The 71,914-nt window shown below is 45.2% G+C and overlaps 2 protein-coding genes, 1 long non-coding RNA gene and 1 pseudogene across 5 annotated transcripts in view; 2 read left to right on the forward strand and 2 right to left on the reverse strand.

Moving 5' to 3' along the window:
• Nucleotides 1-7,431: 7,431 nt before the first annotated feature.
• Nucleotides 7,432-36,879, reverse strand: SCCPDH (saccharopine dehydrogenase (putative)). Of its 2 annotated transcripts, XM_008985685.4 has the most exons (13): nt 36,679-36,879; nt 34,412-34,524; nt 25,538-25,618; nt 21,821-21,907; nt 21,514-21,643; nt 17,738-17,787; nt 12,716-12,846; nt 11,975-12,092; nt 11,036-11,155; nt 10,890-10,946; nt 10,482-10,593; nt 8,740-8,821; nt 7,432-7,691 (listed from the first exon to the last, which is right to left on the reverse strand). In XM_008985685.4, exons 1-13 carry the CDS (start codon nt 36,866-36,868, stop codon nt 7,586-7,588), a joined length of 1,377 nt encoding a protein of 458 aa, XP_008983933.1. In that variant the 5' UTR covers nt 36,869-36,879; the 3' UTR covers nt 7,432-7,585. The 2 variants fall into 2 exon arrangements, with proteins under 2 accessions (XP_008983933.1, XP_002760887.1); XM_002760841.6 differs by lacking the exon at nt 21,821-21,907.
• LOC144580428 (large ribosomal subunit protein uL18 pseudogene) lies at nt 30,893-31,836 on the forward strand (annotated as a pseudogene).
• Nucleotides 36,880-37,058: 179 nt separating the features above from the next.
• Nucleotides 37,059-43,243, forward strand: LOC144580429 (uncharacterized). The gene is made up of 2 exons (XR_013529933.1): nt 37,059-37,366; nt 42,713-43,243. It is a non-coding gene; the product is annotated as an uncharacterized LOC144580429 (long non-coding RNA).
• A 24,925-nt stretch (nt 43,244-68,168) lies between these two features.
• CNST (consortin, connexin sorting protein) overlaps nt 68,169-71,914 on the reverse strand; it is a 103,365-nt gene continuing 99,619 nt past the window's right edge. Inside the window, exon 12 of one of the 2 annotated variants that reach the window (XM_078357173.1) lies at nt 68,169-68,416. In XM_078357173.1, the coding sequence (XP_078213299.1) occupies nt 68,259-68,416 (158 nt within the window). In that variant the 3' untranslated portion in view covers nt 68,169-68,258. The remainder of the gene's footprint in view (nt 68,417-71,914) is intronic. The other variant, XM_054248219.2, reaches the window with a different exon arrangement.

Below are 71,914 nucleotides of genomic sequence, written 5' to 3' on the forward strand. Positions count from 1 at the left end.
AGCATTATTCCAACCAAATCTAACAGAACCTAAACAAGATAATTTTACAATTTGTATGGAACTGCGAAAGCAAAAACTAGCCAAGATGAGGCCAAGATCCAAGAACAAGGCAGAAAGACTTGCCCTGCCTGATACCAGCACTTCATTTGAATGACTCTAACAGAGAGTGGGCCCAAAGGTAGATAAGATAACCCAAGAAAAAGAACAGAAGGCTCAGAAACAGATTTATTCAGGACTACAGACTTGATACACAACCAAGTGGAACTGCAAATCAATGTGGCAGGAATGGACTTTTCAATACACAGTGCTAGGAGAATTAGAAATATGTAAGGGGAAAAATGAAACTGGATTCCCATCTAAAGCTATCCCAGAAATCAATTTCAGGTGAGAATTAAGGAGCTAAATGTAGAAGGCACAGTCCTAATGCTTTTATTTATCTAAATATTTTAAAAATAGAGATGGTATCTTATGTTGCCCAGGTTGGTCTTGAACTCCTCGCTTCAAGTGATCCTCTGGCCTCAGCCTCCCAGAGTGCTGGAATTACAGGCATAAAACACCATGCCCTGCCTCTAATGCCATCAGAAGAGACTTTAGGAGACTGTCTTTACAACCTCACAGTAGAAAAGGATTTCTTATGCATCACACACACACACACACACACACACACACCCTAGCTTTAAAGAGGGAGGCTGATAAATTCATCTAAATTAAAATGGTGAACTTTGGTCCAAAATGAAACAGCCAAAAAAAATGGGGAAAGTTCTTTGCAACACATTAAACATGTAATGAACTATATACAAAATGAAGAACTACTACTAACCAAAATGAAAAACAGACAACCCAATAGGAAAAAAAAAGCGGTCAAAAGATTTGAACAGGAAGTTTACAAAAGAGGAAATTAAAAATACCAGTAAATATACTGAAAAGTGCTTAACTGCATAAATACTAACTGATACCACAATGAGTTAAATGAGATACCATTATTAACCTTCCATACTGGCAAAAAAATTAAAAAGCCTGACAATATCAAGTTTTGGTGAAGATATGAAATAATAAACTCTCATGTATGGCTGAAAGGAGTATAAATTGGTACAACCATTTAAAATTACTTGGCATTTACCTATTAAAAGTTGAAGATACTATAACCTAGAAGCATGCAATTCAACTCTTCCTTCCTTCACGAGGTGAACTGGTTCTGCCGAGAATTAAGCCCTAATGCCCTCCCTCAGGAGAGAGGTTCTCAAAGTAGCTTCAGCAGCGTCTAGGAGCTGGTTAGAAATGCAAATTCCAGGGCCCTCCCCAGACCTACTGAGTCAGAGTCTCTGCATGTGAGGCCTAGTAACACGCATTTCAACAAACTGCCTCCATGATTCTGCCTTAAACTTCGAGAACCTACTGCACTAAGGCATCTGACATATGAAATAAGCTAAACTCTGTCACACATATCTAGGATAATACTGGTGACACACCATTCCTGAAAGAATTGAGAGTTACTCAAATCACTTCTGTGGTTCAGATGAGGGGTCAGTTGAAAAAGACTACAGAAATCTCAGTTTATGTGCACTGCTGTTCATAAGACCCTCTCCATAGTAGCCCCAGACCGGAATCAGAATCTTCTACGTTCCCAGAAGATGGGTCAGTTTTGGCCCCTTTATACTGCATACCGCTACATCGCCATGAAAATGAACAACAGCCACAGGCAAGAAGAACAGTGCCCCCACAGTGATGGAAACTGCGTTACAAAAGATGACGTCCAATATGAGCCTATAAACATTCACAGACGGGTAGAATCCACTGTTCAGGGACATAGTCCAGCTGACAAACTGGACTATTCAGAAAGGCAAGAAAATCATGACCACACAGGTCAGGCTATTGGCTGCTTCTGAGATACGGGGAGAAGGTGTGACAGGAGGAGCTTGAGGCAGTGGGCTCTCCAGAGCAGGTGTGTTCACTGTTAACTAGGCCTCTGTATCTCCCAATAAAAAAGAATAACCGGTTAAAGACACCATAAACAAAGTCTCAAACCACAGCCTAGAAAATACATTAGGATTGTTTAGCAACCATTGGTGTTCAAATTAAATAATAATTATCATTTTTTTCTTCGAGACAGAGTCTCGCTCTGTTGCCCAGGCTGGAGTGTGGTGGCACGATCTCGGCTCACTGCAACCCCCGCCTCCCAGGTTCAAGCAATTCTTCTGCCTCAGTCTCCCAAATAGCTGGGACTACAGGCATGCGCCATCACACCTGGCTAATTTTTGTATTTTTAGTAGAGACGGGGTTTCACCATATTGGCCAGGCTGGTCTCAAACTCCTGACCTTGTGATCCACCTGTCCTGGCCTCCAAAAGTGCTGGGATCACAGGCGCGAGCCACTACATCTGGCCAACAATTACTTTTACAATTAAAAAGAGAGAGAGAGAGAGAGAGAAAATATGTTGGAAAACACATTAGAAAAAATCAGCAAAGGGTCTGAACAGGATTTCACTAATACTCAGGGAAATACAAACTAAAACACACTGCCATTTCGCACTGCCTGCTCTCGGCCATTCTCATTTTCAGTGAGTGCATTACCACCTCCTCCACCATTTGTCTCCAGCACTCTGCCCCAGAGCACCCCAGTTCTCAGGGGGCCTTGCCTCCATAGGTTAGGGGAAGCATCGGCCAAACCCTGCCCATGGGAAAAGCTGACACCCACTGGCTCCTTAATCCTCCTCTACTCCCTCTACAGCAGTAAAAGACATATGTAACACTCCCATTGAGAAGATCTGAATGATCTCACCAGTTTCCCTACTGGCAGTAGCTAAGGGTCATTCGGGAAGCCTTTCTGAAACAAAGCTGCTCCCAGGTGACTCAGTGCCTCTGCTCGCAACTTTCCAACGCAGGTTTCTATCCCAGAGGGAAAGCTTGCTGGGTACCCACTCACACACCCAAGACTTCTACTCTCATGACACAAAGTCTATCACTATCATTTTTTCACTTTTTCTTTTAGGAAGACGATCAACTACTCCGACCATCTGTATGTTTAAGGACTTGGGGATCTACTTGAATCCAGCTTGTGGAAACTGAAAAATGATGTTGCTCTGATGGTGAAAAGGAGGAGAGAATATTTACTGCATATGAAATAGTGAAGACACACCAACTGAACAGTGAAAATATTCGAGCTTTGAGTTGTGAAGATTTGTGTAGCTAATGAGCCTACCTCATTTCCCACTTACTTAACCCATTTCTTCTACCACTTTTAAGCAAAACTCTCCTTCAGTGTGATGTCCATCATCTCTATAACCTAACGGCTGCTTGACTGGCCTATGTTCCTGGCACAGAGAGAGGACAACACGCACTGGGGTCTATTTGCGGTTGGGAGGTGGGAGGAGGGACAGAGTGAGTGATGAGCGCCTGGAGCTCTGGGATCAGACTCCCTCGGGTTAGATCCTGCTGAAGTCCATCACTTACCGACTGCATGACGGGAGCGGGGGGGGGGGGGGGGGGCAACTGACTTCCCCTCTCTAAGACTCTCTTTCCTTATTTGTTTTATGGGAAGGATAACACTATTTACTGCAAATGGTTAATGAACATAAAGCCCGTGGAACAGTGCCTGACACAAAGACGTGAGTGATAACCATTCGCCATTAGTATTTTTACGGTAAACAGTTCAAGACTGCAAATGAAACTCTTCTATATTCTTGCTGTCAGACCTACAGACAATGGTTATTTCATGTCCCTCATTTTGTATCTTGCTCTGAACAAGTTTGAATTCTACCTCCACTTATTTTTCTCTTCTCATAAGTTTATTTGAAATACTGTTATGTTCAATTTTTTAAGCAGCAGGAGTGCCCATATGATGGGACCTTTTCAGTGCAGGGCCCGTGGTTCAGGGATTACAACGGTTAGTAAGAAAATCTACCAGGAGTTTGTCTATCTTGAAGCAAACCTTGATTCCACAAACTGACTGATGGGTCTTAGTCAAGGATTGACAGACGCTGAGGACTCTCGGAGAGGCCGTAAATAAATGTTTTGTGAGTAGGCGAAGGGCATGGCAGGCACTTTTCAGAGGACAACATACATGCAGCCAACAATCATATGATGAAAAAAAAAGCTCAACATCCCTGACCTTTAGAGAAATGCAAACCCAAACCACGAGATACTGTCTCATACCAGTCAGAATGGCTATTATTAAAAAGTCAAAAGATAACAGATGCTAGCCTGGGCACAGTGGCTCACGCCTGTAATCCCAGAACTTTGGGAGGCTAAGGCAGGCAGATCATCTGAAATCGGGAGTTCAAGGCCAGCCTTAGAAACATGGAGCACCTCATCTTTACTAAAAATACAAAGTCAGCCAGGCATGGTGGCTCATGCCTGTAATCCCAGCTACTCGGAGGCTGAGGCAGGAGAATCACTTGAACCCAGGAGGCGGACGTTGCAGTGAGTCAAGATCGTGCCATTACATTCCAGCCTGGGTGACAGGAGTGAAACTCCATCTCAAAACAAACAAAAAAAACCATGCTGGTGAGGTTGCAGAGAAAAAGGAATGCTTATACACTGTTGGTGAAAGTGTAAATTAGTTCAACCATTGTGGAAAACAGTGTGGTTATTCCTCAAACACCTAAAAACAAATACTTTGTGACCCAGCAATCCCAATACTGGGTATATACCCAAAGGCATATAAATCGTTCTATTATAAAGACACACACATGTGTATGTTCACTGCAGCACTATTCACAATAGCAAAACATGGAATCAACCTAAAAGTCCATCAGTAGTAGACAGAATAATGAAAATGTGGTACATATACACCATGGAATACTATGCAGCCATAAAAAATGAGATCATGTCCTTTGCAGGAACATAGATGGAGCTGGAGGCCATTATCCTCAGCAAACTAACACAGGGACAGAAAACAAAATACCACATGTCCTCACTTATAAGTGGGAGCAAAGTGATGGGAACACATGGATACACAGAGGGGAACAACACACACTGGGTCCTCTCAGAGGATGGAGAGTGGGAGGAGGGAGAGGGTCAGGAAAACTAACTAATGAGTACTAGGCTTAATACCTGGGAGACAAAATAATCTATACAACAAGCCCCCATGACACTTTACTAGATAACAAACCTACACATGTACCCCTGAACTTAAAAAGTTAAAAAGAGAAAAAAGAAACTTTTTGTGGCCAAAGACAGACTTTTTTTTTTTCTTTTGAGATGGAGTCTGGCTCTGTCACCCAGGCTGGAGTGCAATGGCACGATCTCAGCTCACTGTAACCTCTGCCCCCCAGATTCAAGCAATTCTTCTGCCTCAGCCTCGCAGACACCATGCCCAGCTAGTTTTTGTATTTTTAGTAGAGATGGCATTTCACCATGTTGGCCAAGCTGGTCTCAAACTCCTAACCTCAGATGATCCAGCTGACTTAGCCTTTCAAAGTGCTGGGATTACAGGCATGAGCCACCACACCAGCCCCAAAGACAGAGTTCTAATAACAACAGTAGTGATGATGCTGAAACTTGGTAAGTGCATACACCATGTGCCAGGCACTAATCTAAGTGCTAAACATGTTAGCTCATTTCATTCTCACGATAATTCTATAAGGTTGAGTAACTTGCCCAGGCCATGTAAGCACAGAGGCCGATGTTAGAGCCTGCATTCCTAACCATGATGGCCTGCTGCCTGATGGTGCAGGACTGTCCCTGGGAGTCCTGGCTGATTTGTGTAAAAAATCAGGAAGGAGAAAATAAGATGTGACAACCTCAATCCTTACTCCCTAGAATATGAAGTTAAGGAAGGTCAAATGTGACGACAAGGAAGCTGTACTGGCAGGAGAGGCTGTCACAGGCTCCAAAAAGGAACCTCCCTAGAAAGACAAGGAAATCTGGGCTAGTGACTTCAGCTTCATACTAGGGTTCAAGGATTCATAAGGGAGGTACAGGTTTTGCTTACAGCTCAGGTCCTGACAACCCACACAAGTGAACCGAGAAAACTCTGGAGCCTGAGAGTGGAGCACCTCATGGTGACGGCCAGGACAGTGTCAGCAAAGGCATCACCAAATCCTGGGAAGACTGACAGCGAGACAACAGTAACAGCAGAGGCTGGGCAGACTCCAGTTCTCTCTGCCTGGCCACTGGGAGCAGGAATGGCTTCTACCTGTTGAATCGAGCCTCAGAGTTTTGGACAATTTGCAGTCTACTGGCCTGAGGTGAGTCTTATACTTTCAGCAAATGAGAGCAGGCAGAACCTTGGGGGATTAAAAGGAAAATCAGGATGAGACACACTTGTACCTCAAGCCAGAGCATGGGGCACACTGCTACCTTCAGAATCAGAGTCAATGCTCGAGCATACGTTGCAAAGCTAGAAACAGGGACAGAATATGTAGCTTCACCTAGTGGTTCCCAAATGCATTTCAAAAACACAGAGGCTCCGACCTCCAGACCTCCTGAATGCAAACTCCTGGAGGCACTGAGGAACCTATTATCATTTTGTGATTCAGATGTGCAGCTAGTCATGGGCTCTATTGCTCCCACAAATTAAGCAAGAGCTGAGACCCAAATCTGTATCTTGTGATGACCAGGCCAGGACAGAGGAAGCAGGGTTAGAGTGGGTAGTACTGACACCAAGATCCCCTCTTCAAGTCAGATACCCTCCCCTTCTTCTGTACAGGCAGAACAGAAGGGTCTCCCAACACGAATCATACTCCTACATAGTTTATGTTCCTCACTTTTTAGTAGAAATTCCATAAACGAGTGGCTGTCTTGTTTAGGCAATGAGCAACCCGATCACTATGTATGTATGTTTATTACATGCTTATCACAGACGAAAAAGTCCTTTGCCTTATTTTAGGGCTTCAACATAAAACTAGTTAAAATATAAAAGTCAATTAGAGAAAAATTCTGCTTGGGCAGTGAAAGTAGATAGCAACTTATAAGCTGTATCCTTAAACCTAATCACAGATATAGAATTAGGTAAAGATAAAATGCTAAGTCTACTCATTGGCAAGAAACAGGTTAGGCCACTTAAGCAGCATGTTTCTACCACTACACAAATACACAGGCAGGTCCAAAAACACCATTCAATTGACAACCCTGTATTTTCCAACTTAAGTAACCGTCCAAAATCACTGTAGCTAAGTGAAAAACTAGGCAAAAATAGGAAAAAAGGTAGTTTCATTTAGCAAAGGCTCAAGACAGCACGCAGAGAAACACAGAAGGTAAGATTCCTTCACCCTGCGGCGAGGCGAGCAGCAGTTACTGCCCTGCACTCACGCCGGTCTGCGCACCCACAACCAGCAATGCTGCTGGAAACCACAGCCTGGGACACCTCCTCCCTCATTAGACCTGCCAGCTCATTCATGGAAATCTACCAGGAACACAATGAAAAAAATATGTCAAATGTGAGTTCTCCCTCATAAGCGATAAAATCACAGAATCAGTTGAGATTTGAAACTTAGCGTAAGCTAGGACAATTTCCTGCTTTTAATATTTTAGATTTGACAAACGTTTCCACATAGAGTTAGAGAGGCTTATAGAATAATTTCAGATATCAAATAGAGAAGCTGTTAATTCATGGACCTTGTGACTTCAGTTAATTCTTCAAATGTTTAGACTTCAGAGCTACTAATGACACTAAACTCAATACCATGTTTGTTGAGTCTGTCAATCAACTTTGTTTTGGAGAAGGCTGCTCCAGGTGTGAAGACTCCGCCCCTGTAAAACAATAACAAGAGAAAACAGTGCACACAACTCCTCTCAGTCTTCTCCTATTTGATCAGCCTCGCTATCAAATTGCTACAGAATTCATGAAAACCCGAGTCTTCATGCTAATCATGGCTACCTTTGAATCCATTCCTAAAATCAGCCCAATCAATATTAGTCAGGAGAAACTAGCACCACAGCCAACCCTGCCTAGATGGGTTCCGTTCCTGGCAATGCTGTTTCCATTCTATGCATGTGTTCAAGGGGCACACTAGGTGTCATCACCCTGAAGGACTGCTGCTGTTTCTAAGGACAGTCCTCAGACTCAGGGGGATTAAAGACCTGAATGGAATAAACTTAGATAATCGATTATTATTAAAGTCTAAACAGAACTTAAATTGGATGAAAAATAAGTTCTTAAAAATATAACCGCTAACATTTGTAAATGCTAAATATTTTCAAAGGGGACAAAAGTATTTTAAAAATTTAATTAGGTTTCACTATATACAACTTCTTTTATTATTAATCCCATTTTAGGTCATGCCTGATTTACTTCTCAGCAGCAGGCCTATGCTCATATGAAAAGCTGGCCTAGTTTTAGGGTGACAGCTAAATGCCCCAGTAAGACAGTAGGTCTGATAATCATCTAGCCCGGATCCCATGATTCCATTTACGCCGGCGTCAGTCAGGGATGCCACTGCCAGCGGTGTCTAGTTCAGCACTGACTGGAGGCTCCTCGTAATACGATCTAACAACAGGGGCCCTTTTTGACTGGCTGACTCTGGACTTGAGCCATTTTTATAAAGAGCTAAAGTTAACTTACGGCTCTCACACTTTTCTGTGTCCTCTCATTTACCTCCTCAGTTGTTCCTCTGGGACCAGCTCTGGGCTGGTAAGAAGCTCTCCTTCTCACAGTTTTAATTTAACTCTATTTTGGATCAAAAGAACTGAACTATAAATGCTTATGTGCAGACCCAAAGCCTGAAAATCAAATCAAAATAAGCTAAAATATAACACAGATAAAAAAGGTATCTTCTAATGAAAAGAAAGCCAAACTCACGCCTTAGGCAGATCAGAAGCATCGTTTAGAAGAGTCATGGCGGCCTGAACCATGGCTATGGGGGTAGCCACATAGCCAGCCTCTGCAGAAACAGGTGATCAAGGAAAAAGAAAGCATTCATGAAGTATCCGTTCCACAATATCAAACGTCAAATGGCAGACTTTCTATCTAACTCTAGGTGTACAGACTTTTTTCAATAGACACTCTGGTCACTTAACAAAATAACATTTCTACAGTATTTATTAAGTGTTAGGAACTGTACTAAGTGCTTTACATCTATTAAACTCACTTAATTTTCATAACAATTACCTAAGGTCAATACTCTCTTTATCCACAGAGAGAGAGGTTAAGTGACTTGTGCAAACTAGCATGCAGTAACTGAGTCACAGTCACACCCAGCAGCTGGTTCCAGAGCTCACTCTCACCCACTGCACTGCACTGCTTCTTGGTAATAACTGAAGCCAGTGATGCTCCGCTTCTTGCTTCTCTGCCGCTACGCTGAGCCATCCCTATCTGTATTCATACACTTCACTTAAAAACAACAAAAAAACCCTCTCAATTTTTTCTTAAAGGAAACAACTGACTAAAGTTTAAAAAAAGTTTATAAACACATGAACATAGGCATTTATAATCCTGTCAAATAATGAAAATACAGTCAACTTACCTTCAAAAGACAGGTGGGAATTTGAAAAAAGGGCAAGATAGAAATAAACTGTCATCTGGCTTGATTAAAATCCCCCGTGGGCCAGGCATGGTAGTTCATGCCTGTAATCCCAACACTTTAGAAGGGAGTCAGGAGGACTGCTTGAGCGCAGCCTAAGCAACATAATGAGACCCCCGTCTCAATAAAAAATAAAAAATAAGAAGCTGTGACTTATCAGGGACGACAGTAATTATACTATAACTCACAAGTGGACCTGTCTGTCTCTGTATAGTTCTCTAAAACTTATAGCACAAGTTCTTGAATGTTTTTGGGCAACATTCTTTTAACAACCTATCAGAAGCCATTCCTGTCCCTTGAAAAGTGCACGGGTGCAGACATTTTCCAAACAATGTCAGGGTATTCAGAGACGCTAAAGAAATCCTAGGCTTGGCACGGTGGCTCACACCTGTAATCCCTGCACTTTGGGAGGCTGAGGCAGGTGGATCACAAGGTCAGGAGTTCAAGACCAGACTGGCCAACATGGCAAAACTCCATCACTACTAAAAAATACAAAAATTAGCTGAGCATGGTGGCTGGTGCCTGAAATCCCAGCTACTTGGGAGGCTGAGGTAGGAGAATTGCTTGAACCAGGACCAGGGAGGCGGAGGTTGCAGTGAGCCGAGATCACGCCACTGCACTCCAGCCTGGGCTACAGAGTGAGACTCCATCTAAAAAAAGAGGAAATCCTAGACCACAGATTTGACTGACGTTATAATTACACTACTTGCATATGAGACTCAAACACATTAATATCAACCAATCCCTTTTCTTATTAATACTAATTAAAATGTGCCATTCTGAATTATTGAAGCATACTGAAAAAAAGCCAGAGGGAAGGATGCACTAATAAAATTGGATTATATCAAAGTTTCAGTCTTCGACAGAATCATTTTAAATTTGTACCAATGTATTTCTAAAACAATTAAGCTTTAAAAAGAATACACTGTAATGGCATTCTACTTTACAGCTTAAGAGTATAAAACTCCCAAAGCATCCTTTTTTCTGTTTTCTCAGCATTCATAAGTGATATGTGAAATACCTGGTCCTTTCACCTGAGTACAGATTTTGAGATTTGGCTTGTTCTTATCAGCACCAATGTCTTGACCGTAACCTTGACCAAAGAATGTCAACGTAAACGATGCGGCATCCAGCTGTGAAGAAAGCAAAGGCGCACCGAGTAAATACGTCACGTCCTCCTGGGGCACAGCAACCCCGACCGCTCTATTCCAAATGGACATTTTCCATAGACGGGAATATTACTTCATCTGCCAGAATATCCTGTCCTAATTTCATCACGGAGCAATAACCTAATCTACAGAAAGAACTTAAAAGAGCGTCTGAAACACGGTGCCTTGTCGTCTTCAATGGTACTGTCACTGCACTGAGGAAAAGTAAAAACAAAAGAAAAATCATGTTTTAGTGATCTGGACACAAAGGGGAGGATTACCTGTTTCTGTGTTGGGCCTTGTTTTGAAAAATAGCCAAAGGAGAAGAACCATGGGAACTAAAGGAAAAACAAAAACACCTTCAGTGACTTTTTAAAAACGCATGGAAAATACTTCTAAGGATCTAATTTCATAAAATCTTGCTTACTTTTATGAGAAGTTGCCTTCCAATCCCAAACCTCACAAAGAATAAAAAGAAAAGTCCTGCGAACATCAGCTTAATAACAGAGGTGATGCCTCCCACAGCTACATAAGCAGCATACTGCACCTAGATTCAGAATACAAAGTGAGAACATTACCCCACATTTCAGACCAAGTAATACAAGAATGTTAGCTACCGGTACCTCTCTCTTCCCTTTACAAGTGCATCATGTTCTGAAACCTTGTTCAGAAACCAGACACTGGGAGCTGACTTTTATTTGTTTTATTTGTCAGACCCGGTGAACAGGAAGCACGGTAGCCTACTTTTTTTTATTTGGTACCCTACTTTTTAAAGAAATTGTTTACAAATCGTAATTACCTTCCCCTACTTGGACACAAAAATCTATGTCACCCATAATATATCTGAGTTTAGCAATCATACACTACAGAATGCAGACTCCACCGACAACCCCTTCTATGAGAAAATGCGCTCCACCTTTTAACTTGAAATACAGTTTCCTCTTGAAGTCTCAACAATGAAAGCAATTACTTTCCTCACCAAAAGAAGCAGGAGGGCACTCCAGACGTGGCAAGTAGAGTGGACAGAGAAGGTTCCGGACATCTCCACAAGCAAGAGTTTCTAGCAACTGAAACGCTAAACAAGGATTTTGGAGTGCTGCTGACACCAGGGTTTCCTGTACTGAATTTGCTGCTATTGTGTTACATTAAAAAGTTATTCAGCAGCCAGGTCTGAATCAGAGGGCAAGGACATAAAATACACAACGTTCTACCCTAATGACTCTGTGTATTTCCAGAGCATGAAAGATGTATTATTTAGCTCTTCCTTTTTCTGCCTTACAAACAAAAATATCCTACATTGAACAGATAGGGGAACTGTAACAAACCCAGAATATTCTTTATTGATAAATAAACCATATATACTTACTGGTGATTCCTCAAAATTTTCATACAAGTAACGTTGAGTCCTCCTTACAACAGACACATCCGATCCCATAAAAGGAATGGAGTAACTTTTGAGTTCCCGACAATAAGAAATTGGCCACCTGCAAGACAGATCTATGAATATTTTGCATTTCCTGCAATTATAGTGACCACAACTTTAGCTGGCAAATGTCTGAATAAGCAAATCAGTGGCAAGATTTGCCAAATCCTGTGCCAATTCAGCCACAAATGGTGGCTCATGCCTGTAATCCCAGCACTTTGGGAGGCCAAGGCAGGAGGATCACTTAAGGCTAGGTGTTTAAGACCAGCCTGGGCAACAAAGAGAGACTCTATCTCAAATGAAAAAAATAGAATGCTAACTTTAACAGCCCACCCCTAAATTCAAATCTTTAAAGTTCTCACATATGTCCTGCAGTATAAAACTAAACTAAAATAAATTTTTAAAAGAGAAAAAAGTTACCACATAAAATTTAGCTGACAGTTAATTTCTATATTGATAGTGAAAAGTCATCATAAAATCACTTATTTCCTAGGATTCAAATTATATATGAAGCACTTAAGCTTATGATAATGTATTAATTATATCTTATTTATCTTTGAAAACAATTCTGAACTTACTACAAAATAGCCTCCAAGCTTTTCTTAGTAATGTACTTTATTAATAGCCAATCAAACAATATACTTAGATTAGACATATTAAAAAATGGATTTTAAGTTAATATACCTTCTCTTCAATTTTGGACCAACGAGTGGGACAGGTTTCAGATTTGATGCATTTCGTAGTTTTTTCAAACTACTCTGATCTCCAAAACCATAAACTGCTGACTTCCAGGTACCGTCATGAATGCTCAACCCCTAATAAAATATTTTAAGAGTTAAAGAAACATGTCTTAAGGGGTAGTTACTGAAATGTGAAGCCAAGTATCTTATAATTGTCACAAACAACATTTCACTTATATTTGGACAAGACATAATCCCTTATTTAATCATCTTGAGGTGAATTTTCATGACCAGCTAGGCAGTAGTAACATTCATTAGCTTGTACATATTCAATATTTATACCAAGAAAAGCCCTTTCTTCTCCCCCCTAAAATTCTTTATACTCTGTAATAAGTTATGTAGTTTTACTTCATCAATTTTACCACCTAACTGACCATATTCCTTCAAGATCAGCCACTCTAATCTTTTTTTTTCTGCCCCATGTGATCTGCAGGAATAGCCACCCTAATCCTCTGTCCTACACAAATTCCTCATCATTTCAGGATATGTTCACGTGCACATTTATGCACACATACACTGTGCACTGCCCATCTCTCCATCCTGTTACACCTGGTTCCCCATCTACCTCCAACACCTCCTCTTCTTCTAGCCCCAAGTTATAGATCTGTCTTCCCACAGAAGTCTTGGTAAAATAATTTTTAAAAAAATTTCAAGTTCACTAATATGATTTATATTTTCTTTCCTCAATCCCTCGATTTCTTTTTGGTATCACAGCCAGTACACAGTCCTTAGTATTTGCTTGATCATACCCAGGCTCTCATTTACTCACTTATTTTTTTATCCTTTCATGAGACTTTGAGCTCTCAGGCTTTCTATTCTCCCAATAATCTTTTTACAGCTTCCCCAACCCTTACCTCTAACACCACTGAGAAACGACTGGCTGAGGAGAGCCCAGGAGAGGACGTGACCTCTGAACCTACTGCCACAGCGCTGACCGTTTTTTTTGAGACCAAGTCTCACTCTTGTCCCCCAGGCTGGAGTGCAATGGCACCGTCTTGGCTTACTGCAACCTCTGCCTCCCGGGTTCAAGTGATTCTCCTGCCTCAGCCTCCAAAGTAGCTGAGATTACAGGCAGCTGCCACCAAGCTCAGCTAATTTTTGTATTTTTAGTAGAAATGGGGTTTCACCATGTTGATCAGGCTGGTCTTGAACTCCTGACCTCCAGTGATCCGCCCGCCTTAGTCTCTTGAAGTACTGGGATTACGGGTGTGAGACACTGCGCCTGGCCTAGCACTGACCTTTCTTTATCTAACTTCTAGGTGGGCCTTTTAATTTTCTTTCATGAATATTTAAACTTCATTTATTATTCTGATTGTACATAATTGTATTATATCCTTCCCTCTATGTTGTTTACATTATTTAGGTGAAGAGAGTAATTTAGAAAGATTCAAAACTAATTCTGTCACAAGATTTTCAAGGAGGGATATCCGTGAGGCAGATATGAAGGAATCTTTCATTGTTAATAAATAAGAGAAAAAATAAAACTATCCAAAGATTCAGGTTTTCCTATCTTAGCTTTGATGATACCGAAAAGCAGAGATACCAAATCTAACTTTCATTTTGGTACAGATTTATTTCTTCAATTTTATTAAAACTGTAACAGAACTAAAAGTTGTAAAGGTTCAATTTGTTAATCTACTCAACCTGAGTAGCATTTAACCACCTATACATTCATCCCTAAACAATACAATTCGTTTTGCCTGTTTCTAAACTTCACAGAAATGCAATCAAACATGATTTATTATTTAGCATTTGGCTTCTTATGCTCAAAATTATGACGTTAGGATTTATCATGTGTTGTAAATAACTCCTGAGCTGCAGCTAGCCTTTTGACTTTCTTAAGCAGGTCTTTTGAGAAACATTCTCAATTTTAAATGTACACATATATAACAATTTTTCATTCGATTTAATGACTCTTTGTCTTTTTGTAGAAGTCATTATCAACAGTGAGGGCATCCAGAATCCATCTAAACTTGATTTTTGTACAGGATGCAAAAGTATGAATCCAGTTTCATTTTTTCTGCATGTACTCAATTGTCCCAGCATCGTCTACTGAAAAGCCCCCTTGCTATTTCTGCCATCTTGAAGCCTTTGGAGGCCTGCTGGGAGGAGGAGTTCTAAAAGACAAATATGTCTGGAAAACTGTGGTCCAAGGCTATCAGTGGGGTCTCCAGAACCAAAGAGAGGACATGGCTCTTTTTAAAACTGAAGGTATGTATGGCTGAGATAAAATAAGATTTGATTTGGGCAGGAGATGTGCTTATGTGTACCAAGAATCATACTGACTCTTAGCAGCAAACCAAACCAGAGTAATGTGGGAAAAGGTAACGTGTGCCCACAGAAAGAGTGGCACGTTTGTGCCTAATTCCAAAGCAACCTTCCCGCTGAGGCCACTAGACATAGAAGCCCTGTGATGCTGTATTCCACAAGGCTTGTAATTAATGAAAAGTAAATAAAGTGGGTTTGTAAAAAGAAAAAATAATGATAGGAAAAGCCCTTAACCATAAATCAAGGGTTTACATCGACTTAGTAACAGGTCTTCATACCCAGGTGTGTCTTTCTGCCTTATTCCCTTCAGGAATGTCTTGCCTATTCTCAGTCCCTTGAGTTTCCATATACATTTTAGAAAGAGCTTGTCAAGATGTATACCAAAGCAAAACAAAACAAAAGAAACCTGTCCGTGATATTTTGATGGGAACTGTACGAGATTACCAACAACTTTGAAGAAAATTTACAACCACAAAATGGATTCATATTTTAATCCATGAATCACCGTATTCTTCCACTTCTGTCTTCTTTCTGGTCCCTCAATAAAGGTTCACAGTTTTCTTCACAGAAATCTTGCACACTTTCTATTACTCATTCTTAGGTACTTGATTTACTTAATGCTATCTTAAATGGTCTTTTTTACAAAAATAATCACCTTCTAACTGTAGCGGGCATACACAAATACAGCTTATTTTTATATTAATTTTATATCCAGGAAAAATAAAAACTATTGTGGAAATAAATGAAACAGGATAGAAGAATCAACAAAACCAAAAGTTGGTTCTTTGAAGAGGTCAACAAAACTGACAAATTTTAGCTAGACCAAAAAAAAGAGACAAAGAAAATCCAAACTACTAAAATCAGGAATAGGGAACATTATTACCAACTTTACAGAAATAAAAAGGGGTATAAAGAAATACTATCAACAAGTGTATGCCAACAAATTAGATAACCTTGGTGAAATGGACACATTCCTAGAAAGACACTTCTCTTAAGCCTTTTTATTTATACTTTAAAAATTGTACCCAGGAGTGGTGGTGTGCACCTGTAATCTCAGCTACTCAGGACGCTGAGGCAGGAGAATCGCTTGAACTCGGAATGCAGAGGTTGCAGTGAGCCAAGATCATGCCCCTGCACTCCCACCTGGGCAACAGAGCTGGGCAACAGAGCGAGACCCCATCTCAAAAAAAAAAAAATTAATTCATAGACTGATTCTGATTACTCTTGTGAAAGGAAAATATCTTGGGCCCCCGAAATCACTAGGAAAACTCTAGCTAGAAACTGCTTAGGGCAAACCTGCCACCCATTCTATTCAAAGTCACCCTGCTGCTCACTGAGATAGATGCATATCTAATTGCCTCCTTTGGAAAGGCTAATCTGAAACTCAAAAGAATGTAATATTGTGCATCACCTGTCGGTGACCTGGAAGCTCCCTCCTCACTTGGAGTCTTCCTGCCTTTGCTTCAAGTTGTCCCGCTTTTCCAGATTGGACCAATGTACTTCTTACACATACTGATTAATGTCTCATGTTTCCCTAAAACATATAAAACCAAGCTGTGCCCCTTACCACCTCAGGCACATGTCATCAGGACTTCCTGAGGCTGTGTCACAGTAAGGGTGCATCCTCAACCTTGGCAAAATAAACTTTTTTTTTTTTTTTAAGATGGAGTCTCGCTCTGCCACCCAGGCTAGAGTGCAGTGATGAAATCTCAGCTCACTGCAGCCTCCACCTCTCGGGTTCAAGCGATTCTCCTGCTTCAGCCTCCAGAGTAGCTGAGATTATAGGCGCCTGCCACCACGCCTGGCTATTTTTTTTGTATTTTTAGTAGAGATGGGGTTTCACCATGTTGGCCAGGCTGGTCTCAAACTCCTGACCTCAGGTGATCCACCTGCCTTGGCCTTTGAAAGTGCTAGAATTAAAGGTGTAAGCCACTGAGCCCACCCTAACTTTCTCAATTAACTGAAACTTGTCTCAGATTTTCCGGGTTCATACTCTATTACCCCAGGTCACATCAGCTGGCTTAAGAATGAGCAAAATGACTAATCTTCTCTATCGTTTGACATGTAACTCTGACAGCTCTTCCCAAGAAATCATGAACCTTTATGACAAAGAATATTTGGAGCTGCCAGTACCTTTCCTGCTCTGTCCAGAGCCTACATAAAAGTAGAAGAAACAAAAGGGATAAAAAGAGAGAAATGAAGGGAAAAGAAAGAGTCCAGACAATATCATTTGAACATCTAGATCCAGCCATATTATTTACTTGCAGACATTTGGTTACATGAATCAACAGATTCTTTTTGTTTTGCTGGTTTAAACTGGGTTGAGCTGGGTTTCTAACACATGCTACCAAGGGTCCCAAGTGTGCTTTTCTCATTCTTGTTTCTGAATGTAACAGGTGTGTATCACCTGTCTGTGACCTGGAAGCTCCCTCCCCACTTGGAGTCTTCCTGCCTTTGCTTCAAGTTGCCCCGCTTTTCCAGATTGAACCAATGTACTTCTTACAAAATAAAATAAATTATATTTTAAGTAATTTTGTTAATTTAGTATCTTTTTAAAAATTAAATGTGGTGACTTTCACACATTAAAAATTATAAATAGATTAAAAAAATTAGTCTAAATGTTTTAAGACCCATGTATCATTTCCAAAATATTTTTAATATTAACTTGAAACAATACAAGACAAACAGAAAAACCAACCTCAGGCCCTGAATGTATAGTGATGAAACTTTCCACAGCAGTCAAAGTACCTAGAGAGTAGGAGAATGGTAAAAAGTCAAATAAAATGTAAAGTATTTAGGACAAGTAATAACAAACAATGCCTATTCAACTCAGGGACCACCTTTTCTAAGCCTACAGCTCACACAGAAAATCTGTATAGATAACAGTTTTATTATGTTTTTGTGCACAGATTTAAGAAGTAGCTCTGACCAGGTAAACAATCAGAAAGAGTAGTCTAGCACAAACTCTATCTGCTAGCACTGACGAAACCTTCTCTAGTATTTAAAATCTAATGACATTAAGAATCCCCCCCAATAAGAAAACAACTGCACTCACTCGATTTCTGGAAGGTGCTTTAGGACACAGTTACCAAAGAGATCTACAGGGCTGGGCATGGTGGCTCGTGCCTGTAATCCCAACATTATGGGAAGCCAAGGCAGGAGGGTCACCTGAGGCCAGGAGTTCCAGACCAGCCTGGGCAACACAGCAAGACTCCACCTCTACAGTTTTTTGTTTTTTTTTTTAATTAGACAGCTGCAGTGGCATGCATCTGTAGTCCTAGCTACTAGGGAGGCTGGGGTAAGAGAATGGCTTGCGCTCAGGAGTTCAAGGCTGCAGTGAGCCATGATCACACCTCTGCACTACAGCCTGGGTGACAGAACAAGATCTTGTCTCAGTAAATCAATAAATAAATAAATAAGAAAGATTCATGGAAATTATTTTAAAATAATTTTAAAATACGATAGCTTTCAAGAGGCTTATTAACAGTGCCTTAAATTGAATGTTCACAAATAACTATCAAAACACCTTTTAAAAGCTTGTGATAGCTTTTAAAACAAGACTATTAAATGAAATAAGTATAAAATAAAAATTGAAAACCAAGCCAAAAAAAAGGAGAAATCAAATACATTAACCATGAAGACTAATATAAAGGCATAGCTGTTAAGTATTTAACCACTGAGTTTCTCAAGAACAATAGGGCAAAAGAAAAAAATGATGGGCTGGCTAATTCTCAAAATCTGATAAATTGTCACTCAGCCTGGAGTGCAATGGTGCAATCTTGGCTCACTGCAACCTCCACCTCTAGGTTCAAGCGATACTCCTGCCTCAGTCTCTGGTGTAGCTGAGATTACAGGCATGTGCCATCATACCAGGCTAATTTTTTTTTTTTGGTATTTTTAGTAGAGATGGGGTTTCACCATGTTGGCTAGGCTGGTCTTAAACTCCTGACTTTGTGAACCACCTGTCTCGGCCTCCCAAAGTGCTAGGACTATAGGTGTGAGCCACTGCGCCCAGCTGACAATGTTTTAATTCTAAGAGAAAATTAAAACATGGGGCCTTACAAAGTTGACACCGAGCAAAATAACAACCACATCATCAAAAAAGCTGTTTCAGCAGAAGGGGACTACAGCCACATAAATGTCATTAGTCTGACCAAAGACAAAAATAAAAAACACATCATTAAAGTATAACTCACTGGAGATGATTCTGCTGGTTACTAAAAGAGTGTGGCCAGGGTATGTGGCTCTGTGATCTAACTCTATCCACAGAAAGAACACAAAACACCGAAAGCAGAAACTTAATAAATGTGGACCACCTACACGAAAAGTCAGCTGCACTACTTGTTAAGATGTTGACTTCTAGGTTTCAGCATCTGAAAAAAAACTTTTAAACAAACCCTAAACTAACAATTCTCCCTTACGAAGGAAAACAGTCTTATTCAAAATAAAAACAGAGCAACCTCAGGAAACAGGATTATCATGAAAAAAACCTGTGAACTTCACAGACTTTAAAGAATTATTTTACTAAATGGGGGCACATTAGGTCTAAAGACTGGAACACTGAATATTTTGAATTTCACATTTCAACTGAATTTCGTATTTCAATTCACATTTCACTTTTTAATTGGAGTGGTTCTAGTGTTTCACCACTAAGTACAATACTGGCTACTGCCTTCTCATGTTTATTATGTAAGAAACTATTCTATTCCTAAATTCCAAAAAATGTAAAATTAGTAAATGGTGTTTTGAATTTTCAAACCATTTTTTGAGATGGGCATATAGATAGCTGTTCACCTCTGATCCTACATGATTATATAACTTCCTAATGCTAAACCTTGGTCTCAATATATTGTTCTTTTAAAATGCCACTGGATGAGCTGGGCATAGTAGCTCACGTCTGTAATCCCAATACTCTACGAGGCCAGGGTGGGAGGATCACCTAAGGCCAGGAGTTCAAGACCAGCTTGGGCAACACAGTGAGACCCCATATCTACAAAAATGTTACAAAATTAGCTGGGTATGGTGGCATGAGCCTGCAGTCCTAGCTACTTAGGAGGTTGTGGAGGGAGCACTGCCTGAGCCCAGGAGTTCGTTACAGTGACCTATGACAGAGCACGATCCTGTCTTTAAAAAAAACTTTTTTAAATGGCGCTGGATTTATTAAAATTTTATATAGTATTTTCTTTTTACTTCTAATTTCATGAGCAAAATTTGTAGTTTGTGTGTGTGTGCTTATCTTTGTTGGACTTCGGTTTCAGTTTTGCCAACTTTTTAATATATACTGAAACATTTTCCAATTTTTTAAAGTTCTAGAACACTTTATATGGCACTGGAGTTATCTGTTTCAGGTAGGCTTTTTTGGTCTTGTTTTGTTTTTCAAGAGATACGGTCTCACTCTGTAACCCAGGCTAGAGCGCAGTGGTGCAATCATAGCTTAGTATAGCCTCAAACTCCAGGGCTCAAGTGATCCTCCTACTTCAGCCTCCCGAGCTGGGACCTATTACAGGTGCACACCACCAAACCTGGCTAATTTTTTTTTTTCTAGAGACAAGTCTTGCTATGTTACCCAGGCTGGTCTTGAACTCTTGGCCTCCAGAGACCCTGCTGCTTCAACCTCCCAAGTAGCTAAGATAATGGGTGCAAACCACCATGCCCTGCTCAGGTAATTTTCTAAACAGACACTCTTAAATATCTAAAACATTAGCAACTTCAAATGTTTTATTGTAACATTATTTTCTCCATTCTTAAATAACTCCACTTATCTCCCCTTCTGTGTTCAATACTTTCTAGCTGGTTAGAAAGTATTGATGGTTAAAAATTTTAAACCTGTTGGCTGGGCATGGTGGCTCATGCCTGTAATCCCAGCACTTTCAGACACCGAGGCAGGCAGATCACAACGTCAGGAGTTCAAGATCAGCGTGGCCAATATGGTGAAACCCCATCTCTAATAAAAAATACAAAAATTAGCCGGGCGTGCCGGTACATGCCTGTAGTCCCAGCTATTCAGGAGGCTGAGGCAGAAGAATCGCTTGAACCCAGGAGGTAGAGGTTGCAGTGATTGAGATCACACCACTGCACTCCAGCCTGAGCAACAGAGTGAGACTCCTTCTCAAAAAAAAAAAAAAAAACCCTTTTAATTATAATATACAAATTATACTTTAAAATGTGCTGATTCCTAAACAAAGCGAGTTTGAATTTATTAAACAGTTGCCAACATTTTCAGTTCTTTTCCAGAAATTTTACAGCTCAAACCAAACTATAAAGACAACAATTTCTCATCATAAAATGCAGTACTATCATGTCTCAACAATAGTCTCAAGAGCATTTTATTAAAAGTGTAGCTGTACTAAAAACACAGGTTTTAATATTACCCAATTAAGGCTTTCTTTTTCCAACTACATTTTAGTTCACCAGTTACAAACACGAAGCCCTTATACTGTTAAATTCCATTACTGCTTATTGATGAGTAATTACCATTCATTTTATTTCTGGTATATATTACTCCCAGATCTGCCGGAATGGAGTCAAAGCCGCTGCTTCCAATGATATAAACCCCTTTTTCTGCAGCTTTCTCATGATATTTCCACTGCATTAGCTCCAGAAACTACAAAATCCAGGACAAGAATTTTAATTAGAGCTATGTAGAAAGACGCAGCCCAATATTATAAATAATTTATCTTTAAAAACAATTAAACTTTGAAAATGTTAACCGGTGTGGCTTTGCAGCAAAATATTAACTGTCAGAATATTTTTCACTTATTCGGCAAATAACAATGCCTACCATGCACCAGGTGACGTGGAAGATACGCTGATCTGACTTAATGACATTCCATTTTTGTAGCATGGCTTTTAAATGTAAAAGTATTACCTATTATAAAAAATTAAATAAAACATAAAAAAAGATAAAATAAGCAAAAAAAAAAAAACCTACCCCAAATAGCATTACCCAGGTGAACATCATCACAGACACAGAGCTCTGCCTATGTACAGACAGATAATAGGAAGGAGAGGATAACAGGGCACAGGGGAATAATGTCTGTTCTGCTCTTCTGCCTGTTTTCACAATTCATTTTTTTTAAATAAAGATTTACAGAAAAACTGAATAGTAGAAAGTTCCCAAGTACCCTGAAACCCAGTTTTCTCTATTTTTAACATCTCATATTAACAGCTGTTACAGTTAATGAACTAATGCTGACATACTGTTAATTAACTGAAGTTCACAGTTCCTTCTGACTCCCTTGGTTTTTACCAAACACCTTTTTTCTGTTCCAGGATCCCAGCCAGGACACCACGTTACATTCAGTCATCAGGGCTTCTTTTGGCTGGGACAGTTTCTCACACTTTCCTTGTTTCCGATAATCCTGACAGTTTTGAGGAGTACTGGTCAGGCATTTTGTAAAGTGCCCCTCTACTGGAATTTATCTCATGTTTTTCTCATTATTAAAGTGAGGTTATGAGTTTTGGAAAGAAGCCCACAGGGGTGCAGTGCGATTCTCATCACATCACATCGAGGCTATGCAGTCACATGACTTACCAGCGTTGATACTGACTCGAACACCTGGCTGAGGCAGTGTTTGCCAGGTTTCTCCACTGTCAATTTATGCTCCCTCTCCTTGAGGGTGACACACATATGCAATCACACCTATTCAAGCACATACACAGACACAAACACACACACCACACACATACATGCAGACACACACTCTCATGCACATACACAGTCACACATATACACACACTTGCTCATGCACACAGAGACACAAACACACACACCACACACATACATGCAGACACACACTCTCATGCTCATAGTCACACATATACACACACTTGCTCATGCACACAGAGACACACATTGTCACACTAACAGTCACACTCATGCATACACAAGCACACTAGCACACTTAGTCATGCACACAGCTGCTTTCACATAAAAGTGGAAAAGCTACATAAATTATTTGGAATTCTTCCACACAGATTTGTCTCTTCTCATCCTCTGCCCATTTTTAAAATAAGTTATCTTTATTTCTATTATTGACTTATAAATAATAGAAATATTTTTATTTATATATTTATTTATTTATATATTCTGGTTCCTTTTTCTTTCTTGAGACAGACTCTGACTCTGTCGTCAGGCTGGAGTGCAGTGGTGCGATCTCAGCTCACTGCAACCTCCGCCTCCTGGGTTCAAGCGATTCTCCTGCCTCAGCTTCCTGAGTAGCTAGGAATATAGGCACGTGCCACCATGCCCAACTAATCTTTTTATTTTTTAGTAGAGATGGGGCTTCACCGTGTTGGCCAGGATGGTCTCAATCTCTTGACCTTGTGATCTGCTTGCCTCGGCCTCCCAAAGTGCTGGGATTACAGGTGCGAGCCACCACACCCAGGCCTCTGGTTCTTTATTAGGTTTGCTGTTGTAGTTTTCAGACAGGATCTCACTCTGTTGCCCAGGATGGAGTGCAGCGGTGCAATCTCGGCTCACTGCAACCTCCATCTCCCGGGTTCAAGTGATTCTTGTGCCTCAGCCTCCCGAGTAGCTGGAATTGCAGACATGTACCATCACATCTGGCTGATTTTTATATTTTTAGTAGAGACAGGTTTTGCCTTGTTGGCCAGGCTGGCCTCGAACTCCTGGCCTCAAGTAATCTGCCCAGCTTGGCCTCCCAGAGTGCTGCGTTTACAGGCATGAGTCACTGTGCCCAGCCCGTTATTAGGTTTTGATATTAAGGCCGGGCACAGTGGCTCATGACTATAATCCCAACATTCTGGGAGGCTGAGGTGGGTGGATCGCTTGAGACCAGGAGTTCAAGACCAGCCTGGCCAACATGGTGAAACCCTTGTCTCTACTAAAAATACAAAAATTAGCCAACAGTGGTAGTATGTACCTGTACTCCCAGCTACTCGGAAAGCTGAGGTGGAAGAATCACTTGAACCCAGGTGGCAGAGGTTACAGTGAGCCAAGATTGCACCACTGCACTCTAAGCTGGGTAACAGAGTAAGACCCTGAATTGAAAAAAAAAAAGTTTTTGCTATTACTTTTATGATAGTTTATAAGATGACTTAACAGCTTTTCACCATTTTCTATGCTCTGGGTTATTTTAAATAACATGAGAATCGTTTTACATTTTTGTTTTGTTTTTCTGGAGACAGGGTCTCACTAGTGCCCAGGCTAGAGTGCAGTAACATGATCACAGCTCACTGCAGCCTTGACCTCCCAGGCTCAAGCGATCTTCCTATCTCAGCCTCTTGGGTAGGTGGGACCACAGCTGTGCACCAACACCTGGCTGATTTTTTTTTTAACCTCCTGGGTTCAAGTCATCCTCCCACCTCAGCCTCCCAAAGTGCTGGGATAACAGGTGTGTGTCACCTCACCTGGCCTTTTTGTTTTGTTTTGTTTTGTTTTTTAATTTGAGACGGAGTTTCACTCTTGTTACCTAGGCTGGAGTGCAATGGTGCGATCTCAGCTCACCGCAACTTCCACCTCCCGGGTTCAGGCAACTCTACTGCCTCAGCCTCCTGAGTAGCTGGGATTACAGGCACGCACCACCAGGCCCAGCTCATTTTTTGTATCTTTAGTAGAGATGGGGTTTCACCAAGTTGACCAGGATGGTCTCAATCTCTTGACCTCATGATCCACCTGCTTCGGCCTCCCAAAGTGCTAGGATTACAGGCGTGAGCCACCGCACCCGGCCTCACTTGGCCTTTTTTAAAATTTATGTTTCTTTCTTCTTCTTCAATCAGTTTTGGTAATTTACACTTTCTCAGTGTTTTCCAGTATTTTACCAATTGATAAACTGCAAATACATATTAATATTATATTGGCAAGCTGATGACAATCAGTACTAACTACAGAGACATTTGAGGTTACCATTTTAAAGGCTGAATTATAGCTTAACACCTGTTAAAACACAATTTCCTGTGGTCAAGCAAACCTCAATTGAAGACCTGGTTCTTCTATGTTACTGAGCAAGTTACTTAAGCTTCCTAAACTTTAATTACCTCATCTATAAAAAATAAAGCAAGATGATAACTACTCCATAGGTAGTTTTTTAAAAGTTACATAAAACATTTAGCACAATGTTGGGCACATGGCAAGCATTCAATAAATGTGAATATTTAAAATGTTTAGGTTGATTTTATACTAGTGAATTTTACCTTTATTTTTCTGTAATGTTATAAAGGTACCTGATTTTTAAAAGGGAATTCAAAATGAAAACATTACAAAAGGGAGATTCTAAGAATTATGTATAGTCCCTCATTTTAATTAATTCAGTTTAAAGCACGAAGTAGCTATAATAAGCATGGACCGAAAATAAATGATGTTGTAAAGAATAAATCCAAGAAAGCCGAAGCTAAGACCTTACCATCAGTGCTCTCCTTTGAGCTATCAATGGAATGCCATACAAATACCACCTCTAAACACTAGAAAGGAGTTGCTGGCTTCTAAATATGTCTGCAAAATCGCACTAAATATTTTTTTTCTTTTCGTCTTATATACCTGAGGTTCTCCACTGATGTCGATACAACTGGCTCCATTTTCTATACACGCTTTTATTACAGGTTCTCCATAAAATCGATACTAGGGAAATAAAAAGAACAAACAGGTTATTCTTGATAAGTTTAAATGGATAAAATGCCACCTAATCCTGGAAGTGAACAGTCCTAGCTATCAAGAAATCAAATGTTAATAAAATAGCCTAAAGATAAATTGAGAAAATGACCAGGCACGGTGGCTCATGTCTGTAATCCCAACACTTTGGGAGGCCAAGGCGGGCAGTACTGAGAAACATTAAGTCTACCCTGCCCCCGTGGCTCCCTTGTGAATACCTTTTAGTTTGTAATTAGTGGTAGGCAGGTAACAGCTGCCTATTTGGAATATTTATGAGTTATTAGTGAATGCAGGATACCTGTTTATTAATAACGGTCACCCGTTGAGAGAGAATAAGTATGTGGATGAGAATCTCCTGGATTCTGACAGCCACTGAATGCTGGAATGCTGTCAGCCCCTGAGGCTCTCAGCTGGGCAGGCTGCTCCCCCTAGATAGATCCACTTTGCTATTCTGTGTGTTTGCCTCTCATTGCCTTCAGCGCTGCCTGGGTGGGGTCTCCCTGGCCAAGCTGGTACTCAGTAAATGGTACCCAAGTGTGGGGACTCGAACCTGGAAGAAGAGTTGCCTGAGCAAAGGAGAGATGAGAGGCTAAGGTGAAGTTATCCCAAGTACTCTTGGAAAAAATCCCCGGGGAGCTTGGAAGGGACCCAGGAAATTTTGAAAGACTCTCCCAGGTGAGCTAGGGAGAACCCAGAAGTAGACCGAGAACTCTTGAAAAAAATCTCCCAGGGTTAGTTGGCGGAGACCGAAAACTCTTGAAAAAATTTCTCAGCATGAACTGGGGGAGCTCAGCATTATTAGGGCAACATGGGACAAGGATCAAGCACGTGAGAGGCTTGTTCTGGTTTCCTTCAACACTGCTTAAAAGAGGGGGAACTGAAGCTGGTGCTGAGTTTAACACAGTTTTTTGATGTGGCTGAAGGATTTTTGATGTGGTTTCCTGAGCAGGGAGCACTGACCATGGGAGAATGGGAAACAGTGGGTACTACTTTAAGGAAGGTACAACGAGGAGGAGTAAAGGATATTTCTATTCTGGTGTGGTCTGTTTGGGCTTTGGTGCCTTCTGCCCTGGATTCAGAAGATTCTGGAGAGGAGAAGGGGTGTGATGAAGTATGCAGAGAAATTATAGAGCAAAAGGATGAGGAAGTCAAATGAGGAAAGGGTGTGCCCCTTGGGGTTATTTTACCCAAAAATTTCTGAAATGGCCATTAGTCCACCTGCTTTGGAATCTCCTGGGTCACATGCTGGTTACTCAGTCCCACTACAGACCCCCAGAATCGGGCTTTCTGAGGTAGACTCCAGTAAGTTGCATTTTTTTTTTTTTTTTTTTTTTGTGAGACAGAGTTTCACTCTTGTTACCCAGGCTGGAGTACAATGGTGGGACCTCGGCTCACCGCAATCTCCGCCCCCTGGTTTCAGGCAATTCTCCTGCCTCAGCCTCCTGAGTAGCTGGGATTACAGGCACGCACCACCGTGCCCAGCTAATTTTTTGTATTTTTAGTAGAGACGGGGTTTCACCATGTTGACCAGGATGGTCTCGATCCCTTGACCTCGTGATCCACCCGCCTCGGCCTCCCAAAGTGCTGGGATTACAGGCTTGAGCCACCGAGCCCGGCGTAAGTTGCATTTTAAATAGTCGTCACAGGTGATTCCTGTGTACTTCAAAGATGGAGAATCACTGCCCTGGACATTCTCTCAGGAAATCTCACCTACTCTCTCAACTTCAATAAAATCTGAGCTGGCGACTTCCAATCTCTATGTCTAGAGTTGCTCACTAATAAGTTTTCCCTATCTGTGGTTTTTGTTAGAAAGGTCAGGAGCAGGGACAGCACAGGACAGGTGCCATGAGTCACACATAAAACTAATTTCACTTTGCCTACATTTTCCTTTTATTTTCTCTTCACCCTGATTTTCTCACTTATAAAACATCATATACAAACAATGTATTATTTGTATTTTTGTCTTGATGAAAAGTATCTAGCAGATACCTCAATCTCACCAAGTCTAAAACTGAATTCATCATCTCTCTCCAAACCTATTTCTCCTCCTCCTCTACTTCCTAGCACATGCTTCAACACGTAGCCTGCAGGTCTGTGTGGTGGCTCAAACTGTAATCCCATCACTTTGGGAGGCTGAGCCAGAAGGATCACTTTGAGACCCTGTCTCCCTAAGAAAAATACATATATATACACACACACACACAAACACAAACATGGCCAGGGACAGTGGCTCATGTCTGTAATTGTAACACTTCGGGAGACTAAGCAGAGTGAATCACTAGAGACCACCCTGAGCAAGAGGGTAAAACCCTGTCTCTACAAAAAATACAAAAATTAGCTAGATGTGGTGGCTTGTGCCTGTAGTCCCAGCTACTTGCAGGGCTGAAGATGGAAGATCACTTGAGCCCAGGAGGTTGAGGCTGCAGTCAGCTGTGTTCGTGCCACTATACACTAGCCTGGGAAACAAAGTGAGACCCCCATCTCAAAAAAAAAAAAGTATAGCCCCTAGTTCAGCGTGCCCAGGTCCCAGTTCTAACATCTTCCTGATATGCTCAAGTAAGTGAAGACTCTGAGACAAAACTGTGCAAAGGGCTGAAGAGCAGAGTGGTCTAGAGTATGGGCTTTCACGTCAGGCCAGACTTACATCCAGTTCTGTAGCCACTAGCTGTGTGACCTTGGGCAAGTCACTTTCTAAGCATCAACCTCTTCAATCAAAGAATGGTGATTGATAACACCGACTTCCCTGGGTAGTTGTGAGGATGAAATAAGAGAATGCAAAGAACTTAGCACTGTACCGGGCACATGGCGTTCAGATTTATTTTTTTGTTATTATTAATGGCATTACTCCCCACATAATTCTCAGGTTAAAACCAGGAAGAAGATTGGGTGTAGTGGCTCATGCCTGTAATCCCAGCACTTTGGAGGCCAAGACAGGTAGATCACCTGAGGTCAAGAGTTCAAGACCAGCCTGACCAATATGGTGAAACCTCATCTCTGCTAAAAACACAAAAATTAGCTGGGGGTAGTGATATGTGCCTGTAGTTCCAGCTACTCAGGAGACTGAGACAGGAGAATTGCTTGAACCCAGGAGGCGGAGGTTGCAGTGAGACGAGACCGTGCCACTGCCCTCTAGCCTGGGTGATGGAGAAAGATCCCGCCTCAAAAAAAAAAAATATGGACGCAATCTTTCTCACGACCTATATTGGAAGTCACAAAGTTTGATCCAGTCTCCTCTACCCTACACAACTGTATCTTAGTTCAGACCCTGTCGACACTCATCTAATTTACTACAAATAGGCCCTAACTGGTTACACGGCAGCCAGCTAGCCCTATCTCCAAATAAATAACAAACTGTTATTCTAAAAATCTGATGTCACCTTTCCTCCTGGCCCACTCCTATAAAATATCCACTCTTAAAACCCTTCAGGATACAGTACAAAATCCAAACTTCGTAGCATGTCACAAAAGTCCTTAGCATCATATCACACCACAGCCCCTTAACTGTCACGTTCCAGCAGTTCTGAATTCCATGTGATGCCCCAAGCATGCTGCTTCACACCCAGTGTGCTTGCTTCCAGTACCTGGAACACCTTCCCTCCATTCCGCCTGGCCACCTGCCAGCTCCTCCAGGCTCACTTCTCTTGTTGGGCTAGTGAGCCTATCAGCTAGGCAGTTCATCTACAAGTACCGGCAAGCTGCAGTGAAGTATTAATGAGCTTATAAAAATAACAGTAGTTCCTTATGGAAAGAAAACACATTTTCCTGTTTGCCACAGTCTGCACATTCCTCACTTTTACTGCATTTTGTCACATCTGGCCCACTTCTTTGAGTAATCTGGAGTTGAGACTTCTCACTCACTTATTCCCATTTTATGAAGTTGTTCGATTTTTCTCCATTAGTACCCTGTGCTGGTCTGAGACAGGTGAACACGGAGTAGCAATCCTTCATCTCAAGGAAGACACCTCTCTCCTGTGAGGCCAGTTAGCTTAGAGGTTAAAACTACAATCATGCTCTCAATGCTCCACTTTCTTTTTATTTTTTTGGTAGACAGAGTTTCACTCTTGTTGCCCAGGCTGGAGTGCAGTGGCGCAACCTCAGTTCACTGCAACCTCTGCCTCCTCGGTTCCAGCGATTCTCCTGCCTCAGCCTCCCGAGTAGCTGGGATTATAGGCACTTGCCATCATGCCCGGCTAATTTTTTCTATTTTTAGTAGAGATGGGGTTTCTCCATGTTGGCCAGGCTGGTCTCAAACTCCTGACCTCAAGTGATCCATCCACCTCAGCCTCCCAAAGTGCTGGGATTACAGGTGTGAGTCACCACGCCTGGCCCTCAGTGCTCCATCTTCTAACCCAGTGGTCTCCCAAGCAGGTGTACTTCCCCCAAGGGAAGCACAGAATGATCCACTGGGGATGGAAGTAAGTATCAGAACTTTCATTCATGCTAATTTTTATAAAACACACAAAGAAAAACATAAAATTAACAGTTAACATATGGACTGACTATAAGACATTCCCTGGGCAACGTTAAGTGATCATGTGTTGAAAACACAGAAAAAAACATAAAATTGACAGTTAATGTATGGACTGACTCTAAGATATTCCCTGGGCCATGTTAAGTGGTCACGTGTTGAAGACAGGGCACAACAGGTATCCTGAGGGCTGTGGGAGAGTTTCATAACACAGAGGGGCCACTACCCCTCTTCAGTCAGTCATCTTCATTATACCGCAGCCTAATGCCTCAATAAGGTTATTGAGTTTCTAAAGCTTGAACACTGAGGCCTCAGGCATTTAAAGCCGGGAGGATAAAAAGATGCCAAAGACTAGGACTTCCAGGGTGAAGCTGGTGGACAGCAGGAAACCTGCAAGAGGATGACAGTGTGGAAGCCAAGTGAAGACAGAATAAAGGGTCAACTGGATGAAATGCTGAAAGCTTGCGGATGAGGACTGGATTTCACAGGAAGGCACTTCGGCAGAGTGCTTTCACTGCAGTAGGGAGGAAACACAAGTTCCATAAGAGTGGTTTAAGATAGAGTAGCAGGTGAGGAAGTAGAGACAGTGAGTCATGAGAATCCTTTCAAGGAGGTTGCTAAAAGGGGACACAAAAAACGGAGCAGTTGGAAGGGATGTGGAATCAAGCAACTTTTAAAGATGGGAGATAGCACATATTTAAATGTGATAGAAATAATCTACCTTTTCCACCCCTAAGCGCTGCTGGGCCTGCAGGTCTCTGTTGAGCCGCCACAGGATGGGGTTTGCTAAAGTTGTTAAGAATAAGGCCTACTTTAAGGGATACCAAGTGAGATTCAGAAGACAACGAGAGGGTAAAACTGATCACTATGCTCGAAAACACTTGACGATACAGGATAAAAATAAATACAACATGCCCAAATACAAGATGATAGTTCATGTAACAGAGATGTCACCTGTCAGATTGCTGACGCCTGTAAAGGGGATATGACAGTCTGCGCAGCATATGCACATGAACTGCCAAAATACGGTGTGAAGGTTGGCCTGACAAATCATGCTATGGCATACTGTACTGGCCTGCTTCTCAATCGGTTTGGCCTGGACAAGATCTATGAAGGCCAAGTGGAGGTGACTGGTGAAGAATACCACATGGAAAGCACTGCTGGTCGGCCAGGCGCCTTTACCTGCTATTTAGATGCAGGCCTCGCCAGAACTACCACTGACAAGAAAGTTTTTGGTGCCCTGAAGGGAGCTGTGGATGGAGGCTTGTCTATCCCTCACAGTACCAAACAATTCCCTGGTTATGATTCTGAAAGCAAGGAATTCAATGCAGCACACCAGAAGCACACCATGGGCCAGAACGTCACAGATTACAGGCAACATTCTTAATGAAGAAGATGAAGATGCTTCCAACAAACAGTTCTCTCAATACATGAAGAACAGCATAACTCCAGACATGACGGAGAAGATGTATGAGAAAGCTCATGCTGCTATACGAGAGAATCCAGTTTATGAAAAGAAGCCCGAGAAAGAAGTTACAAAGAAGAAGTGGAACCGCCCCAACATGTCCCTTGCTCAGAAGAAAGCTTCCTCAGAGCTCAGGAGTGGGCTGCTGAGAGCTAAACCAAACAATTTTCTATGAGGATTTTCCAGATAAAGACAATAAACTTATAGAGAGCACACACACAAAAGAAATAATCCAGTGAAGAGGGGAAATTTGATAACAAGACAACGTGTAACCGTAAACTTAAAGTCCTTGCACACTGTGTCCAGCAGGAACAGGAGCAGTTTTGCCTGTGACAAGACATATGGCGGACTACAGGTACAGTGCCGACCGGCAGACAGGTAGGTAGACCTGGTGGTAGGCAAACAAAGGAAGAAATTCTATTAACCAGCTTCTACTTTCATAGCTAAAAAAAAGAAAACAATCATCAGACAAGGACAAGGAAAGAGAGATGGGTATGAAAAGTGCGAGGAAAACAAGGCTGTGAAGCTGCTCCAGAGAGCAGGAGACACAATTCCTGAGGGAAACAGAGCAGAACTGCTGGAGGTGCTGAGCCCCAGACGAGGTTCGGAAACACATATCTGATGTGTGACCAGTTAGCAGCGGATACGTTTTTCTCCAGCCACATATGGGTTACTCAGATTCAGGTGAAGAGTAGGCAGAGAATAACCAGGGCTGAGACTTTTCCAGAGCACTGAGGAGAAAAAGGCAAGGGAGACAGTTAAGGGTGTACACTGTAGAGTGGAGCAATGGACCTGATGGATGGAATCTAAGCTAGTTAAGAACGAGATAAATCCAAATAAACAACATTTTTTTGTAACAACAATTCAAAATCCTTTTGCTCTCCCTAAAAATTGTTAATAGTTTAGATATTTAATTTTTAAATATCTTGTCAACTGTGATGGCTTCTTCAGATCACTAAATGTCACCAACATTCACCTTGTTACACAGGCCAAAAGTCTGATGGCCTGTGACTTGATGACTTTTTCTCAAGAACATTCAAAAGCTGTTCTCCTTTGAAAATACACTCCGACCCTAACTCCCTCCCAGCACCTCTACCACTACTACCGTGGGGATGCTTATGCTTGGACCATTCCCTTATTATCTGTTTTTTCCACTCAGAAGCCAAAGAACTTCACATTTAAATCAGGTGAAGCCCTTACTTTCAACCATTCAATGCCTCTTGGTCACACCTGGAAAAAATAAAATCCAAATCCTGACCATGGCCTACAAGATCCCACACGGCCCAGCTCCTGGGCATCTCTCCCACCCACCTTCCACCTCTCTGCCCTGTCCAGTCACAGGCCTCTGACATTCTTCAGTCTTGCCAAGCACACTCGAATCTCAGGAACTTTGTACCTGCTCTCCCTGGAACAGTGTCTCCTCAAAAGACTCATCCGATTTGCTCTCAATTCATTCAGATCTCTGCTCTAACATCAATTCCTCACAGAAAGCTTCCCTGACCATCCACCTAAAACCACTGATATGCCAATACCTTGTCTCCTTTCTTTGTTTCACTTTTCTTCAAAGCACTCATTACCTCCTATTACAATCCTACTTTTCTGTCTTCCACACAAGAATGTAATCTCCATGAGGGACTTTCTTTTCTGTCACCACTGTGTCCCAGGTGCCTACAATAGTGCATTTTACATAAAGTATCAATATTTATTCAATAATGAGTACTTTTTTAGTCTTCCTTTTGTGCATTAAAAAATATATTTATGTCCATCAGTCTGGAAGGACACTGGGGCTGAGGCTGGCACACATCTCAAGAACAGTTAACTACTGTGGCTTCTGAAGTTTTGCCAAAACCTCAGACGCGTGGCCTTCTGGCTGGGCATCTGCGATTTCACATGGTTGGAGCATTCCTGGTATCCCTGGGGGTTGCAGCTCTCTCTAAGTTTGGTGTGGCTGAACCAAGAAAGAAGGCATATGCAGATGTCTACAGAAATTACAATCCCCAAAAAGATTTTGAGAGACGAAGAAGGCTGGTATCTTTCGTAAAGTCATCTTGGAATAGAAAGGATTTCTTCAGGTTGAATTATCTAGAAGTTTGTCACTGACTTGGGTTCATGAACTATGACATCTGAATATGAGGGCTAAGAAACAGTTTCTCTTGAGAAACAATTAACAAATGGGCCGGGCGTGGTGGCTCACACCTGTAATCCCAGCACTTTGGGAGGCTGAGGCGGGTGGATCACGAGGTCAAGAGATCGAGACCATCCTGGTCAACATGCTGAAATCCTGTCTCTAATAAAAATACAAAAAATTAGCCGGGCATAGTGGCGTGTGCCTGTAATCCCAGCTACTCAGGAGGCTGAGGCAGGAGAATTGCCTGAACCCAGGAGATGGAGGTTGCGGTGAGCCGAGATGGCGCCATTGCACTCCAGCCTGGGTAACAAGAGCGAAACTCGGTCTCAAAAAAAAAAAAAATTAACAAATAATATATATATATTTATACAGTAACACAAGAATATAGTTTATAAATAATATACTGGGGATACACACCCGAACATTTTTACTGAAGGGGCATACAGTAAAAAGTAAAGAAAATGCTGACAATCACAGATGTAACAATCAACAAACCAGCACACATTCTCTAAGGACAGTGTCATAGAGTGCCTGTCACACGCCCGCTCAGGAGGCTTTGATCATGTCCATTTGCTCCTCAAAGAAGAAAAAACTCCCCAGATGGGGTTAAGGCCTTGTCCACTGGCCTTATGTTCCTCTGGAATATTTTGCTAGAAATGAATGGACTGTTTGTTCTGCTACAAAGCGGGGCTGATTACTTACTGGTCCTACGCAATTGAGGACAACTGCTGCCTGTTTAGCCATTTCTTCAAGTGAGGCTGGATTAGCAATATCACATATGATGATTCCAACTTCAGATGACAGTGTTGGTCTTCCTAAAATAAGAAACAAATTCAGGAAAGCAAATCTCGGCAGAGGACTAAATCTTCCATATCTTTTTACAGCAATCAGTGACAGCAAATCACTAAATACACTGATAAACTGAAAGCTAGCTCTCTGTCTTGAATAAAACTTTTTAATCAGGTAATAAAAAAGGAAAAGGCTATGAGGAAAACTGAATTGACGCTAAGGGTTACTAAAAAACTGACCTTTTAAAAAAATATAATAAAATCATTGTGTAAATAACAACCCTGTGTAACATGACAATTTCACAATCAAGTTTAAATGCTGAGCAGATGACTACCCAGACTTCCTCTCCAGCAGGGAATTTATATTATAAAAATAGTTTCTTGCCCAGGAGCAGTGGCTGGCCTGTAATCCCAGCACTTTGGGAGGTCAAGGCAGAAGGATTTCTTGAGCTCAGGAGTTCAAGACCAGCTTGGGCAACATAACAAAACCTTGTCTCTACCAAAAAAAAAAAAAAATCTGGACATAGTGGCACACACTTGTAGTCCCAGCTACTCAGGAGGCTGAGGTGGCGGAATCGCTTAGACACAGGTCAATGCCACTGCACTGTAGCCTGGGTGGCAGAATGAGACCTTTAAACTAATTAAAAAGTCCCTCATCAACTATTCAACAATTACTGTGATCCAGCTGTAGGTGATGGAGAGGGACTGACTGTTAACATCAAATCCATTAGAACTCTGAGGTGAAAATTACATGCTATATAAACGCACACACAACTCGTATAATAAAATAGTTGGAATTAACTGGCTCAACTAAGTGACACAGGTTTCAATAGCTCAAGGTATATCCCCCACAATATAACTTGATTTGGGCATTATATATGGGAAGTGACTAGGCTGTACCCGGACGATCTTGCCGAGCTGGAAAAAGAAATGGAAGCATGTATTTTAATAGTGAAATTACTTCTCCTGGAAAAATAAAGTCCAAAAAGCTCTTTGGTCAAAATTATGTGTTGGTAGTATCAGCACCAAAAGCTGCAGGAGAATCTAGCCTACGTGGTGTCTTCCGTATTTACCCAGAACAGAAGCACCCTGAGCAGGGCATGGTATGAAAGCAGATTAAAGAGAGAGAATGTATTATTTCCAGAATGCTAGCAGGTGTCTGTACAAGGGAAATCTAGGGTGGGGAGTGAATAGCCAAATCTAAAGGCTACAGAGTCCTAAGTTAGATGTCTCCCCAGCCCTGAAGGCACAGGGTCCATGTGTCTGTCTCCTCTCTGTCCCACCTGCAACCCCAGACTCAGGACAGCACCTACCGTGGACCAGGTCACTCAACAAATATACGCTACCTGAATGCTTAGAGAATAAGCAAGCGTCTAAACCAGAAAGACAAACTTTTTATTTTATAAAGAGGAAGCCTGGAGTATTCCTACACAAAAAACAATAAACGAAAGCGGGAGAGCCACAAAAGCCACTGCTGGTACATGCAACTCTTAAGCTTGCTGTCCCATCCTCAAAACAGAAGGCAAAGGGAGACTCCGATCTCCAAGAAACGAAAATCCTCCTCTCCTCTGCGACCAAATACCGCGACCCACTCCCCCCGCCCCACAAACCCCGGACTCAACAGGTGCCCCTGCTGCGGGGCAGGATGGAGCAGAGAGAGGGACAACTCAAGTTTCTGACCATTTCGCCAGGGAACTCCCCAAACTGAGGCAGAAATTCAAAAGCGGGAAAGAGGAGGAAAAGTATATATACATTAAAATTATATATATATATATTAAAATTACACACACACACACACACACACGTGTGCGCGGCTGTGGCCGCCCCAGGGGCCGCATCTTCCGGCCGTGCTGGAGGCGGAGGCGGCAGCCCGTGGTTCTGGCTGCACCGAGCGGTAGCGCAGAGGGCGAGCGAACCTGCGGTGACCCGGGGGGTGGCCCACGCCGAGAACGCTTCCGTTTTGAATTTTTTTCTTTTTCCTGTACCCCCCACATATATATATAGTTTGGTTTTTGTTAAGGAGGTGGAACAAAGCCGTGGCAGCGTTTGAAACACCCCTCCCTCTCCTCTTCCTGTCCTCAGGCAGGGCTCGGGGACGCGGAGGGCGCCCCCAGCGGGAGACACGCTGCTTTGGGCGCGGCGGCGTCCCGGCCACAGCCCCGTCCCACGCCGCCCCTTTACCCAGCTTCAGGGCCGCCCTCTCCAGCACTCGCTGCAGCTTCTCCCGGGAGCGGCCCGCCACGGCCCAGGGCAGGCGGGAGCTCCGCTCCGGGTCCACCTGCTCCCGGGCCACCTCCTCGGTCACGAACTGGCCGGTGAAGCCAGAGGCGCCGAACACCACCAGGTGGAAAGGCCTCTCCGCGGTCACCATGACGAGTCCACAGCGAGCCCAGGCCCGGGGCGGGCTGAGCCCACGGCGCCTGCGCCTCAGGCAGCGACCGCAGTACCGGGCGCAGCAACCGCCGCCGTCCAGGCCGCCGCTGTAGCCACAGCCAGCGCGCCGCGCTCCCTTCACCGCGCGCACGCCGCCACGCCCACGCCACGCACGCCACGCCCCCCTCGCGCCGGAGCAGGCAACGCTGCCCAGCAGCCGCTTTCTCACCGGTCTGCGGCCGGGGGGCCCCTCGGGCGGCGGCTCTGGCTGCAAGTCCGCTTCCAAGCCTGGCAGACGCGGACGGCGGTCTATGGCTCCGTCCCGCCGTGGGCCCCGCACTGCTCTGGCGTCCCCAGGCGCCGCATCTTCTAGCCCAGCTGGAAGCTGGAGGCGGCAGCCGGTTGTTCTCTTTGCACGAGGGGTTTGCGCAAAGAGAGAGCGAGAAAACCTGCGGATGACCTGGGAGTGACCCACGCCGAGAACATTCGCCAGGGGGTGTGTGCGAGGCTCGGGGGACGTGGACGGTGAACGCAGACTCACGAGAGGGAAAATTCGTGAGGGGTGTAGAGGAATGCTTTGTGCTGTCTTTTTAGTATTTTTTGCAGATCTAAAACTATTCTAAAATTAACATTTTAGTTTAAAAACGTTGCGTGTAATTGTGTCAGATACATGCAAATGTGGTGTCATTTAATGCTGTGCAGCAAGCATTTCCAGAGCCTGTGATGGGCCGGCTCTGACATAGATCCTGGGATTGCAATGGCTGCTGAGCAAGGGCCTTGCCCCCCCTCACTGGGCTCACTTGTTTAATGGCGGTACGTGTATGTAGCACATGGGCAGAACTGACTGTGGAGCAGAAGAAACGAGAGAAGACGCTTGTCCTGTGGTGTGCCCCGCTGGCAGTGAGCAGCCTGTGCCAGGGACCCCTGGGAGTGGGGCAGTTGGTACAGAAAGTGAAGAAGAAAGCCTTTAGAGAGGAATTTGGCCTTGACATAAATTAATAAGGCTTAGATATAGAAGAACTGAGAGAGGAACAGGTATTTATTCTGTATACATTTTATTTTAATAAACACCAAGAAGACATTTGATAAAGCAACATCCCTTCCTGATTTGTTTTATTTATTATTTTTTGAGACGGAGTCTCACTCTGTCACCCAGGCTGCAGTGCAGTGGCGAGATCTCAGCTCACTGTGTCTCTTAGGTTCGTGCCATTCTCCTGCCTCAGCCTCCCAAGTAGCTGGAATCACAGGTGTGCACCCCCCACTCCCGGCTAATTTTTGTGTTTTTGTAGAGACAGGGTTTCACCCTGTTGGCCAGGCTGGTCTCAAACTCCTGACCTCAGGTGATCCACCCACCTCGGCCTCCCAAAGTGCTGGGATTACAGTTATGAGCCACTGCACCCCGCCCATTCCTGATTTTTTAAAATTATAAACTATATTAGTCTTGCAAAAACAGTGCGGCCAATAACAAATACGTAACCTCAACACAGCTTAAGAAAAGTATTCCAGATAGTGAGGCTTATCCCTGAACCCATTTCCTCTCCTGTCCCCACCGCGGCCACTTGCCTGGGTTAGTGCTTATCTTTCCGGTCCCTGCCTCTCTGCTTGTTATATATACATGTTTTTATAAATTACATTATCGTACTGTTTGCATATTTTGAGTATTTTGTAAATGTTAATTCTGCAACTTCCTTATTTGGTCATGATGTTGTAAACTTATTCCCAAATGACTCAGAATAAAAAAATAATGTCTGCGATACATGTGTAGAGAGAGAGAAAAATACGCCGAATTCTACGATGCTTTTGTACAATATAATATAAAGAATGCTACAATAAAATTCTTGTATATTTCTCCTAAGGCACATGTACCAAAGTATATCTAATGTATGTCGGCAATGAAAATGGTTGGTGCTAGAATATTCACATTTGAGTTATCTCATCGCTCTTGGAAGCAAATGTACTGATTTTCACTCCCAGCAGGATACAGGAATCCTCTTGCTCTACATCCTCATCAGCACTTGCTATTTGGAGACTTCATTCTTGCCCATCTGTTGGGTGTAAAGTAGTAAGCATTCAAGTGTTTATTAAACACTTAACTATATACTAGGCCCTAGGAATAAAGTGCTGGGGATATGGCAAGAAATAAAGCCCCTGCTCTCATGACGTTTACATTCCAGTGGAGTAAACAGTACCAAAAATCATCTTACACTGCCAGGTACAGTAGCAGGCACCTTTAGTCCCAGCTGCTTGGGAGGCTGAGGCGGGAGGATTGCTTGAACCTAGGAGTTGGAGGTTATAGTGAGCTATGATCACACCACTGCACTCCAGCCTGGGTGACAGAGTGAGACATTGTCTCGGGAAAAAAAAAAAAAGACCTAAAAAAAATTATTAGGATATATATATATACAATTTTTTTTTTTTTTTTTGAGACGGAGTTTCGCTCTTGTTACCCAGGCTGGAGTGCAATGGCGCGATCTCCGCTCACCGCAACCTCCGCCTCCTGGGTTCAGGCAATTCTCCTGCCTCAGCCTCCCAAGTAGCTGGGATTACAGGCACGCGCCACCGTGCCCAGCTAATTTTTTGTATTTTTAGTAGAGATGGGGTTTCACCTTGTTGACCAGGTTGGTCTCGATCTATTGACGAGGTGATCCACCCACCTCGGCCTCCCAAAGTACTGGGATTACAGGCGTGAGCCACCGCTCCTAGCCCAGTAATATATATTTTTATATATACTCTATATGTATAGTGAAGAATGCTTGCTATGGTTAGGATGTTTACCCCCTCCAAATCACATGTTGAAATGTAACCCCCAATGTTGGAGGTGGGGCCTGGCAGGAGATGTTTGGGGCATGGGGGTGGATCCCGTGTGAATGGCTTGGCGCCATCCCTAGGGTAATGAGTGAGTTCCCTCTGTATGAGTTCACCCAAGAGCTGGTAGCTGAAAGAGCCTGACTCATCTCTCTCTCTCTCTCCACGTGATACACCAGCTCCACTTCACCTTCTGCCACGATTGGAAGCTTCCTGAGGCCTCACCGGAAGCAGATGCTGGCACTATGCTTTATGTACTTCCTGCAGAACCATGAGCCAAAATCAGAACTTTTTTCTTTATAAATTAACCAGCCTTGGGTATTCCTTTATAGCATTGCAAACATGGACTAACATAATGGCCGTTGCAGCATTGCCTGTAATAACAAATAGTAGCAACAACTGAAGTGTCCTTTATCAGAGGAATTATTAAATAAATTATGGTATCCTCTTGATTCAATAGAAACTTTACAGCTATAAAGAATGAAGCATGACTATTCAGGTGGTTCTTGGTAAAAACAACAACAAAAGAAAGAAGTAGGCCGGGCACAGTGGGTCACGCCTGTAATCCCAGCACTTTGGGAGGCAAAGGCAGGAGGACCATTTGAGACCAGCCTGGGCTATGTCGCAAAACCCCATCTCTTAAAAAGATTTTTTTTGTTTTAATTATCCGGGTGTGGTGATGTGCGTCTGTAGTCCTAGCTACTTGGGAGACTGAGGTGGGAAGATTGCTTGAGCACAGGAGCTAAAGGTTACAGTAAATCATGATCACACTACTGCACTGCAGCCTGGGCAACAGCACGATCTCACTGCCGCACTGCAGCCCGGGCAACAGCACGATCTCACTGCCGCACTGCAGCCCGGGCAACAGCACGATCTCACTGCTGCACTGCAGCCCGGGCAACAGCAGGATCTCACTGCCGCACTGCAGCCCGGGCAACAGCAGGATCTCACTGCCGCACTGCACCCTGGGTCACAGCAGGATCTCACTGCCGCACTGCACCCTGGGCAACAGCAGGATCTCACTGCCACACTGCAGCCTGGGCCACAGCAGGATCTCACTGCCGCACTGCAGCCTGGGCCACAGCAGGATCTCACTGCCGCACTGCACCCTGGGCAACAGCAGGATCTCACTGCCACACTGCAGCCTGGGCCACAGCAGGATCTCACTGCCGCACTGCAGCCTGGGCCACAGCAGGATCTCACTGCCGCACTGCAGCCTGGGTCACAGCAGGATCTCACTGCCGCACTGCAGCCTGGGCAACAGCAGGATCTCACTGCCGCACTGCAGCCTGGGCAACAGCAGGATCTCACTGCCGCACTGCACCCTGGGCAACAGCACGATCTCACTGCCGCACTGCACCCTGGGCCACAGCAGGATCTCACTGCCGCACTGCACCCTGGGCAACAGCACGATCTCACTGCCACACTGCAGCCTGGGCCACAGCAGGATCTCACTGCCGCACTGCAGCCTGGGCCACAGCAGGATCTCACTGCCGCACTGCAGCCTGGGTCACAGCAGGATCTCACTGCCGCACTGCAGCCTGGGCAACAGCAGGATCTCACTGCCGCACTGCAGCCTGGGCAACAGCAGGATCTCACTGCCGCACTGCAGCCTGGGCAACAGCAGGATCTCACTGCCGCACTGCACCCTGGGCCACAGCAGGATCTCACTGCCGCACTGCACCCTGGGCAACAGCACGATCTCACTGCCGCACTGCACCCTGGGCAACAGCACGATCTCACTGCCGCACTGCAGCCTGGGCCATAGCAGGATCTCACTGCCGCACTGCACCCTGGGCAACAGCACGATCTCACTGCCGCACTGCACCCTGGGCAACAGCACGATCTCACTGCCGCACTGCAGCCTGGGCAACAGCAGGATCTCACTGCCGCACTGCAGCCCGGGCAACAGCAGGATCTCACTGCCACACTGCAGCCTGGGCCACAGCAGGATCTCACTGCCGCACTGCAGCCTGGGCCACAGCAGGATCTCACTGCCGCACTGCAGCCTGGGTCACAGCAGGATCTCACTGCCGCACTGCAGCCTGGGTCACAGCAGGATCTCACTGCCGCACTGCACCCTGGGCAACAGCACGATCTCACTGCCGCACTGCACCCTGGGCCACAGCAGGATCTCACTGCCGCACTGCACCCTGGGCAACAGCATGATCTCACTGCCGCACTGCACCCTGGGCAACAGCACGATCTCACTGCCGCACTGCATCCTGGGCAACAGCACGATCTCACTGCCGCACTGCAGCCTGGGCCACAGCAGGATCTCACTGCCGCACTGCACCCTGGGCAACAGCACGATCTCACTGCCGCACTGCAGCCTGGGCAACAGCAGGATCTCACTGCCGCACTGCAGCCTGGGCAACAGCAGGATCTCACTGCCGCACTGCAGCCTGGGCAACAGCAGGATCTCACTGCCGCACTGCACCCTGGGCAACAGCAGGATCTCACTGCCGCACTGCAGCCTGGGCAACAGCAGGATCTCACGGCCGCACTGCAGTCTGGGCAACAGCACGATCTCACTGCCGCACTGCAGCCTGGGCAACAGCAGGATCTCACGGCCGCACTGCAGCCTGGGCAACAGCAGGATCTCACTGCTGCACTGCAGCCTGGGCAACAGCAGGATCTCACTACTGCACTGCAGCCTGGGCAACAGAGCAGAACTATGTCTCTAAAAAGCAATGTGTCTAGTGACATGGAAAATTGTCCAAGGTACATTGCAAGTGAAAACAAATTGCCCAACATTACAAAAGTATATTTAAGACAAAAAGGATGTATGTTTATGCACACGAAATGTTAACACATGATAAATCTTAACTGTAAAATGCTTAGAAACATGCTTTATGCACAGTAACTACTCAATAAATGTTAATAGTAATAGTAACAGATTATTACTGGGAAGTAGGTTCGTATAAATTATGCAAGAGAAAGGGGTTCAAACTTTTTACCTTTCTATACTGTTCAAACTTTTTTTTACAGTAACTGCCTATTATCTTTCTAATAATAAATTCTTTTTTTTTTTTAGACGGAGTTTCACTCTTGTTACCCAGGCTGGAGTGCAACGACGCGATCTCGGCTCACCGCAACCTCTGCCTCCTGGGTTCAGGCAATTCTCCTGCCTCAGCCTCCTGAGTAGCTGGGATTACAGGCATGCGCCACCATGCCCAGCTAATTTTTAGCTGGTCTGGAGTCATGGGCTCAAATGATCTGCCTGCCTTGGCTGCCCCAAACTACTGGGATGACAGGTGTGAGCCGCCATGCTGGGCCAGCTGCCACATTTTAGAACACGGGGTGGTCTCAGCATCCTGAAAGTTGTGGGATAGTACAACACAGGTCTACTTCCAACACCAGGTCCTTCTACCAACCTCTGCTCAGCAGGCCGGAAAGGCACAGTGAAAAGGACTCAGTCCAGGCTGACCTTTCAGGTACGCAACGGAAACTAAGTGCTTTTATTGTCAATTAAGGTAGCTACTTCTGTTTTTTTCTTCTATGTATCATTTTCTCCTTTTTTCTACTATTAAACTAAAAATCTGACATTAAAACTTCTTTATGCAAATCCTCAGAAGTCTAGGGCTTTATGATTTTTAATGTTTTTATTTTTAACAAAGGAGGCATCCAGTGGTGAAGGAAAGATCACTCAGACCACCTTTATGAAAGCCAACTTAAATTTTCAGCTACTCTGGGAATCAGACATGGTTTACGACCACGGCTGCGTTTCCACCAGGGACTCTGGCACACTCTACAGATCACGGCTTTTCCCCCCAGAGAGTGGACTGTTACATACTTTTCAGCACACTACTGCAAGGACGGAAGGAAGGAAGGAAGGAAGGAAGGAAGGAAGGAAGGAAGGAAGGAAGGAAAAGGGAAGGGAAAAGAAAGGAAGGGGAGGGGAGAATCAAGACTTTGTGGGAAGCAGAAGCTTGCAAAAATCTCTCCTTTTTTTTTGAGATGGAGTCTTGCTCTGTCATCAGGCTGGAGTGCAGTAGTGTGATCTCAGCTCACTGCAACCTTCACCTCCTGAGTTCAAGCGACTCTCATACCTCAGTCTCCCAAAGTGCTGGGATTTCAGGCATGAGCCACCACTCCCGGCCAAAAATCTCTTTTAAAAAATGAAAAGTTGATCTAATCGAGTAGGGAATGTATTCTTCCTGACTCCCCATCAGTGATTCACTTTGGTACAGGCAAGTTCTGATCAGACTCAGCTTCTGATTTCTTGGTTTCTTTGTGGGTAAAAAGAGAATAGGACCTGATGACAAGACCCTGTTTTTTAAAAATCTAGCAAAGCGTACACATGTATTTAAGCCGTGATAACATTCACTTGTGAAATTAATGTACATAGGCATATAGGTGGTATAACTGACGCCTATACCATCCTCAAATAATGACCTGAAGAATCACGAAGCATCTTTCCAAGTTTACCTCTTTCTAAAGTAAAAAAAGACGTAAGGACATGATCCTATGAAGCAAGACATAATCTTCCAATATGTGCAAATGTCTCACCAGAAATGTGTCAAAAGACTTCATCTTCACCAAACAATGTGACCTTCCTGCCAAGGCCCAAAAGAGGCCAGCACACACCCACAGAGCATTGTACTGATGTTTTTATATGGCTATCTTTAATTTCTAATGAGCATGATACTTTTAAAACACACACACAGTAATTAACCTTGTGTGAAATTCAGTGCCTGCTGTGTCAGGAAGCAAATCAGTTCATTCTAGACACTGCTGTTTCGGCCAGAGGTAAAGGCTTCATTTTATTAAGCTCTGGGGGAAGCAAGCTCTTCGGTCAACCTTTGCGCCTGTATTACAAAGACCGAATTTTGAAACACTTGCCTGTTAGGAAACTCTAAACACAAGCAGTTTCCTGGTAGAATGGGCAGTTAGACACAGTGTGCATTCTGCATTTCCAATGGACCCACAGTCATAATATTTATTGTGCACCAATTATGTAACACACGCTTTACAAATATTTACAGCTCTTCCAGTTACACATTTCGATCTCACATTAGAAAGGAAGGCTAAAGGACTTAAGCAACTCCACGAAGCCCAAATTCATGAGATTTACACCAAGGATTTGAAACCAGATCTCTCGGTATTTTTCTAAGGGTGGCTGAAGAAAGGGAGAATAGAATTGCCAAGGTCAGGCAAGCGAGTTTTATTAACCCGTCAGGCTGCTCCGTAAGCATCAGAGGAGGCAGCCCCGAGCTTACAAAACGAGGGGTTTATATGGGGTGAGGGGGCATAAGGGAATTTCGGGACCGAGGTCGTCTATCCGCTGGCCACAGGCACACAGATAGTTTGTTAACTATCCAATAGATGTATCCAATACATCATCCTGTGACTTTTGTGGTGGCAGTCTTTTTTCTTTAAAAAAAAAAAAAAAAGAGAGAGAGAGAGAAACCAGGATCTTTTTACAGATATGTATCAAATAGGAATTTACAAGTGCGGATAACCAACCTTTGTTTCCTTGTCCTCCCTCAGCTTCCAGGATGGCTGTCATCAGGCTTTGCTTAACTGTAGCTCGCCTGGCAGCCTTGATGTGGCACCTGGGTAGGGGCTCAGGAATGCAGCTGCAGAGCAAGCAGAGGGGAGGGAAGGGGTCAGCTTGCACAGCAATTTACAAAAGAAAGAGGTTTAATGGATTTACAGTTCCACGCGGCTATGGAGGCCACACAATTGTGGCAGAAGGCAAAAGGCACTTCTTGCATGGGGGCATCAAGAGAGAGAATGAGAGCCAAGAGAAACAGGTTTCCCCTTATCAAACCATCAGATCACCAGTTATTCACTACCACAGGACAGAATGGGAGGAACCGCCCCATATTCAATTATCCCCCACTGGGTCCCTCCCACAACACAGGGGAATTATGGTAGAACAGTTCAAGATGAGATTTGGGTGGGGACACAGCCAAACCCTATCATTCTGCCCCTGGCGCCTCTCAAATCTTATGGCCTCACATTTCAAAAACAATCGTGCCGTCTCAACAGTCCCCCAAAGTCTTAACTCATTTCAGCATTAAGTCTAATGTCCACAGTCCAAAGTCTCACCTGAGACAAGGCAAGTCCCTTCTGCCTATGAGCCTGCAAAATCAAAAGCAAGTTAGTGACTTCCTAGATACAATGGGGGTTCAGGCATTGGGCAAATACAGCCATTCCAAATGAAAGACATTGGCCCCAAAAAGGGGGCCACAGGCCCCATGCAAGTTCAAAATCCACCAGGGCAGTCAAATCTTAAAGCTCCAAAACGATCTTTGACCCGTGTCTCATATCCAGGGTACGCTGCTGCCAGAGGTGGGTTCCCGCGGTCTTGGGCAGCGCCACCCTGTGGCTCTGCAGGGTACAGCTGCTTTCATGGGCTGGTGTCGAGTGTCTGCAACTTTTCCAGGCACACGGTGCAAGTTGTCAGTGGATCTACCATTCGGGGGCTGGAGGACAGTGGCCCTCTTCTCACAGCTCCACGAGGCGGTGCCCCAGCAGAGGTTCTCCATGAGAGCCCTGCCCTGCAGCAAAACTTCTGCCTGCACACCCAGGTGTATCCATACATCTTCTGAAATGTAGGCAGAGGGTCTCGAACCCCACTTCTTGACTTCTGTGCACCCACAGGCTCAACACCACACAGAAGCTGCCAAGGCTTGGGGCCTGCACCCTCTGAAGCCACAGCCCGAGCTGTACTTTGGCCCCTTTTAGTCACAGCTGGAGTGGCTGGGATGCAGGGCACCAGGTTCCTAGGCTGCACATGGCCAGGGACCCTGGGCCCTGAAACGAGAATACGTTTTCCTCCTGGGCCTCCAGGCCTGTGATGGGAAGGGACTGCTGTGAAGACTTCTGACGCATCCTGGAGACATTTTCCCCGCCGTCTTGGTGATTAACATTCAGTTCTTTGTGACTTATGCACATTTCTGTAGCTGGCTTGAATGTCTCCTCCGAAAAAGGGAGACATTCTGTCTTTTCTGTCGCATTGTCAGACTGCAGGCTTTCCGAATTTTTATGCTCGGTTTCCCGTATAAAACTGAACTTACTTAACAGCACACAGGCCACTTCTTGAATGCTTCGCTGCCTAGAAGTTTCTTTCACCAAATATCCTAAACCATCTCTCTGAAGTTCAGGGTTCCACAAATCTCTAGGGCAGGGCAAAATGCAGCCAGTGTCTTTGCTAAAACACACAAGTCACCTTTGCTCCAATTCCCAAGTTCCTTATCTCCATCTGAGACCACTTCAGCCTGGATTTAATTGTCCATATCATTATAAGCATTTTGGTCAAAGCTTATAACGCGACAAGTCTCTAGGGAGTTCCAAACTTTCTCACATTTCCTGGCTTCCTCTGAGCCCTCCAAACTGTTCCCACCCCGCCTGTTACCCAGTTCCTAAGTTGCTTCCACATTTTTGTGTATCTTTTCAGCAGCGCCCCGCTCTTCTAGTTCCAACGTACCGTATTCGTCTTTTTTCACACTGCCGAGACTGGCAATTTTCAAAAGAAGGAGGACTTTAATGGACTTATAGTTCCGCAGGGCTAGGGAGGCCTCGCAATCAATGGCGGAAGGTGAAAGGCGCTTCTCACATGCTGGCGGCAAGAGAGCCAAGCAAAACAGGTTTCCCCTTATCAAACCATCAGATCTCGTGAGACACATTCTCTACCGCAACAACAGTAAGGGAGAAACTTACTTATCTCCCACCAGGTCCCTCCTACAACACGTGGGAACTATGGGAGTACACGATTCAAGATGAGATTTGGGTGGGGACACAGCCGAACCATATCAGTGATCAATGGGTAATCCATGTGTAAGTAACATGTCTCCCTAAGTTCTGTGAGCTGCTCTAGCGAACTCCCCAACCCTGGGGAGGGGTTATGGGAACCCCGATTTACAGCCAGTCGTTCAGAAGCACAGAGCACAACCTGGGGCTTGCAATCCACATCTGAAGTGAGAGGCAGAGTGAGGAGGCATAGGACAGGCAGTGGGAGCCTCACTCCCCTAACCTGCGGAATCCGATGCTATTTCCAGTAGATCACGGCACACTGAACTGAATTTATGACATCCAGTTGGTGTCCACTGGAGAACTGTTTGATGTGTAGGGAAAAGCCCGCACATATCTAGCGGTGAGGGTTTTGGTGTCGAGTGACTGTGAGACTAAGGAGAAAATGCTTGTGTTTTCTTCAGAGGCAACGTGAGTAGTCAGGGTGGGGTTCCGAGTGAATTTTTAGGTGGAATGGCCAGGAACAGCTCCATTTGAAGGTAGCTTTAAGAGAAGCCCTGAGGGAGAAGAGAGAGCTAGCTCTGTAGATACACTGGAGAATATTCCAGAAAAAGGAATGCGATGAGGCTAACACAAGGCCCTCAGGTGGTGTTCGATGATTTGAAGAACAGCGAGGCGGCCATGCAGGTCAGGCAGATTGGTGAAGGGACAGAGGAGACGCGCTCAGACAGGTGAAGGTGGGAGAGTGTAGGAGCTTGCAGAGCGCAGTAACACCTCTGAGTGAGCTAGGAGTCACTTTGGAGCAGAAGAGCCACCCACGCTCATAACCAGAAAGGTGAAAAAAGATAAAGAGGGACTCTATCTTTTTTTGTGTTTTCTGAGACAGAGTTTCACTCTTGTTGCCCAGGCTGGAGTGCAATGGCGCGATCTCAGCTCACCGCAACCTGCCTCCCAGGTTCAAGCAATTCCCCTGTCTCAGCCTCCCAAGTAGCTGGGACTACAGGTGCCTTCCACCACACCTGGTTAATTTTCTTTAATTTCAAAACCCTAGAGAGAGGGTTTCACCATCTTGGCCAGGCTGGACTTGAACTCCTGACCTCATGATCCACCCACCTCGGCCTACCAAAGTACTAGGATTACAGGCGTTAGCAATGGATGTTGGTATGAAAGAGGATTGCTTGCCTTCGTGGTGCTCCTCCCTGAGGCATCTGTGGGTCCAGGGCAAATGGAACGCAGAAGGCTGTGGGAGGGAAGCTGGGAGAGTGGAAAGCAAATGAGTAGGAAAGGAAAAGGGGGCTTCCTGGTGCCCACCTTTGGTGGTCTAAGAACAGGTGAAGGGTTACCTAAGGAATCGGTAAAGAAATATTGCAGCCAGGCACAGTGGCTCATGCCTGTAATCCCAGCACACTGGGAGGCTGAGGTGGGTGAGGGGTTCAAGACCAGCCTGGCCAACATGGTGAAACCCCATCTCTACTAAAAATACAAAACTTAGCTGGGCGTGGTGGCACATGCTTGTAATTCCAGCTACTCAGGAAACTGAGGCAGGAAACTTGTCTGAACCCAGGAGGCGGAGGTTGCAATGAGCAGAGATTGTGCCACTGCACTCCAGCTTGGGTGACAGAGCGAGACTCTGTCTCAAAACAAACAAACAAAAAAGAAATATTTGCACCATCATCTAGCCCTTTGAGTAATATGAGTTCTGAACACCCAGCAGAAGCATCACATAGGTAGGCACAGTGACGAGGGTGGCTGCCATTCTCCTTGGCTCACACAATCCTACCAGACCCGTTTACTGCGAAATTCTCTCTACACTGGGATGCACGTTAGAATCAAGGCAGGGAAACTGACGTTCAGTGGCAGTATCTAGGTGAGCACTGTCCAACGCATTTACTAGCTCTCTTGAGACCTAAGCCATCCAAGTTACACTGCTAATATCTATTTTTGTTTTTTGTTTTTTTTTTTGAGACGGAGTTTCGATTTTGTTACCCAGGCTGGAGTGCAATGGCGCGATCTCGGCTCACCGCAACCTCCGCCTCCTGGGTTCAGGCAATTCTCCTGCCTCAGCCTCCTGAGTAGCTGGGATTACAAGCACGCGCCACCGTGCCCAGCTAATTTTTTGTAATTTTTAGTAGAGACGGGGTTTCACCATGTTGACCAGGATGGTCTCGATCTCTTGACCTCGTGATCCACCTGCCTCGGCCTCCCAAAGTGCTGGGATTACAGGCTTGAGCCACCGCGCCCAGCCAGCTAATACCTATTTGTATACAGGAATTAATGATTAGTGATTGTGCCACTGCACTGCAGCCTGGGGGACAGAGCGAGACCTCATTTCTTAAAAAAGAGAGACACAGAGAGAACCCCCAAAACCAACAACAATGCCCCTAATAAACATGTGATAGTTGGACTTGGAATACCGACTGGGTTTGGGTGTGGCTGAGACAGAAAGATGGCACTGACTTCCGGGCTGGATCAGAAAGGCGCTTTCCCAAGAGGCTTCCTGGGCTGCTCCGCGTTATGGAGAGAAGGTGGCTTATTTCTGTCCCTTCCCCTGCGGCTCCGGGTCACACTCTGCGGGCCGGAGCCCTCCCCTGCGCCTGTGCTGACTCCCAGGGGCGTCGGGCAGGTGAAGCCAGGCAGGGCTCCCGCTGTGTCACGGCGGCGGTGGGCGTTCACTCTGCCAGATGGGAAAGGGTCTCAGCTTCGGTGGGGACAGCAAGGCTTCCTGGTCTTATCATTTCCATTTGGATTTTTGACAGGGTCCTTCCCATTCCCAGCGGATGTGGGGAAAACCTTTTGGGCCACCTGTCAGCATTATTTTCCTCCAGCGAGTTTGGGCACCTCCATAAAGGTGACAGGCAAGATGCTGGGATTCCTCCCCGCAGGCGCCTCCCCGCCACCCACACGCCTTTTACCCACCCCAGGCCCGGGCTCCCGAGCCCCGCGTGGTGCTGTTCCCGATGGACACCACGAGGCGGCGCTGCTGAGCTCCTCGCCACCCACATGCCTTTTACCCCAGGCCCGGGCCGCCGAGTCCCGCATGGTGCTGTTCCCTGTGAAAACCACGAGGTGGCGCTGCCGAACCAAGGCCAAAGCCGAGGCTCGTCGCTCCACGCTGCGGGCAAGAGGCGCGCCGCTGGTTCGAGTCCTCAGCAGGATCCTCTCCCGGCTACCGGCGCTCTGGCTTATTCGCTGATTCTCCCATCGCTTCAGCACACACCGACTGAGTGCTACCGGGGGCCAAGAAATGGAAAACGACACATGTTCGGTGGTATAGTACCTGAACACTTAAAAACACGCTCCTGGCCGGGCGCTGTGGCTCACGCCTGTGATCCCAGCGCTTTGGGAGGCCGGGGTGGCTGGATCAAGAAGTCAGGAATTCAAGCCCAGGCTGACCAAGATGGTGAAACCCCGTCTCGACTAAAAATACAAGAATTAGCCGGGCGCAGTGGCCGGTGCCTCTAATCCCAGCTACTTGGGAGGTTGAGGCAGGAGAATTCCTTGAACCTGGGGGGCAGAGGTTGCAGTGGGCCGAGATCACGCCATTGCACTCCAGTCTCAGCAGCAAGAACAAGACTCCGTCTAACACACACACACACACACACACACACACACACACACACACACACACACACACAGAAAAGAAAATGAAATTGATGCTGCTTGCCTTTATTTGGGAGAACATGTTCTGGCAGGGTTTAAGAGCCAGGAGGCTATGATCAAGTTCTGGCTCAGCCACTCACTAATTGTGTGTCCCTGGGAGCCACTGAACCTCCCCGAGTCAGAGTTTCTGCCTCTGCCTGCCTAACATAAGTATACACTGTCTATCTTATAGAATTAATGAACACTTAGGCGGCGTTTTCAATCCAGGAGCTAGAGCGTAATGGGGGCTGAATTACACTTGCTACCAGAAGAACAGTCCGGCCATGTGTCCTGCCTTGATTTGCTTCCCAATGTTAGGGTCGTTGCCTTGTCTCCACAGCAAGAGTTTAAGCTTCACAGGGTCACGGATCCTGTTGCCTGGCACCATGCCCAGCGCACAGCAAGCCTGGAATACAGTCTCCATGCCGAGCACCAAGGCTGCTTCACTCAGACTGTGGCACTTTCTAGTTTTCTTTTCTGTTTTTTTTTTTTTTGAGACAGAGTCTCACTCTGTCGCCCAGGCTGGAGTGCAGTGGTGCGATCTCAGCTCATTACAACCTCCACCTCCCAGGTTCAAGAGATTCTCCTGTCTCAGCCTCCCGAGTAGCTGGGACTGCAGGCACCCGCCACCACACCCGGTTAATTTTTCAAGAAGGAAAAAAATCCCAGGTGGATTCTGATGGCCTTGGCTGGGAACAGGTCCTGCGCCTGTGTGAGGCGGGACCTCCCGGGTCCTGAGGTGAGATAGCAGCCCATGGCAGTCCTGTGAGGGAACTGGGAAGGGCTGCACCCCACACACTCCAGGCCTCTGCCCTCTGAGATAGCCAGGTGCTGTAGAAGAGGTAAACCCCAGATCTGTCTCACGTGTGTACATAGATGGTGGCTAAATTTGTTGTTCCTTCCAGGAAGGAAGGGAGGAAGAGAGGAAGGGAGGAAGGGAGGAAGGAAGGAAGGAAGGAAGGAAGGAAGGAAGGAAGGAAAGAAGGGAGAGAGGGAGGGAGGGAGAGGAGGGAAGGAAGGAAGGGATGGAGGGAGGGAGGGGAGGGAAGGAAGAAAGGAAAGGGAGGGAGGGAGACGGGAGGGAGGGAGGGAGAAGGGAGAGAGGGAGGGAAGAGAGGAAGGAAGGAAGGAGGAAGGAAAGGAGTGGAGGGAGGGAGGGAGGAGAAAGATGGGCATCTAGGATGAAGTGGGCACCTACCTAAGCAGGTAAATACGGCAGGTGGAAACCTCACGCTGCCCTCAGGCAGTAGACACTGTCCTGTCACAGGTTCTAGTGCGCTGCAGGAAAGCCTTGGGTCTCTGGTTTTCCAGCTGCACATCTGAAGGCCACAGTGCAGGGCTGTGTCCAGGCCCGGCTGCGCCTGATGCAGCGGCGCCATCACTGGGTGCAGCCCTCCTGGAAGGTGTTTCCCAGGGAGGACACAGCGAGGCCAGGAGAATGCGAGAGTCCCTAGGGGTCTGGGGGCTACACTTGGTATTCCCGAGAGACAGATGTCTCTGTGTCCCCTGTCCCAATCCTGAAACCCACAGCCTTTGACCCAGAGGCAGAGGAGCAAGCTCTCCGTGCAGGCCTGGTCTCTGGACTGTTGTTTGGGAAAAAAAATGACATGAGCCTGCCACAGAGCCTGCTTATGGAGAACATCGGAGAGCTATTTTGAGCAGTTACCCCAGGAATCACGGCAGCACAAGCTGCAGAGCAGGAACCAGGTCGCAAGTGATCCCACCAGGGCCAGAAGAAAGTCATCCGAGAAGATCACCAGCTCAGGAGGCCGAGACAGGAGCCCCACCTGGCTGCTCGTGAAGGGAAAACTGGGGACACAAGACAGGCAGGGATGATCGTGCATTTCCTTTTAAAATTGGCAATAATCTGACCACAGAATCAAGGTAAAATCACCGAATCCCCTGGTTCCTGGTTCAGCATGATTGTAGGTGCTGGCAGTTGTCATGGAAACCAGCAGAGGCATCCGATCTTTGCTCTGACACTCAGAGGAGAATCTAAACTTGTTCTGATATGAGTTTTTTTTTTTTTTTTTTTTCAAGTAGAAAGTGTCTTGAACCTGGATAAGCAGGCCTGGGGTTTTCCTCTGCCTGGCTTGGATATGTTTCTGGTTCTGTTTTCTGGCTACACAGAATCTAACACTGCATCAGGCATCGGCTCTGGGGCTCTGTGAGATGTTTCATTAAGTCTCTTTTCAGTTGCCAGAGACAGAGGCCTAAATAGACCTGGGTTAGGTAAGGAAAAAAAAAAGATTCATTATCGAGTCAATTATCAAAGTGATATTAAATACCTTTTTTTTTAATTTTTAAATTTCGTATTTAATTCTAATTTTTAAATTTATGTTTTCATGTTTTAAAACTTTCTTCCACAATATAGGTGGAAAGACAAAAACGGGTCTGAAAATATTTGAAAACTCAAAGACGGCCTTGAGCCGGGTGCGGTGGCTCATGCCCTACTCCCAGCACTTTGGGAGGCTGAGGCAGGAGGATCACTTGAGCCCAGGAGTTGGAGACCAGCCTGGGTAGCAAAGGGAGACTCCAGCTGCACCAAAAATTAAAAAAAAAAAAAAAAAAAGCCAGGTTTGGCAGCACACGCCTGTAGTCCCAGCTACTCAGGAGGCTAAGGTGGGAGGATCACCTGAGGTCGGGAGTTCAAGACCAGCCTGACCAACATAAAGAAACCCCGTCTCTACTAAAAATACAAAATTAGCTGGGCCTCATGGCACATGCCTATAATCCCAGCTACTCGGGAGGCTGAGGCAGGCGAATCACTTGAACCCAGGAGGCGGAGGTTGCAGTGAGCTGAGATTGCACCATTGCACTCCAGCCTGGGCACCAAGAGCAAAACTCTGTTCTCAAAAAAAAAAAAAAAAAAATCCCAGGTGAGTTCCCTCGGCTGGGAACAGGGCCGGCACCTGTGTGAGGCGGGACCTCCTGGGTCCTGAGGTGAGACAGCAGCCCACAGCAGTCATGCAAGGGAACTGGGGAAGGGCTGCACCCCTCACACTTGAGTCCTCTGCCCTGTGAGATAGCCAGGTGTTGTAAAGGATCTAAACCCGAAATCCATCTCATGTGTATATACAGATGGTGGCTACATTTGTTGTTCCTTCCAGGGGGTGCATACTTGTATCAGCCTGAGTCCAGTCCAGAGAGAGAAAGCACATAGTACTTTGAACAGAGAAAATTCAATACAAAGAATTATTTACTGGCCAGGCACGGTGGCTCACACCTGCAATTCCAGCACTTTGGGAGGCCAAGGCAGGCAGATCACAAGGTCAGGAGTTTGAGACCAGCCTGGCCAACATGGTGTGTGAGTAACCCCCATATAGGCACTGAGGAATGAGAGCTAAGCAGAACCCTGGCACAGTTAGGGCTTGAGGAATATCTCAATTTAGAGTGTCACTACTCAGCTATTTCCTTTATATAATCCTTTATACAATCATATATTAGTTTATAGAAATAGGGCTTGACAAATCCCTTTATGAAATCCTCTGTATATAATCATATAATAGTTGATAGTATGAGTGCCTAAAGAATATTTCCCTACATATATACCTATAATTATATCTTGGTTCCTAATCGGAGGAATGCCTAGAGCGGACACAGTGCAGAGCATGATTTGAGGGAAAAACAGTTATGCCAGGACAAGAACCCATGGCACAGGCGGCAGCGTTCAGTATCGTAAAGATACCCGCTGTGTGGCAGGCCTGGGGCGAGAGCCACTCCTCCTGATAAAGGAGTTGTAGGACCCCGCTCCAGTTCTTGGTGAAGGCTGCCCTCAGACCGGCAATCCACCTTGGTGCCTGTGAACTCTATCAGCTTTACTGTGCCGCTTGAAAAGCATCTTCCCAAAGAACCCACTGGAAGCTGCCAGCAGGTGGCGGTAACCCTGACAGCTCTGTCACTGCTGTGTGATTTAAAGCATCCTCCTATAAATGTTCTTAGAAGTAGTTTGACCATAGATAGAAGTATTGCACACTGCGCACGGCCCCCCTTCAAGCCTCGGTGACCTAATGGGGGCGGACCCCTTACTGCACACGGCCCTTGCCTTCGTGGGAATGGGCCCCTTGCTGTGCACTGTCCACCTCCTGGCCTAGGTGACCTGATGGGGGTGGACCCCATGTTTTATTGCTCACGACCCTATCACTATCCTTAAAGATGACTTCACTCACTGCCCTGCGCTCTAACCTATACACCATAAATACTCACGCTTCTGGACATTCAGGGCCTCACCTGACTCCGCTTATAAGTGGTGTGGCCCCCCGAGCCCAGCTGTGTTTTTCTTGTACTTCTGTGTCCTGTCTCTCTATTTGTCATATCCTGCGCCTCAGCACAGCATAAGGCTCACCCCACGACCCTGTGGGGCCATCAGCCCTACATCTGGCTCCCAACGTGCCCTACAATGGTGAAACCTTGTCTCTACCAAAAATACAAAAATCAGCTGGGCCTGGTGGCGGGCACCTGTAGTCCCAGCTACTTGGGGGGCTGAGGCAGGAGAATGGCTTGAACCCAGGAGGCAGAGGTTGCAGTGAGCCGAGATCATGCCACTGCACTCCAGCTTGGGTGACAGAGCAAGACTACATCTCAGAAAAAAGGTGGAGGGAGGGATTATTTTCTATGACAAGGGATGACAGCAGTGAGGGGTTGGTTAGTAACAAAGAAAAAAACACTTTAGCGAAGCAGCCCCAGGACTGAGATCCTCCAGCCCCGCCCCAGGCAGAGACCCAGACCTGGGCAGCTGTGACTCTAAATGGTAGAGAAGCTGTGGCCCCCGTGGCAAATCTTTCTGGAAGTCTGCCCTGTGAGGTGCCAGGTGTCTCGACTGCTAGAGGCATGCTGCTATAAAACAGCACTAGGGCTGGAGGGGGCCGGGCTGGGCAGGGAGCTTCCGTCTCCTGGGTGCTGCTGGCTGCATCACGGTAGGAGATGGACACCGGAGGAATGGCCAGTGAGCACCTCGGAACCCAGGGGTCAATCAGCCTCTTTTCCGTCTCCAGTGTCTCTCCAACGCCCTCTGCTGGCAAGACTGCAGTGCCAGCTAGCCCAGGAGAAAATATTTACGGTCCGGATGCATTTTCACAGAGCAGTCCACAAGGCGGAATGTGGAGCCGACTCCAAAACGGATGAACTAGGCTGGGTGTGCTGGTGCACGCCTGTGATCCCAGCACTTTGGGAGGCCAAGGCGGGCAAATGGCTTGAGCCCAGGAGTTTGAGACCAGCCTGGGAAACATGGCGAGACCCCGTCTTTACTAAAACTAGAAACATTAGCCAGGCATAGTGGCATGCACCTATAGTCCCAGCTACTCAAGAGGCTGAGGTGGGAGGATTGCCTCAGCCCAGGAGGGTGAAGCTGCAGTGAGCTGTGATCTCGTCTCTGCTCTTCAGTTTGGGTAACAGAGTGAGACCCTCTCTTTTAAAAAGAAAAAAAGGAATATGAGGATGAAATTAGGCAAAATGAAGAAAATAGCAAAAAAAAAAGTTTACATACTAGGATTATAACTATGGGAAGAGACTTTATACACAGGTTACATGAATACACAAAAAACCACAGAGTTATATAGTAAGTTGGTGAATTTTATGGCATATGAATTATATCTCAAATGTAAAAAAGAAAAAGACTAAATGAGGCCACAGGGATTCGTAAAAGATTTCTGTGGCATATTAAAAAAAGAGATGTTTTGCTTATGTATTCCTCCAAGGTTGTTTAGATCTGAAGTTTTCAGTTAAAAGTTTGATTCTGCAGTCCCTGCCCTACTTTTTTGTAGTAGGCCAAAGTTGTTCCCTCACCACACAGCCCTCAGTGGGCTCACCCTGCTTCTAAGGCATCTTCTACTCCCATGAGTTGAGAAGTCAGGCTGCAAACACCGAGCCCAGATCCCACGTCCCACTGGTGGTAACTGTCCCCTGAGCCTGAGTCAGGGACTCAGAGGGGCTATGGTTCATCGGCCCTCTAAGGGCTCATTTCCTTCAGGGGACTGTCCATCAGGGGTGGTGCAGAGCCTGGAATTCACACATGTGCACAGCCTCAGCCCCCACACTGAGAACTCAGCAGTCGGAGTTCTACACAGAATGGGCTTAAGGGCTGCCATCTAATTGGAAGGGGGCAATGCAGGTGCCAAGGAAACATGACCCTGTGACTTAGACTGCATGCCCATTCAAGGTGGCTTTGGAGAATGCCGATAACACTTATGGAAATAAGGCAGATGTTTCTGAAAGCTAACACACAGTGATGCCAACCGAAGAAGGTAAATGTCATCAGTGTTATCTGCATTTCACAATGAGGAAACAGGAGCTTAGAGAGTTGAGTGACTTGTCCACGGTCACACAGCTGGCCCGAGATGGAGCTGGGCATGAGCTGAATCCTTGAGATGATGGAGCAGGCTTTGTGACGTCAGCATGACCACAGCACAGCTTACATGTCTAACCCAAATGTTTCCTCTTTACGGGAAAGGTTGTGACTTCTATGATACATTCTTCCCAGATCAATGAGCATAACACTTAACACTTTTCATGTAATTGGAAACCAGTGGGTATTGTTTGAATGCAGGAATAAATGAATGTCAAGTAAATAAAAGAGGCAAACCATCATAGTAGTCTTCTTTTGAAAAAAAAAAAAAACTATTTTCTGGGGATACTTAAATACTGTCATAGTTTTCGGAGACAGCTTGTTTCTAGTTTTTTTCACAGGATATTTGATTTTTTCACTATACGCCTCAATGGGCTCTGAAATGTCCCTTGGTAGATTCTACAAAAGAGTGTTTCCAGCCTGCTGAATAAAAACAAAGGTTTAACTGTGAGATGCTGATGACAGTTAGGAACATGCTGGTGAGAGTTACCAAAAGCTAATACATGGCGATGCCACAGTGCTGGGATTACAGGTGTGAGCCACTGAGCCTGGCTGTAACCTTTCTTTACTCACTAGACATTTGGGTTTTCCACCTTTCTCTCTGTAATAAATAGATACTGCTGTAAATATTATTGTACAGCTAGACCTTTATTTTGAACTATTATTGTGATTATCTTAGACACAGAGTCTTGTTCTGTTGCCCAGGCTGGAGGGCAGTGGTGTGATCTCTGCTCACCGCAGCCTCAAACTCCTGGACTCCAGTGATTCTCCCCCCTCAGCTCCCAAGTAGCTGGGACCATAGCTGCATGCCCCCGTCCCTGGCTAATTTTAAAAAAATTTTTGTAGAGACTCAGAAGAAGCAATTTCTTTACAGACTTAAAAAGAAAAAAAAACTTTTGTAGAGACAGGTTCTCCCTATGTCATCCAGGGTGATCCATGGAGCTACTTCAATGCTATCCCCAGAAAATACAGTTATCCTGTTAATTCTGGTAACTCTCCTCGTCTCTCGGGTATGTGAACATACATCATGTGTGAATACACACGTGTGTGTACTCTTTCTACTTCCAGCCAACGTTAAGGTTACCTAGATTAAATAGAGTGGATATATTGCTGCTAGATTTAGGAAGCCAGTATTTTCTTAACAGGCCACTAGCTTGCTTCCTTAGCAGTTACAATTCTATAACTGTATGATTACTCCATTTATTTATTTATTTAGAGATGGAGTCTTGCTCTGTCGCCCAGGTTGGAGTGCAGTGGTATGATCTCTGCTCACTGCAACCTCCACCTCCCAGTTCAGGTGTCTCTCATGACTCAGTCTCTTCAGTAGGGATTACAGGCACCCACCACTATGCCTGGCTAATTTTTGTATTTTTAGTAGAGACAGGTTTTGCCATGTTTGCCAGGCTGGTCTTGAACTCCTGTAGACCTCAAGTGATCCACCTGCCTCAGCCTCCCAAAGTGCTGGGATTACAGACATGAGCCACCATGCCTGGCACGCCCCATACCTTTTTTTTTCTTTTTAAAGAGTGGGGTCTTGCTATCTTGCCCAGGCTGGCCTCAAATGATCCTCTGCCTTAGCTTCCCAAGTATCTGGGGGAAACAGTTGCATACCACCGCATCCAGCTTCATTGCTCCTTTAAAATTAGCCTCAGCTGGCTGGGGTGGTGGCTCATGCTTATAATCCCAGCACTTTGGGAGGCTGAGGTGGGTGGATCACTTGAGCCCAAGAGTTCAAGTCTAGCCTGAGCAACATGGTGAAACTCTGCCTCTACAAAAAATATGAAAATTAACCAGGCATGGTGATTGATGCACAGGAGGCTGAGGCAGGAGGACTGCTGGAGCCTCGGAGGTTGAGGCTGCAGTGAACTGTGATGGCACCACCAGACTCCAGCCTGGGTGACTTCAGAGTTTCCCGGTTTGGGCTGAATGGCCAGGTCTTCATACTCTGCTTTGCAGACCCTGTCTCCTAAAAAAAAAGAGTTGGCCAACCATATATGTAGTTAAATCATAAATGTGCTCTTTTCTAACAACACTGGCTGGATGTATGCTGAGGGGTGCTAGCTACCTGGGGTACAGTAAATCTTGGGATATTAAGATCTTGATGTGGGATTGGACCCTGGAGGATATCCAGTCCATCTACCCTCAGGATTCCTGATTCCACCCCTTCACCCATTCTTTATCTTTCCAATAGTCAGTGTTTCTTTGAACGTCTTTCTTAGAAGATGACCTTACCTTCTGAGGATGTCTATCACATTTCAGCCAGCTTCGACCAACAGAAACTTTATAAATTAGGCTGGCCACGGTGGCTTATGCCTGTAATCTCAGCACTTTGGGAGGCTGAAGCAGGCGGGTCACTTGAGGTAGATCAGCCTGGCCAACATGGTGAAAGCCTGTCCCTACTAAAAATATGAAAAAAAAAAAAAATTAGCTGGGTGTGGTGGCACGTGCCTGTAGTCCCAGCTACTGGGGAGGCTGAGGCACGAGAATCACTTGAACCCAGGAGGCAGAGGCTGCAGAGAGCCGAGATCATGTCTCTGCACTCTGGCCTGGGTGAGAGAGTGAGACTTTGTCTCAAAAAAAAAAAAAAGAGAGAGAGAAAGAAAGAAAGAAAGAAAAGAAAGAAAGAAATTTTATGAACAGACCCAAATCCTTGTCCAGATTCTGAAGGCAGCTCTGCAGGGGACGTAAAAGTAGCGCGGAGCAGAGAACTGGCATGGTTTCCTTGCAGGCTGGTTTCCCTGGGAAACTGACTCAGATGAGTTTAGCGTGCAGGAGTGCCCTCAGATCAACACCTGTGTGAGCGAGGAGGCAGGAGCAGGTGCGGGCAGGGGTTGGGCTGTAGAACAGGCCAAGGACAGCCCCAGCCAACCCACAGGGATCTTTGGAGCTAGAATGCTCTTCAGAGTTTCCTGACTGGGCTGACACAGCCAGGTCTTCATACTCCGCTTTCACCCATGACTGGATGTGGACAGGGCTGCTCTGGGGAGGAATGTGGTCTTGAAGAGCAGCTCTTGGAAGCAGAGGCAATTCCCGAAGCCTAGAGGCGGTACACAGAGGCAAGCTCTCAGTCAGGGCCCCGCCTTTGGAACTGCTGATTTGGGGGAAAACAGTGTGAATTTGCCATGGAACTCATTTAGAAAACACATCTGCAGAGCTATCTTGAGCGACTGTCTCTAGGAATCATTACAGCCCAACTGCTACACCTGGTGCTGGGTCACCAACTAATTCACCACAGGCAGAGCAGTGCCCCTGGCACCCCAGCAGCTGAGGCGACAAGTCCTTCCTTGAAGGGGGCTCTGGCTGCACCTCACTGTGCTCACCGAATACAGAGGTGACACACATTAAAGTGGCACGTCAGCCATTCTGTTGGCAATTTACTGGTTTGGTACATTTGTATTAATGCAGCCTAGCCATGTCATTAGCATGGAGACCCACATATCACCGCTGCCTTAGGACGCCTGTCTACTAAACCTCTTATGTTTCACATATGAAGAAACATTTTTCAGGGTTTTCAGAGAAGAAAGGGGCCTGGATACTGGGCTCTCCCGGCTCCCCTTCTGCCTCCAAACAATAGAAACGTTAACAATAAAGACTTGGAGACCCAGCTTGCTGTGCAGAGACTTACCAACCACAGACACCAGATGGGTGTGAATCCATGTGGGGTTTGATATGATTTTTTTGTGTACAGCACTGATTGGTGGAGAGGGTAGGGGAACCTGGTTCTGATTGGTGGGGAAATTAGGAGGAGGTGGTAGTGCAATCTGATTGGTGGAGAGGAGAGGGGAGTCAAGCTCAGATTGGCTGCGAGTTCTCCAGGTGCAAGCCAGGTTCGTCTCTGCATCTCTTTGGGAGTTCCCTTTGCTTCTTCCAAACCTCCTATCTCTGGCTCCCCCACCCTGCCAGCATGGGGTGCACCCTGTAAGACACCTGGCTGCCAATCTATCATCCATCTACAGGGTCCCTGCTGAGCCTTTGCCTGCAATGGCATTAGCGTCCCCAGGCAAGGGACAAGGGGAGGCTGCTGGGGTTCATTAGTGTGACGAAGGCCAGCTCCATGACACCCGCTTTGTGCTGTTAAAGGGCAGGGCCCAGCTGACCCTCAGTGATCAGCCGCAGCCTCCCCCTGGCAATTCAGGGAGCACAGAAGAGATGGCATCCCTAAGATGGCATGGCAACCATTCCGTGGGCAGTTTGTGGGACCTGATGAAAAATAATGTGCCTCACTTCCACATCACTATCTGTAGATTTCAGAAATGTCTCCAAGGAAGACAAAAGCTCTCTTCTCCAATGACTGGCTTCCAATCGGCTTGATCTTTTGGAAAATGTAGACAGAATTGTTGAAGACAGGTTCTGTGCCCTTTCCAGCCCCAGGCCCAGCCCTTCCCTCTGGCGGACCACGTGCTTCCCAAGGGTCTTTGGCTCAGATTGGTGTAGTCATAAACCAATCTTCCTTGAAATCAAGTGAGTCAAGAGCTGAGGTCTGGTTGAGGGCAGTGGCTCACGCCTGTAATCCCAGCACTTTGGGAGGCCAAGGTGGGTGGATCACGAGATCAGGAGATCGAGACCACCTGGCCAACATGTTGAAATCCCATCTCTACTAAAAATACAAAAAAAAAAAAAAATTTTAGCTTGGCATGGTGGTGCACTCCTGTAATCCCAGCTACTCAGGCGGCTGAGGAAGGAGAATCGCTGGAACCCAGGAGGCAGAGGTTGCAGTGAGCCAAGATTGTGCCACTGCACTCCAGCCTGGTGACAGAGAGAGAGACTCGGTCTCAAAAAAAGCTAAGGTCTCAGAATGTCACCTGGAATTGAAGGCTTAGGTTTCTCTCTTGAGATCTTCCGAGGCTTCTGACTTGTTTTCTTGTCCTTATTGGAATAAGAAAAACAAAATCTTCTGTATTCCACAGAACAACAAAAAATACTATTGAAAAATGATGTAGGGAGAAAATACAACACCATTAGAAATCGACCTGGACTAGTGCAGGAGAAAAGAACAGGAGGGACCCCAGCCCATACGCAGTGCACTCACGCCTGTAATCCCAGCACTTTGGGAGGCCGAGGCGGGTAGATCACAAGGTCAAGAGATTGAGACCATCCTGGTCAACGAGGTGAAACCCTGTCTCTACTAAAAATACAAAATTAGCTGGGCATGGTGGCGCGTGCCTGTAATCCCAGCTACTCGGGAGGCTGAGGCAGGAGAATTGCCTGAACCCAGGAGGCAGAGGTTGCGGTGAGCCGAGATCACGCCATTGCACTCCAGCCTGGGTAACAAGAGCAAAACTCTGTCTCAAAAAACAAAACAAAAAGAAAGAACAGCAGCTGCTGGCTGTGTCTTCCACTCCTGGAGCTGAGACAATCATCAGCACATGAGGTCACAGGAGGCTTGCTGTGGAAGGGTCCCTGGAGAGCCACCTTGGGGCTGCTGGGGAAGGGATCTGCAGGCACACAGCAGAGGCCTGTTGGCGAAGGCTTTTACTGACAGAGAGCGCCCATCTGCCCCAGACCTGCCCTCTCCCAGGCCTCCATTTGCGGATTTTTGTTCTTTTATGCTTGCAACATTTCCATTTGTGTTTATTATCAAATTATTGACCTCTTAAGTGTTTATGGCCTGCCAGACTAGTGACTAGCTAAAAACACACACACACACATATGTGTACATACTCATCAATATGCATTATCTCTGCCAGGCATGGTGGCTCACACTGGTAATCTCAGCACTTTGGGAAGTCCAGGTGGGCAGATCACTTGGAGTTAAGAGTTTGAGACCAGCATGGCCGACATGGTGAAACCCCGTCTCCACTAAAAATACAAACATTAGCTGGGCGTGGTGGCACATGCCTGTAATCCCAGCTACGTGGGAGGCTGAGACACAAGAATCGCTTGAACTCGGTTGGCGGAGGTTGCAGTGAGCCAAGATCACGCCACTGCACTCCAGCCTGGGCAACAGAGCAAGACTCTGTCTCAAAGAAAAAAAAAGCCATTATCTCACTGGGTGCATTGGGAGGTTGAGACTGCAGTGAGCTGTGGTCACACTGCACTCCAACCTCGGCAACAGAGAAAGACCCTTCTCAAAAAATAAAAAGCATTATTTCTGAAATGAGTGTTCATGTCCTTTTTCTCTATTCTATTTGCTTGTTCTTTGGACAAGTCCAGCATGTTTTGCTGACATGAAGGCAGACATGATGTTTGTGTGTCCTGTGTGAGAACCTGCTTTTCCCTCCCACAGTGACTAAGGGGCTGCAGGGGAGGGTGCTGCCCAGGTCCCTGAAGCTCATTCTGCACAAGGAGCCTTGCGTCGCTTCCTCCATCGCACACACACGAGGCTGGGGCCCTGCGGTGGCCTCCTCGCCGGCTGCCTGGCCCTTCCCTCTTGTCCTTTAGCCAATTCATCACTCAACACAGAAGGGAAGAGACCAGATGGATCTTGGCCACGGCTAACCCTAATGCACTTCTATGAGGTGGGAGTTGCTGTCCTGCAGACAGGGCCAAACAAAGACGAAAGTGCTCATCCAGGGGGGCTGGTCCCGCAGAGGGCAGAGGGGCCAACAGCTGCTGGGGAAAAGCAGAGGCAAAGGAAGGCTCAGCCTAGGAGTACGGCAGACGGAAGCGCCACCTCTTTTCCCTGTGAATAATGGAGTATGGCTAGGTGAAGCCAGCAATCTCAGATCTGGAACAAGACCAGAATAAAAACGAGAAGACCTAACAGCCAAAGCAAAATGGCGATTACAGGCCGTGTTTCATCACTGTTCTCACCCGGTGCCATCTGAAAACAGGCGTGACACACAGTGCTGTGAATGTGGACGGCTGTGGCTGACACGCTCATGAACAGCACACACGACCACATTCAGAAGCTTTCTGACTTCAGGTTGAGGACTGAGATTTCCCCCCATCACATTCTAAGCCATGATTACATTCCCACTGTTGTGAAAGATTAAAAACAGTTTAAATTCTACAGACTCAGACTTTTTACTGTGATCACACAGTGCCTCCTTGCAGACACACTGCTCTCACGGCTGGGCCGACACCATGTCGTCTGTTTGCAGACTCAAGACCCTGCGATGCTTAGGAAATGTGACGACAGGGGCTGAAAGCTGCTTCTGGGGACCGATCCCCTCTGCTACTCTGGCCCTGGTGACCCTGTCTCCTGTGGTCTTCAGCGTCTATAATACAGCATGGCACTGATAGAATTGCCAGACGTAGCAGACAAAAAATAGAAGTTGCCCAATTAAGCCTGAATTTAAGATAAACAAATGATTTTCAGTACAAGCAAGTCTCATGCAATAGCTGAGCGTCCTGGGTTTTATATCTGGCAGCCCTCCCTAGGCACAGCACAGACAGAGGTCTGCCAGGGAAGCCCTCTGCCTTCTTACCAGGACGCCCTGGAGAAACTCACACAAAGACAGGACAGCTCCAAGCTCACTGCCTCACTGCCCGTGGCTTGCAGATGCAGAGGAACTGCCTGTGTTGTGTTTTTCCACATGTAAGACCCAGAGTAACAGTGACCCAAGCCAGGCACAGTGGCTCACACCTATAATCCCAGCACTCTGGGAGGCCGAGGCGGGAGGATCACCTGAGGTCAGGGGTTCAAGACCAACCTGACCAACATGGAGGAACCCTGTCCCCGAGTGTGGTGGCGCATGCCTGTAATCCTACCTACTTGGGAGGCTGAGGCAGGATAATCACTTGAACCCAGGAGGCGGAGGTTGCGGTAAGCCAAGATCGAGACACTGCACTCCAGCCTGGGCAACAAAAGCAAGACTCCATCTCAAAAGAAAACAAACTGGGCCGGGCACGGTGGCTCAAGCCTGTAATCCCAGCACTTTGGGAGGCCGGGGTGGGTGGATCACGAGGTCAAGAGATCGAGACCATCCTGGTTAACATGGTGAAACCCCATCTCTACTAAAAATACAAAAAATTAGCTGGGCATCGTGGCGCGTGCCTGTAATCCCAGCTACTCGGGAGGCTGAGGCAGGAGAACTGCCTGAACCCAGGAGGCGGAGGGTGCGGTGAGCCGAGATTGCGCCGTTGCACTCCAGCCTGGGTAACAAGAGTGAAACTCCATCTCAAAAAAAAGAAAAGAAAACAAACAAACAGTGATCCAAGGTACAAAGTTGTAGGCCACAAGCGAGCGGTAGAAGAATGCAGCGGTAACCACAGGAGAAATGCCCTAAAGTGATGTTCAACTCCTCAAATTAGCCGTGGAAAATCCGTCATCAGCTGTGTTAGTCTCACGAAGTCACTGAGACTCCTCAGAGCCCAGCTTCAGCTCTGATACAACAGAGCAATAACGCCGCCTAGTAATTCCCAAATAACACAACTTTCAAGGGCCGGACGAGGCTTCCACACGAGATCTGTACTGCCACTGGTCTCAGTTGCCAGGAAATAGACTTTCCCAGACCCCCTTGTGTGAGGAGCGCTTATAATAAGGGGTGTCATTCCCCCAGGGCCAGGTCTTCCAGAGCGGGAATGTTTTTGGGTCATAGCTCCTGGTGACTCTCAAGAGCAAGCCTTTCTGGCTGTCTAGTGGTTCTGCTGCTTCTGGACTCTTCAGCCTTATGCTCTTTCCCTGACAACAGCTCGAGCGTCTGCTCCTTCCGACTGACGGGGCTGGATACAGACTCCGGGCCCCAAACTGAAGTCATCTGAGAAATGACCGGCTTGGGCAGACACTCTCCACAAAACTTCCTGATTCTGTCGTCCTGGAGACAAAACCTCCCCTGCAGAATCTGATCTCATCCAAGGCACTCCTTCTTCAGGTTCAAGCTTCAAGGCGAGCACTGGGCAAAGGCACCAGGGCCCTCATCTAATCACCCATGACTAGGTCTGCAGGATAATGTAATAAGAAGCATCAAACCTTACTGAGAAGGTGCTTTCTGTGGCAGGCTCTTTAGAAGGGGGCTGCGGGCACAGTGAGTGCTTCAAACTCTACAGATCATTTCATATTCCACCTCCGACCTCCATGTACAGCTTCAAAGAACTCCAAAGATCCCACGCCAGCGATCAGAGGCACCCAGCAAGTGCAGACATTCAAGCTGTCTTCTCTCAGTGGTGGAAAGTAGAACACTTCTGGACATTCAAAGAATAAGAGGATTTTCAAGTTTGAAGTTACCTTAGAAATTGTACAGATGAGGAAACTGAAGTCCAGAGAGGAGGCTACACCCTAGTTAATGTGATCTCATGCGTCAAGACCCCAACCGCATGGACTGCTTCCCCGCTCCGGCTCTTACGTACTGCAAAACTATGGTGTATGCCAAAAGTCTCCTCTCCAGAGCTGACTAAACTACTGTGCCTATCCCAGTCATTTAGGTTTTCCCACTTAAGAATAAATAAATACATAAATGGTAGGAGGAAGGTGGGGAGGAGAGGTGGGAGGAAGATGATTTACATTTACAGTCTCTTTAGGACCAGGTTCCTATGCAGACTGCAAGCTTAGGCCAAGATTTTCCTCTTTGTTTAGTACAGATTTTGCCAACCCCCAACCTTGCACTTGGAAAATAAGCAGCAGCCATTTATGGGCTGTCGTCATTCTGATGAATGATGTCAGCTGCCTCTGCTCCCTAAGTGCCTGTGTCCTTCCTGACCCTTGATCTAAGGCAATTAAGAAAAGCAATAAAATCAGGAAACCTCACTTTTGATCAATGCATTCCGGCCAGAGGGAGATCAGGTTGTCCTTACAGACTATCTATAATTAGATTGGATTTGGAATTTGGACTGCCACAACAAGTAGAAAAAAAGCATAGTTTTAAATCAACATCTCAGAAGAAACTGGAGCGTTCTAAAAGCAATGAAGAGAATGAAGACTGAAATACATAAAAACAAGACGATCTTACACTGTGCAAGCAGCTGAGTAGTTAGTGAACCTCCACAAAGGAGGGCTGCTGGTTGGAGGTCACCGGAATATTGTCAACCCAACCAAGCAAAAACGGTGAAAGGAAATAAGGTATTTTGTTGTATACTCAGGGTTCCCTTGCCCATCATATTACTGTGAGATCCCATAAGGCTACAAACTGAACATATATATATTCCAAATGTATATATATATATATGTGTCTTTGGAGACTGATTTTATATATATATATATTATATACTAGATTATATATGATATATATATCTAATAATGGGAAAGGAGAGAGATTTTATATATATATAATCATATATATAAAAATATATTTTGTATTTATATATAAAACCCTATATAGTTTTATACATATAAATATATATATATTTTATTATAATTTATTATATATATTTATAAAAAATATATTCATCATAAATTCATAATATATTTATAAATTTATTATAAATATACAATATGTATTATATATTTATATTCATATATAATATATTAATATATATTATATATAATATAAATATAAATATATATTATATATTTATATTCATATATAATATATTAATATATTATATAATATAAATATAAATATATATTGAGTATATAAATATATATTTATATTTATATTAAAATAATATATAATATATATGAATATATAATATATATATGAATATATAAATATATATAATGTGTATATATAACAAATATATATTTATATATTATATATAATAAATATTTTTATATATTATATATATTATGTGTATATATAATATATATATTTATATATTATATATATTATGTGTATATATATATATAATATAAATATTTAGAGAGAGAGAAAGAGAGTTTCGTTCTTGTTGCCCAGGCTGGAGTGCAACGACATGATCTCGGCTCACTGCAACCTCTGCCTCCTGGGTTTAAGTGATTCTCCTGCCTCAGCCTCCCAAGTAACTGGGATTACCGGCATGCACCACCATGTCAATTTTTTTTGTATTTTTAGTAGAGACAGGGTTTCACCATATTGGTCAGGCTGGTCTTGAACTCCTGATCTCAGATGATCCACCTGCCTCGGCCTCCCAAAGTGCTGAGATTACAGGTGTGGGCCACTGCGCCTGGTCTAAACATACTTTTAACAACTTTATTGAGGTATGACTTATGTATACAACTGCATTCATTTAAAGTATCCAAATCTCCGAATCCAAGTGACTCTGAAAAAAAAGAAGAAAAAGTAAAGTATGCATGTAACTCAGTGAGTTTTGAAGGATGTATATTCATCCTCCCTCCATCCTTCTCCCCTCGGAAAAACACTGATCTGTTTGTGGCTATGGATGAGTCTGCATTTCCTGAAACTTTAGATAAATGGACACATGTGATGCATCCTCTGTTGTTTGTGGCTTCTTTCACCCAGAATCTTCACTCTGAAATCCCTCCATGTCACTTACGTATCCACAGATTGTTCTCTTTTTATTGCTGAGTAAGTACTCTGTTGTATTGGTGATGGATATTGGAGTGTTTCCATGTCTTGGCTATTATGGATAAAGCTGCTGTGAACATTTGTGTGGACACGTTGTCATCTCTCTTAGGTAAAAACCTAGCTGCGGAATTGCTGGGTCATGCGACAGATGCATATTTAGCTTTATAGGAAACTGTAGGCTGGGCATGGTGGCTCACGCCTGTGATCCCAGCACTTTAGGAGGCCGAGGCAGGCAAATCACCCAAGGTCGGGAGTTTGAGACCAGTCTGGCCAGCATGGCAAAATGCCATCTCTACTAAAATATAAAAAATTAGCCAGGCATGGGGGCGGGCACCTGTAATCCCAGCCACTCAGGAGACTGAGGCAGGAAGAATCACTTGAACCCAGGAGGCGGAGGTTGCAGTAAGCTGAGATAGTGCCACTGCACTCCAGCCTGGGAGACAGAGTGAGACTCTGTCTCAAAAAAAAAAAAAAAAGAAACTGCCAAATTGTTTTCCAAAGTGGGTGTCTAATCTCACATTCCCACTAGTTGTCTATGATAATTCGATTGTTCCATATCCTCACCAACACTTGGTAGTGTCAGTCTCTGTGTGTGTTAAAATAGACATAACATCAAATTTGCCATTTTAACCATTTTTAAGTGTACAACTCAGTGGCATTAAGTATATTCACACACCCTCAATCACCACCATCTAGTTTCTAAATTTTTTTTGAGATGGAGTTTCCCTCTGGCAGGCTGGAGTTCAATGGCTCAATATCGGTTCACTGCAACCTCTGCCGCCTGGGTTCAAGTCATTCTCCTGCCTCAGCCTCCCGAGTAACTGGGATTACGGGTGTGAGCCACCACGCCCGGCTAATTTTGTGTTTTTAGTAGAGACAGGATTTCTCCATGTTGGTCAGGCTGGTCTCCAACTCCCAACCTCAGGTGATTTGCCTGCCTCGGCCTCCCAAAGTGCTGGGATTACAGGCATGAGCCACCATGTCCAGCCATATTTTCTAAAATGCTTTACCATCCCAAACTGAAACACTATGACAAGGTGGTAAGTCTCCATTTCCTTGTTCCTCCAGCCTCTGGTGACCTTTAATTTACGTTTTGTTTCTTTGATTTTGCCCAGCATAGAAATTCCTGTAAGTTAAATCACACGATATTTGTATCTGGCGTATTTCAGTTAGCATGACATGTTTTCAAGATTCATTCATGCTGTCACACGTACCGTTTCATTATTCTCATTGCGGTTTACATTTGCGTTTTCCTGATGACCAACGATGCCGACCACCTTTTCAAGTGTTATCGGCCCTTGTGTATCTCCTCGGAATAAATGTGTGTAAAGTCCTTTCTCGTTATTTCTTTTATTGACTGAGCTCTTCGTATACTCCGCATGACTCTGTGTATGTGTCTTTTTGTCGACTCGGTTCTTCATAAGCCTCATTATTATGTGATTTGCAAATCCTCATCCTGTTCTCTGGGTTGTTTTCTTGATAATGTTCTTTAATGCACCATTTAAAAAAACTGTGATGACACGTAATTTACCTATGTGTTTTTATTAACGCTTTTGGTGTCATATTTAAGAATCCACTGCCAAATCCACATTTATGGAGATTTATTTTTATGTTTTCTTCAGAGTTTTGTGGATTTAGCCTATAGTTAGGTCATCGATCAGACTTGACACATCCACAAAAAATAAACTAGCCAAAAGTGTGTGGGTTTATTTCTGGAGTGTCAACTCCATTCCCTTGTCCTACATGTCTATCCTGATATCAGTACCACACTGATCTGGCTACTGTGTCTCGGCAGAAAGTTTTGAAATTGGGAAGTGTGAGTCCTCCAACTTTTTCTTTTTTTTTTTTCTGAGACGGAGTTTTGCTCGTTACCCAGGCTGGAGTGCAATGGTGCGATCTCGGCTCACCGCAACCTCCGTCTCCTGGGTTCAGGCAATTCTCCTGCCTCAGCCTCCTGAGTAGCTGGGACTACAGGCACGCGCCACCATGCCCAGCTAATTTTTGTATTTTTAGTAGAGATGGGGTTTCACCATGTTGACCAGGATGGTCTCGATGTGTTGACCTCGTGATCCACCCGCCTCGGCCTCCCAAAGTGCTGGGATTACAGGCGTGAGCCACCGCGCCCGGCCCCAACTTTTTCAAGGTGGTTTTGGCTATTTGGGTCCTCTTGTAACGCCCTATACATTTGAAAATTGACTTTTCCATTCTTGCAGTAAAAGGCTATTGGAATTTTGACAGGGATTAAATCTATAGATTGCTTTGGATGGTACTGACATCTTAACAATATCGTCTTTCTGTACATAAACATGGGTTAGCTTTCTGTTTATTCAAGTCTTCTTTCATCAAAGTGAGGCAGGATAGGTAGTCAAGGAAGTGACCATGTTCTTGGGACGCAACAACCCTGGCGACTGTACAATCAATACAATAAGCCTCAGCATTCACCTTGCAACTGAGCTCATACAGGCAAAGCTATCTTCAGCAGGGACTTTCCCTTCTAGAAGGCAAGTGTGTTTTCATTTCGCCTGTCCTCAACCTGATGCTTTGCCCATTATAATAGTAAAATACACACCCCTGAGTAGAGATTTAAGATGCTGAGACATGCAATGTATGAACAAGCATGTGCAGCTACTGTGCCCGTGCACCCAGAATGCCACCCAGAATGTGGTTACTACCAACACCTTCCCATCTCCTTACGAATAATCACGTAACACTCACAAAGGGAGCCTCCCTAGTGCCAGACTTTGCCATCTTGCCCTAGGAGCAGCTCACCCTGACTTTTCTCTCTCTCAGGGGGAACTGTCTGTTCTGCACCTAACTTTCAAAATATCTTTTTTTTTTTTGGCAATACATTGCTCTATGCTGCACTTCTTTTGCTGTGTGTCTCTTGTTTAAAATTTTTTTTTTTTTTTTTGAGTCGGAATCTTGTTCAGTTCCCCGGGCTGGAGTGCAATGGCACAATCTCAGGTCACTGCAACCTCCACCTCTTGGGTTCAAGCAATTCTCCTGCCTCAACCTCCTGAGTAGCTGGGATTACAGGCACCCACCACCACACCCAGCTAATTTTTGTATTTTTAGTAGAACCAGGGTTTCACCATGTTGGCCAGGCTGGTCTTGAACTCCTGACCTTGTTATCCGCCCGCCTTGGCCTCTCAAAGTGTTGGGATTACAGGTGTGAGCCATTGAGCCTGGCCTAAATTCTTGTAAACCAAGAAGACAAGAACCAAGATATCAC

Source organism: Callithrix jacchus, chromosome 19 (genome assembly GCF_049354715.1).
Source record: "Callithrix jacchus isolate 240 chromosome 19, calJac240_pri, whole genome shotgun sequence".
NCBI classification, from domain to species: Eukaryota; Metazoa; Chordata; class Mammalia; order Primates; family Cebidae; genus Callithrix; species Callithrix jacchus.

Excerpts from the sequence above, each read along its gene's own strand:
- SCCPDH (XM_008985685.4), bottom strand. The coding sequence starts at position 36,868 with ATGGTGACCGCGGAGAGGCCTTTCCACCTGGTGGTGTTCGGCGCCTCT. Across the intron at positions 21,644-21,820 it reads TCCACGTCACCTGGTGCATG|TTTCTGGAGCTAATGCAGTG; the intron begins GTAGGCATTGTT and ends TGGATTTTGTAG. Across the intron at positions 12,093-12,715 it reads GGTCCAAAATTGAAGAGAAG|GTGGCCAATTTCTTATTGTC; the intron begins GTATATTAACTT and ends TCTGTCTTGCAG.